A 68280-nucleotide genomic window follows, 5' to 3' on the forward strand; every position below is an offset into this window, starting at 1 on the left:
ACGTACTATGATCCGACCATGTCCTGAGCAGAAAATATAAAAGAATAGATATAGTTTTAAAAAACCTTGTCTGCCGTTATTTATTGAAGCTAATTTTCTTTAATTGCTGTCTTAGATGTCATTATAATTGAATCTTGATTGTAGATTTAGTTACATATCTTTATCACAAATTTTATATATATATATATATATATATATATATATATATATATATATATATATATATATATATAAACATTTTTACATTTTAGCCAACTTCTCGAGAAAAAACTGGTAATATCCATATTTTTCAAGATAATAAAGATGGTGAAAGATAGTGGCATCAGCATTATTATTGATTTTATTATTATTATTATTATTATTCAATGTCGTCATATTATCAGCTTCAAATTTGTTGTTGCTGCTGAGGAGGAGATTGGGGTTCTATTAGTATATTTGAAGACATTATTATGTTTTAAATTTGAAATGTTGTAGAGACTCAATGCTGGATTCAATTCTTAAAGCCAAACTTCAACTTACAATAAAGAATGTACAGAGTGCATGTTACTAAATTATATTTTCTGAAGTGTGGCAAATTTTGTTCTTTCATATGATGGAATATGCGAAGTTTGTACGTCATGTATTAGGAGTATTCATACATTTCAAACATTTTCTCTCATTCCTGCAGGCATGTGTGGCACATGTTCACGTGAGAACTCCATTTGGAATAAACATACCGGAACACGAATTGTCCTGTTGAAACTTGACTTATCTTGCCTTTGGATTCCAAATGATGTTAGGCAGAACTGCTGCAGTTTTCCCTTATAATTGTCTTAACCAAATGAAATGTTATAGGAATAGAGAATAATAAGGAGTTATGTGCGGTAAGGAGACAGTTGAAAATTCCATGCACTTCAACAATAGACTCGTACAAGTGGTCCAGTATACTTGTCCCTCCCAGCAACTAGCGTGAAAGATATGTCTTGTCCCTCCCAGCAACTAGCGTGAAAGATATATGTCTTGTCCCGCCCAGTAACTAGCGTGAAAGATAACTGTCTTGTCCCGCCCAGCAACTAGCGTGAAAGATATCTGTCTTGTCCCTCCCAACAACTAGCGTGAAAGATATATGTCTTGTCCCTCCCAGCAACTAGCGTGAAAGATATCTGTCTTGTCCCTCCCAGCAACTAGCGTGAAAGATATCTGTCTTGTCCCTCCCAGCAACTAGCGTGAAAGATATCTGTCTTGTCCCTCCCAGCAACTAGCGTGAAAGATATCTGTCTTGTCTCTCCCAGCAACTAGCGTGAAAGATACATGTCTTGATTACCTCACTACAATATTTCGAGTATATATCAGACGTTTTCCAAAAGTCAAATATCTTTGACCTGACACCATTACATAGCATATCTTTAATGTGTTATTAATGTTCGACTTATCACGTGATTATATGTCAAAATATGGTTCTAGACCTGTCCAGTTTGTGATATATTATTGCAATTTGTGTACTTTCGCTTCATTATAATATTATGCTAACGCTTTTAAAAGAAAGACATTTATGCTAAAAAATTTGTAGGCTGGTCAGTAGGCGTGACTATCTTGGTTCTCGTAATCCGTCAATACTTCTTACACAAAAGTTAAGTATATTCATTTGGATAATGTATAGCATGGAGAAATTAGTATTGTAATTGTGCTGTTTTAGTCAGACATCAGGAATGTCTTTCTGAGGAAGAGAAATAGATACATGGGTCAGGCAGTTTAGTGCGCTATCAAGACAAGACGTTGTCTTCTTCTTCAATCTGTTCATACGTGTATGGGATTTTCAAAAAGAAGTGAGTGAAGTGGGTTGTGTATATGAAAAATGTGCATCTGCTGTGGTAAATGTCATACTTTGAATGTCCTTCGTGTGGTATCAGTCTAAAGATAAGTATTAAATGAAAAAGAAACAAAATCAACAAAAGCCATGGAGAATAGAATAATCACAGAATGTAAATTTAGCATTTTACTACTACTACTACGAATTATTGTGGGGATATATATATATATATATATATATATATATATATATATATATATATATATATATATTTCAAGTATCATTTGCATGTATACAAAAAATAAAAATGAAATACCGTGTAATACGTGTTAGCGTCATGATTAACTTTTACATTATTAACAACTTTAGCATGTGTTTTACAAAGGATAAATAAAAGTTAACAATTTCAATGCAAAAATAAAAAATAACTACAATTGTATATTCTTATAGGAGCTGTGGACAAATTAGTCTTTGCAAGTATTAGATTACAACAACAATGCATATGCAGTAGGAAGTAAATCCAGAATTTTATTTGTGAATCGTTCTATTTATATCTCAGAAAAATATAAAAAATAAAATAATTTATGTAAGAAGAAAAATGTGAAAACTATGAAGAATACATTTAACAAAATCACGTTCTACAAATTAAGCACTAAGTCTAATTTCAGCTACTCCAATAATAACGTGCTGTTGAGACAGAATTATTTTATAGAGTTTAATAACCGATTCGCCTACTCTGCTTACCAGCCAACTCTAACATATTTCAAGCCGCAACGGTCAAGCGGTCAGGAGTGAATAATTATGTTATTACCACTTCACTGAAAGCTTGTGATCAGACTTACAGTTGATTGATATTATGGAGTAAACACAAATTCAAATAGCGATGACGTTACCATTTTCGATCTATTTTCATCGAGATTTCATTATATGATTACAATATATATTCATATGTCGAGTAGTTGATTGTCGAAGGGAAAACATCTTTTTGATATTTAAAAATAAGCAATGACAATAAGTAGGCGTGGTTATATGACCACGAGTAGACGTGGTTATATGGCAATTAGAAGGCATGGTTATATGACCATGAGTAGGCGTGGTTATATAGCAATTAGTAAGCGTGGTTATATGACCATGAGTAAGCGTGGTTATATGACCATGAGTAGGCGTGGTTATATAGCAATTAGTAAGCGTGGTTATATGACCATGAGTAAGCGTGGTTATATGACCATGAGTAGGCGTGGTTATATAGCAATCAATAAGCGTGGTTATATGACCATGAGTAGGCGTGGTTATATGACAATTAATAGGCATACTTATCATTGCTCTGGAGATAAGTTAAAGGAAAAGAGATGGAAATTAGCACCGGACTGATTTCCCGCATAAGGTACATATTTTCATATTAGCAAATGCAGCCTAATATATTATAAATCTTGTTTACAATGTATGAGTACTTGACACTTGTACAATGTATGGAGTACTTGACACTTTTACAATGTATGGAATACTTGACACTTTTACAATGTATGGAGTACTTGACACTTTTACAATGTATGGAGTACTTGACACTTAAGCTGACAAACTCTTTATGCTTTATCTAAATCCAGGCAACTATCTGAACTTGTCCATAAGTGACATTGTTGATAATGGATGAGTAACTGTATATAAGATTTCTGCAAGATGAATTGTTTGTAAATTTCTTCGAATTTGATGATCTAGTCTTTGTGTGTTTGATTTTCGCAAAATACCCGACCGATATGATTGAGTGAGCTTCGCCGTTCTAAAGAATTAAGGTGGCTGTGAAATTTTATGCCACAATCTCATTCGATCGCAAAATTCGGCAAAATAAAGTAGTATATGCATAATCTTATATAAACATGCTTTGTCCTGATGAGTATCCTAATCAAGCAAATTAAGATCGTATCTCCTTCTAGATGTGTCACCTTTATATTTCATTTTATATATCATTTACAGAATTGTAACATATTCATCTTTCATATTTTATCTTCATGTTTAAAATTTAGGAAGGGTTTATCTTTCAACAGATTTTTGTGTAATTCTTCATATTTTTAAAGTATAAAGATTGAACTTGACATTTGGTTAGCACCATGTAGCCACTTTTGTGTTGGTGTGCCCTGCATGCATGCTTTATGGTAATGTCGAAACGTTTGTCAAATGCCCTCCAGAGTCAACTTTTATTCCATAGACATACACTGACGCATAAAAACATAAACAGAGACAATAAAACAACCAAAGCAGGTTTAGAGCATTTTTTTAGGGTTGGTTCTACTTTTTGAAGGATGGTTAATTTTACTAAAAAATTTAACCTCTCTCCTGTGTGTTTTTTCTTCATATAAACGTGAACTATCTTAACAGGAAAACGAGGTTTCGACCGAACTTCTTCTACCTCCTGAATTGATTTACATACCGATAGAATTTCAGATTATAGGTCACAATTGCTGGTCTCATTGAATCTACAATTTTTTTTTTAATATTAAAATAGTTACATATATCGAGCGATATTAAACAAAATGAAGAGTCAGCTATTACATTAGTGTTTTGAATTTATGCAACCTGTACTTATTATTTTTAAGCTATGACAAAATTGTTAAATTAGTATTTCAATTTTTACAGTATAACAGTCGTACTGCCACTCCGATCTGGTATTCAACATAACCAACACAGACATTAACGGATCCACCTATATGCGGTCCAGAAGTACTTACAGTACTTAATGCCGTGTCAAAGTAATCAGCGCCGCCTTATAAAGTCGTGCACGAATATACCGCCCATCGTTTTTAAAAGTTAATAATTTATAATGGGGTATATTTATGGAAGATCTGCTAAAAGCAAAGCCTCGGGTGACACTGATCTGTCAGCGTATGCGATACGAAATGAACTTGCTGATTGTATGACCTTCGTTCATCCGGATGGGGTTATCCTTCGAAAAATTATGATAGAAAAAAATAATTGACATAGTTGATCATATTAGGAGCGCAAGCTGCGTAACATACAAAAAGTTATTTCTTGATCATTTTAGAACACCGAAGACCAACTTCCCATGTTCAAACTACCCCAGTTCAACAGCGATAAAATGCAGGAGGGTCTCGATCACATAATCGACGAATATTTGAGAAAAAAGGGGCAAAAACAGAGGCCCTCCAATTCTCCGACATAATAACTATCCAACGAATTGTGTTCGTCGTGTGTCGCCGAGCATAGTTAATATCACGTCGACGATTTCTGTAAATCTAGTCTGTGACGCAGTCGACGGTAGCTATGCCGCGTTTGGACAAGCATCCCACGGGCAAGCACAGCAGGGTTATGTTCTTCTTTACAGCTTTTCTCCGGAGGTCACGCCGGGTCATTTGATTGTGTCGGTGCCCGTTAGTCATGTTCGTTTACGATGTCATAATCCGTCACTGTCACGAATACGTTTTCGTCTAACCGACCAAGACTGTAATTTATCGGACACGCTTGGTGAAGAATTAACTGTTAGTTTGTATGTAAGTGTTAAACCATGAACAGCTAAAGTCACAACAAAAAAATAGCGCATTCTACCAAAAATAAAAAATAGCATACCATTTTTTTGTCGTTAATTTTTTCTTTGGTAGTGATGACATTACTATTCCGCCTTGATGGATTCAGAATCCTTAGTAGACTCCAACACAAGGTTTTTTTTTTAGCTGTCTCGCACGCGCACTTACAGCCGCTCGAGATTCATATTGTCGAGACACCTCTGATCGTAATTTCTCAATGACGCTTGCCAGTGGAATAATTTTAGCTATCTCATGTTGTTCGTATAAATCCGCCAATGACAGTTCCATTTCGCGTTGGAGTAATTTGATAAATCTGTACACAACGGCTAGTGTATATCTGCTCCCTTCGCATCGCTGTTGAATCATCTCAAAATCATAGTTGATTTTTTCAACATCAAGTTGAACCGCTAGACTATCTTGCTGTAATTGTTCGATCTCCGAAATAATCTTGCTAATATTTTCTTGGTTCATTATAGAGTAAGTGAATTTCTTTAATAAAAGACTTTATCAAGACCAATTCGATAACATGTTGCTGGATCGTGTAAACTTATTGTGATGAATCCATGTGAGGCTTCTGAGTATGTGCAAAGAAGTTTTTAAACTTATTTATGTCCATGCCACAGGAACACCAAGTCTGATGAATATTTCGCAGCGTATGTGTGTCAACACCGTTAAAAATAACCAAAAAATTGCAGTTATCTCTGATCACTTTGGGAATCTGAGCATACCTCTGTGTAACTTAAATGACATCTATGTTTTCATGCCTGCCTCGTGAAAATATTCCGGCTGGATTTGTTTGTTTGTCAAGCATGACATCATCGTAAACTACTAGATTGATCATGTCCCCGTTAAGGTCATGGTTTATCATCTACGGATGGTACCACTAAACAAAGTTTGTTCCATTTGAGCCACCTCATTGTTAGGTTGATCAACAACTGAGTTTTACCCGATCCAGTTATAACAGCTCGAATGGAATTTGGTAAGACTCGCGTGTCGCTGAAAAGTCAATCACGTTCACATTATACAAATATAGTGCTATTTATAGCCATGTTTTTTTATTGCGTTCAATGCAAGACGATCACGGATACAATTTGGTTAAGTGCAACCATGTTGAAGAAAATTAGACGCTTTGGCGCACACAGGTAAGTGTGTGAGATGCGGTATAAAAAAAAAAGTTTGTGAAAGTCTACATGATGACGTCGGATCGCACTGCGATCAATGGCGATGATATTGCTGCGACACTCTGGAAATTACCAGGAATGCCATGAGCGAAGTACCCAGGGGAAAAACATCTACCGGGATATAATTATAATCCAGGAACCATACTTGATGAAACAAAATGAACCACAACCAAGTGAATTTCTGGTAAATGCGGTTGGCCAAGAGTGCCATACTCATGACGTCGCGTACAAAAGCAAAGAGCTTCACCAATGACATATCGCGGACGTCAAGTTGATTCACACGCTTAAGTCTAAAAAGAATAAAAACATACGAGAATCATTCGCCAACTGGTTGATAAGATCGGCGATGAGTGGTAAACTAGCGGTCTGAGCGGGCAATTAATTATCCAATAATTGCATATAGAGTCGATTTATTATAGTCCAAGAGGATATTGGAGAGGTAGCAATGTCGCCGATGCAGCAGGTGTCACACGTGCTGTTGCCGCAGATTTGTTGTCACAACAAGCAATATGGCAAATTTATCTGCCACGTCCCAAAATGAACCAGCATGGATGTTTTAGTGTCAGCACTCCCAAGGAAGTTAATCAGGCAGATATCTTGTTTTTACCACATGACGTCATTGGCACATCACGTGAACGGCGTACATACAAATACGCGTTGACGGTCGTCGACGTTGCAAGCAGATACAAAGAAGCGGAGCCACTATCGACTAAAACAGCAACTGAAGTCGCCAAGTTTGAACAAGTTTACACTGGCCACAATTGTTATGGGTTGGTCCTGGCAAAGAAGTTCTCGGTGCAGTACCAACACTGATGCAACAACAAAACTTTAAAATCAGACGCGAACACACCGCGTTACATAGTGATCAGCCAATCGTTGAACGATTTAATCGAACACTTGCTGAGCGATTATTTGGACATAAATACGCGCAGGAATTACTGAACAAGAACAGATCTCGTTCGTGGGTTGCGAGACTACCTCATGTGGTGGCCGCGTTAAACAATGAAGTCACTAGTGAAATTAACATGAAACCCATAGAGGCAATTGCGAAGGAGAAAAACACATACCACGACGAAAAATACCAGGAAATCAATTACAACAACCAGTTCTGGGCAGTAACGTAACAGTCAGGTATTTGTATGAACCCGATGAACTTGAAGGTGGTGCAGCAAGAGCAACAGATCCAGTCGGGAGTGTAACCACACGTAAAATTTCCAGCGTGGTAAGATCTACTTGTCAGCCTCAAATTTACAGACTAGATTCAATAGCTCCTCAAGGCGGATTTGTCCGTGAACAGTAACAGGTAATTCCTGAAAACACCCAGTTATCACCCTTTTGGATTCGAGCTTGAAAAGGACAATAGCGCGGAGGAGCTAGCTCGAGAGAGCTTGCTCCCCTACACCTGTTACATTCAAGACATTTGACATTTTCGCGTGTGTGACCGAGACTACTATCGATTCTGACCACCGTAAATTGTCGTACGTCGTTAGGAAAATATTGTCACAACATTATTGTGTTACAGCAGGTGCAGTGATTATTTAGTCTTTGTTTCAGCGCCATGATAAATTCAACCTCGAAATCAAACTGACCCTGTTGCTTTGCCATCTCACGCATAACCAGCTAATTTTTTCTACACCGCGTTGGTTGTTGGTGTAGTTGATACAACAGGTCTTGTTGGCAACTCCATAACGTAGACAATTATACTAAGCTGATATATTTTTGTGACTCGCGACACAGCCAGATAAACTGAATTTGACCATTTGATGCGATCGTCGACAATCCAGATATTGGTATCTGAGATTGTTAGCCCCTACGAAGAATGAATTGTTATCGCATAACCTAGAGTCCAGCACGATATATTTAGTGACAGCACCTGCTGTACAGAATCTACTGGAACCTCAACGATATCATTAAGAACCAGTTTTTGTTGTGTATCCGTTCCAGGAATGTCCACGTGTGTATTTTGTCGACGGATATCTGCAGGGCGATAACATAGTCGAACTGGTAGATTTTGAAATTTTTCTTTGTAAATCTCAAATAATCTACGTTGAAATGTATCACGGACGTTTTCTCGTGATGCAACTATCAGATCATAAGATCGCCATGAGTTTCAGAATTCAGACACAGGTGTCCCTTGAAATACGGTACGCATTATTTCACACTGAATCTTGTCCGGTTGTAATCTGATTAGCGATTACAACTGTCATAATGTTTCATCGCGTGATTGATGGTCATACAATATTTCTTTGTTGTGCCTAACGTAATATTTTAGCCAATCATACGGTGATTCTCCTCTAAACGGAGACGGTTGTCCATCATCACCGCACATGGTAATTGCAGTGTTTTTCGTCGACACCCAGTCGAGAAACATTTCTAAAGTATCTCTGGACACGATGCATATTTCGTCCCAGATAATGATTTTTGGAATATATTTTTCACCCATTCGCTCGGCGGTCCACACTTCACCACGCCATCGACAAAAACTCCACGCTGTTTCATCACTATGGCAAAACGGTGAGTTGGCGTCAACACAATCATGTCAGAGTTTTTAAATAATTATATCGCACGTGTTGTTTTCTCAGAGCCACAAGGACCATTAAGATAGACCGTGCCATGTCTCGTGATTGCATCATTCACTGACAGAGACGATGGTGGTTCTGATAATTTATCGTTTCGGTAATAAGTGCCGACTGGTTTAACATCATCACTTGCGTCGATAAATGGTTTCACAAGATCCATTTTCGATCGAGTTATATAAAATAAATCCGTTGCTACTCTAACACCATCCGCTGTAAAAGAACCGTTTGATTATCGAAAACAGGTTTATTGACAAGTATGCGAGCATCGAAGATCTCAAATGAGTAAACTGTGGCGAATCAACGTCGTAGTAGTTGACTATCGTGCCAATATTTATTCAGTCTCGCGTGATTGCACTTTGCCTGTATGATGTTATTGCAGAGGATACAATCAGCGACGTTAAAATAAAACTATGTAACAAATACCGTAATAGCACTATTGGAGCCCGACCACGTTGATTATTTGCACAACAATCGTTTAGATTAATTCTGGTATCCGGTTCATTAAAATGACAACCGGATGAATACTAGCTGAGAACTCGAATGATTCAATCTCGGCAAATCCAGTCAGATCGTAGTCGACAGGCTGTGAATCGTTTATTGCTACTTTGGTCATTTCGTGTGTTGGATGACCGAATCGTTCAAACTACGTTTGACATTCGCCGTATCCAAGAAAACTAGCCGGATAAAATGCCACATTGTCAACTGAGATCATATAGACGAAATTATATTTTGTGTTCCAGAGACCACCATGTCCAAACTCGACACAAGATCGTGATATATCGTAGAGATATTCTTTTGGAGTTGGACGCCATGAATTTTTTTTGTGCTATATGAGCCACATCAGACGACTTAGTAAGACAGTTATTGAGTAATTCATCACTGTCGCCGTCATATTTTACCGCAGTCTGTTTCATCGCACGTCGGAGAGACTCCTTCTGATAAAGTATACCAGACGGTAGCACAAACTGAACAAATGTTGATTCATCTGTGGCAGATAAATCTGCGTCATCACCGTGAAATAGCCAGACGGATACAGGGTCACGCACACGCAGGCCTAATGATGTGTTGTGGTTCAATCTCGGCTAACCTCTCAATTTCCCTCTTGGTTCATAACTCGTTTATCTAATTTAGTAAATTATTTGCGTAATTTTTGACCTTGGGAAAGCTGGTTTTATCCCGGTAAGACTAAAATACTGTTCTCGCAGCTGCTTTGCGACAGTAGAATTAGTCATTATTATTTACAAGAAAAGTGATTTTTTCAATTGAGCTTTCTCCAATAATATAATATGAGAAGATGGCTCATGATCGGATCAGTCACACCTTGTGAAACAAACTGTCGTGGTGAGTAGTGTGGTTACCACACATGGCCAGTGTTCGCCGTGGCAGTACTGGACCAGAATCACGTCTGAAATGTGGTGCTGGGGAGAACATGATTATGTGTTTCTTGTGGTGACGAAAATATCGTGCGCTTAAACGATATTACGAGAAACGGTACGTTCTGATGACAGCAGAATAAAAGACGCAGAGGATTATCTCGAGAGATATTCCTCTGCTGACAAATAATGTTATATTAGAAGAAGACAAATTTATATATGGAGCAAAATGAAAAAGAGATTGATTTCGATGAATTTAGATGTCATCCAATATTTACTAACTACGAGGCCAATCGAGCCGCTGTTATTATGCATTGTCGACTAAAAGAAAACTCTCGGTAATTTCAACAAGATTAGGTACCTCATTGCTTCAATTCCAGAAAATAAAAAGAAAATAAAAAAGATCTTTTGCACAGATTTTTATGAGTGTTTTAACGGCGTTATCAACGATGGGCTAGTTATTGATCACGTGAACTCAAATAGAAGAGATAATGATTTGGAAAATTTACATGCCATCACACAAATGGAGAATACAATACGTGCTAAACTTAACAGAAGCAAAAGAACCACACTAAAACCTTTTAGATCAATAAACCTTGCCACATGAGAAACAAACATTTTTAAGTCGACTTATGCGGCTGGAAAATATTTTGACATTTATTCAGGAGCACTATACTATGCTGCAAACTGCATAATAAATTCAGCCATGTCAAAGAGATTTAACCAAACAATAAAATCTGTGTATATATATATATATATATATATATATATATATATATATATATATATATATATATATATATATATATATCATACAATAAATAATTTACTATAAAGTTCATACTAGTCAGTGGTTCAGTATAACGTAATTTTTTTATTACAGTGAATTGCATGGAATCCAATTCGACTCACAGTTTAGACATACACAGGTCACATTTCAAGCGCTGCTAATAATAAACATTGTGACGCATTTACCTGCTAATAATACTAATCAATACCTATATACATAACAGAACAGGCATGATTTAAAATACTCAGATACTTTAAAAGATTTCCTGTCTGTTGATACCGATAAAATTATCTGTGTATACCGATACAATTATTTGTGATCACCGCTAGTATCGTTGTTGTAATTTATTTCAGTTGTGTATTCGCCACCGTAACACGTTCAACAGACTACAGACTACCTGTTAAGCGGATGATGTACACAATTTCAAGTGCTCGTAAACTGATAGACCGCTTGTATAAAAATCGCTCAGTAATTTTCCATTGAGGTTAGAATGGACCAGAATGTGCGAAAATCACGCAGTATGCACGTGAGGTCAGCATGGATAGTCACCAGTGCCAGCAATTTTTTATTGAGGTGAGCATGGATAGTAACCAGTGCCAATAATTTTCCACTGAGGTCAGAATGGACCAGAGTGGGAGAAAATCACGCTGTATACACGTGAAAGTAATTTTCCATTGAGGTCAGCATGGACAGTGTCCAATGCCAGTAATTTTCCATTGAGGTCTGCATTGATAGTAACCAGTTCTCCAACCAGGCTTACATTAAAGGACTAGGATTGTCTTTTGGTAACTAGTATTTTCAAAGGTAGAAATTGCCTTTTTAGCTCTCGTTTTGCAAAATGGGGCCTTGATGAGGGGATAATGTCGATGCCCCTTTTTTGGTCGACCATCTTCTGCTGATCATGGTAGGGTTATTGTGTCTTATTCATTTCCAAGTTGGACCATGTGTGTGTTGTGCTGGAATTTGTCATGAATAGTTTAGGAAATGAATTATCTTACCTTTCTGAAATTGGGAATATCATAGCCAGAAATATGATGGTAGTCTATAAATTTGTTGACTTCAACCATCTGGTGGAGTTTTGTTACCGAAACAGCGGAGACTGATGGTAGTGATGGAATCAAGGTTCCTAGCCGAAGAATCACATTTCTATGTCGGACTTTTGTTTAACAGCAAGTTAGAACTAATGTTATTGTTCAGTGTTGTAAGTTCTTTGCTATGTAGAACTTGTTATTATACTTCAATGTGCAAAATTGTTTACATTTGGTTGGGACTATTTCAAACCGTATTACTCATTTCCGCATCAGGACGTTGCACTCTCGCTCGATTCGCATCTCACCTTTATTATTTGTAAAAATCCTTTTTAAGTCCTGAACTCTTGATTTATATATATATATATATATATATATATATATATATATATATATATATATATATATATATATATATATCACACGTGGTGTTACAGTATGTATGTATGTATGCATGTATGTATGTATGTATCTAGAGCCTTATTGCATCTCAGCACAATAGCGGTTATAAAGTGCCAACTGAGAGTATATGTTCGAAAGATCTAAATATGAATTGCAGAAGAATTTAAGGAAGATAAACTCTTCGAAACAAATATAATAATGAAGTACATCAGGATAAAACTTAAAATGTACAAGTGTTAACATTCTGTAAAATCATAAAAAATAAAAATAAAGGTAATACCTGTGAAATCCTTGCTATATATACTATTCACTATATAATTCAATTCAACCGTATTCCCTCAAGAAATCCAAGATTTTCTCGTCATCATACAGTTTCTTCCTGCAGCTGCCATCAAATGCTAATGTTTTACAGGGTGGAAGTCGAAGTACTCGAAAGAATGTGTTTCACACTCAGTGGTCACTGTCAGTGTATGTACTTGGGTTGAGGTTCATCCATCAAGAGGTATGCACGAGTCAGGTGTGTGTGTGTCCGATTATCGATGATCGTAACTTTGTTTGTGGAGATTTCATTTAACGATGTTTGCCAAGTATCAGGAACATGCTGATCTATACAATATTTTGAAGTCAGTTTATGAAATCTTCCATTCGGAATTGAGAGGTTTAAATGTATATCAAAGCTATGAATATGGCTGTAATTGCTGCAGAAAACATTGCGGCTTTATCCGGTAATTTGATTGAGATGGTGCCATGGGGTGCTGCAATGGCAGCTCCATCTTTGTCATTATATTTACCCTGAGAAAGGAGAGGATTTGTTGATGACTTTTTAATTATGGTAGTGATGGTTGGGGTTTACAACCAAGTGGGTGAATTCGGAACACAGCATTTTACAGCGTTTCAACAATTATTTTTCCTGTCTCTGTGTGAGCCAAATTTCATTGACTCTGACGAGTCTCATCATCCGAGTCACTGGTTGAATTATTCCCGATCCCTTTAAGACCAGGTCTCCCATGAATGTTTACTATTCCCATAACTTTCTTATCATTACTTCGTCATCTGTGCTGCTCACCACCTTAGTGTCCTACCAGGAGACAAAGACTTACGCTAAATTTTTGTTGTTTTTTTTTTTTTTTCTGCAAAGGCTGCACAGGGTGATATACTCGAGCAAAGAAGAAACTTTGTTCAATTGTCCCTTGCCACCGCCCTCAAAGGCAACGTTCTTTATAAGGTCTGAAGAACAGCACTTTGTTGTTTAATCACCAAGGTTACTCTTAAAACATGTACACAAATGAGTTAAACTGAAGTCTTTTTAACACAGCGTCAGAAGCTTGACGTGACAAGCCGATTGATTAGACCTGGTGCTTCTGACCACCCGTCCAACTGAAGTTGAAGACAAATTAGTGTGTTACATCGGCCCCTCCTTCCCTCAAATATCTGGGAACCTCTCCAAGAAAGATACGGAACGCAACCCACGGCAAACGTGTCCCTTCCACTCTGTCGCCTCTTAGGATATGAAGTGATTACGCATTGTGCCTATTTCCTCAACCCCGAACTCGCAAGGTGAAATATTTATAAAAATGGTAATGGTATAAATAAAGGATGAACAATAAGACACCTATGTGAGATTGGGGATTTTCTATCGGTAGATTTTCGGAAAGTATTTCAGTATCTTTAGACCGTGAAACGACCACGAGTCGTTTGATTTTTATGCCCAGTCTATCTATATTACCAACGCAACATTCGTCTCATATTGAAATTTAAGTACATTCGCCTAAATGCATCTTTTTGTTAATCAGAGTTGGATTAAGGAACACTGAGTGGTGACCGGTGTGAGCTCCGTAGTCTTTCTGTTCTTTATAGTTTCCTTTGTTTGTTCCCTCATAGGAAGAAGGAAACGTCGTGTGTGTGTGTGTGTGTGTGTGTGTGTGTGTGTAGACGTGCGTACGTAGTGGTCCTATATCATTGAAATAGTATGTGGACCTTGTTCACATTTAGAATATGTATATCATAATATGACAAGAACTGTACCTAAATGCTTGCCTTAATATCGGCTTGAATTATTTTGAAGTTCGAAAAATCGCATATACCCTAACAGCAATCACTGAAATAGGTTGTCTCATGAATACATCCAATTGTTGAACTCATTCGTTTTCAAACAATAATTTATTGCAGGGTCATCATAATTATCATCGCTAGTGTTGTCATTTATGCTTATTATTATTAATATTATTATTATTATTATTATTATTATTAAATGAAAGAATCCCTACAGGAGCCAAGCCCTGACTATGGTCTTGCCACTAATGTCATGCATGAGGTGAAGTCTTCATCTCAAGACGATGTATTCAGATTTCTAAAACAGTTTTCCTTTTCTTGTCCGTAACCCGATTTACATGTCTGTGTAAATCTATCTATCTATCTATCTATGAACAGTGGAACCTGTCTAAAAAACTACATAACGGGACCAGTCTCTTTGACTTTTAATATAATGATTATTTCAATTGACACAAGCTTTTAAACGAGTTTCTACTGTGAACGTATTGGTCTAGATGAAAAGTTTGGTTTGTAAATTTTCTTAAAATTTAAAATCGAATATAATCTGAGTGTTGTAAAACTGGGAACTTTGGTGTCTGAATTTCAACACAAATTTCTTTATCTTAAGACCCAAACTTCTTTACACAAACGTTGATATTTAAATCTAGTAAATCGGTTATATCTTGGACATGTTCAATACATTTCTGCTCAGAAAGTTAGAGAAATGGTTCCCCATTGTTGCCATTAAATCGAAAAAAATCGCCCTTCATTATTTTTGCCAGCGTCCTCAAAGTCATCGCTAACGCCATCTTCACTCATTATATACATAATCATTTGCGATCTGATCTGTTTTAATTTCGCAGACGATCGAGTATATGTGTATGTGTAAACCCCACACATAAATACATGCATACACACACACACACACACTATATGTAATTCAATTTGGGGAGTGGGGGGGGGGAGAAAGCAGCAACTATATCATAATTTTAGAGCTCGAGGAGTTGAATATAGGGTAGATCGTCAAGCGGAACGATCTTTAACATTTAATTAGACAATAATTTCACGATGTAGTTTTTACAAATCTAGGATATGTTCAGTAAGGACTTGTAAAAGGTCACATTATTTCATTTTCTGAAACTGTCAGATAAAAAACTGGAAAATATAAATTTGGTCAAGCAAGAGAGATCGTTCACACTTGTTGCCGGGATGGACAAGTTTATCCGGATTCCGCAAATGTGATGGAATTGATGTCAGTCCGATAAACCAATATTTATTAGATGGCAACTGAAATCAAAATAACATCTTTCTTGTAAGAAGTGAAACCAAACAAACATATTTTTTTCATCAAAAATTCCTCTCGATATATTTGAATTTGCCCTTCAATTCCTCTCGATATATTTGAATTTGCCCTTAAATTAAATCCCTAGCAAATTTTGCACATATTGTAATAGAAAATTTGTCATTTACAGAAAAGTTAACATAATTATGCTTTTACACTGTGGTAAATATTCGCGAATTGCTGAGCAGTTATAGATGTATTGTAAATACCGTATGTGTACTTGAAAACGAATGATATTTGCGCGATTTCCTTATTCATTCAACAATTTTGAAAAAAAAATTTGCCTCCGAAATCCACACAATTGAAAATGATTCTCCCTTCAAGAACCACAATTAGAATTAACCACGAAACCTGCCCGAGATAACATAAAATCACTTTATTTTAGGTCGATATGTTTTAAAACAATTTTCGAAATCTTTTCTTCAAATCAAATTACTCTCTGCCACAGACTCACATCTAAGACAAAGGCAATAAACCCATATTCAAACACAGAAAGGGAACATACTTTCTTTTAGAGAAGGGAAAGTTGTTGCTTTGTCGAAACATCTAGGAGATCATTTTAATACTGTCCAGGGGTTTGTAATGTTGTGTTGCAAAAATTAAACCTGTTTTATGGTGCGCAAAATAAAGTTAGGATGAAGCTATTTAATCTTCGCAAAATGGCAGCTAAAGTAAAGAATGGTATTCTTACCAATATAATTTTATGTTTGATCCCATTAAGATAAGGGAACTAGATGTCGGCGGGGGGGGGGGTTTAAAGCAAATTTTGATTAAGCGAAAGTTTGATTAGGAATGGTTTTCAAAAATCACTTATATGTTCCATTGCAGTCCTGATATATTTCCCGTCTGTTAACGGATTAACCAAGGACTTCAGCTTGTTTAATCCCTCCGTAATTACATAAGTACATGCTTAGGAATTGAATAAACAAATAGTGACATAATTACAGAAGTACATGCTTAGGAATTGAATAAACAAATAGTGACATAATTACAGAAGTACATGCTTAGGAATTGAATAAACAAATAGTGACATAATTACAGAAGTACATGCTTAGGAATTGAATAAACAAAAAGTGATGTAATTTAATTATTCTTAAGACTAAATTTTCTTCCTTGAAAATAAGTTTCATCTGAAAATTTACAATCAAAGCTGATAATCCAATTCTGGTAATGTTATTTTAGGTATGCACATGTATGCACGGAATTCGAGTGCTTGGTGTCTCATAATATACTGTTTCCATTGATTCCTTGCCTAAAGAATTGTTCATTTATTTTACTTTTCTAAGACATTTGTTTTTTCTGGAAAACATTTCTGAGCTGAATGCTTACTAAATTTGAGAAGTTGTATGCAAGTGGGTTCAGATTGACAATCTATGCAGACTTTTTGCAGATTGCATAATTGTGGTATCTTTGATAAATTCGCTACAACAAATTGACTACATTTGACCTGAAATTTACTCCAAATTCACTAAAATGTATATCTTCGTATTGTTATGAGCGCACTTATCATATATGTGTTGGCATACACATTTGATTTACTATTTTTGGCATGTATAAATTTTAAATATAACATTTATTATACATTTTTTGGAGTACCTACAATTTACAGTTTTGGTAGGGAAAATTAAGAGGACCAAAAAGTGGTTTTATACATTGCTCGTGCGTGAAGAATTATAGTATATGGAACACTACTAACAGGTCCGGATCAGGTCAGGTGCTAGTGGGGTGGTTTCCAAAATTTCAAAAGAGACGTGGCTTTCCTCGAAAGGACACCAAAGCAAATATATGTGTATGTTGACTCAAAATGTGCACAATACCCAATTAGTGTTTGCAAGAATAAAACAATGGTCAAATCTCAAGTGAAAAATGACTGCACGCTTGTGTATGTACGTTTGTTGGGGGGGGGGGTTATTTTGTTCTATTTTTCTTTTGTTTTTGTTTGTTCTTTTTGTACCCTGGGGGAGGGTGTCTGGAAATTCCGCCGGTTCTCCATACTCCACCCAGTAACAATAGACTATTAAATTATGCGTATACTGTTTACTCCCATGTCACTATCACTCCCAACCCAGCATAGCGTCCTGTTTGTGTTCTTTCCGCAGATAACAACTTCTACTGTACGTTACTGTGTTATCATCCATGCCCACACCTTCATTGTTCTTATTTACCCTTGTCCCTACATTGCGACACATAACACAAGGACACACAAGGGCTACTACTTTTGTCTATGAAATTTACCAGGGAAGACTATTTTAGTTATATATATGTGCAGACAAGATTAAAAGCGTTCCTTTTCAATAGTACCAAATACGATATTAAAATAGAAAATTTTACAATGAAACAGCAAATTAAAAGGCCAACGTACAAAAATTGAATGTAAAGTTTGAAAAATTTACGCAAAGAATAATTTCATTTAGTTCCATATTGACTTTAAGTTTTTTCATGCATTAATTGCATTTAAACAAAACCGTTGATAATTATGCTTATCACTACATCACGTTTCTCTCTCAAACTGAAACTCTGTATGTGGTGCAATAAAAAGCCAATATTAGGCATTAAGACAATATTATTAAAACTTCGAATCAAACTACTTAAGAGTCTTATAAAAATATACATAACTTTATAAATGATGATGATGATGGATTAACTGGGTTTTTTGAAGGATTTGGTCACGTGGACACGTTTTCAGATATATTTTTAACAAGGACAACCACACGACCAGTATAATATCTATTAGGACAGACTTTTTTAGTAAAAGTAATAAGACTGAAATTTTCTCTAAATTGTATTAGAAGTAATTTTTGATTAAATTATATTGAAAGAAATTTTATATTAAAATATATTGAGATTAAATCCATTTATTTCGGTATTACAATTATATACTATTTAAAAAAGATTGCGCCCTTATGAGCAAAAGGCAAAACTCTCTACACATTTCCCTTGTATCACAAGTCAGCATAAAACTACACTAGGTAAGTTTTGTAGATAGATGGACTAGACAAATTCCAAAGATTCATCAAAAATGGGTAATTGAGCTGACGTGGCAGAATTGTCTGTCTAATAAAGTACATAGATCCAGACTATATATAGCCTATAAGAAAATATGAAGCCTCACTTTGAGATTATGGCGAAACTCAGGAACCATACGCATGTCCATATTTGGATACTTCCTCAGAAAATGTATAAAAGCAGGAGATCTGTTTGGCAACCAGTTCATTCGTAGGAATCTCAAAGAGACTTGTATCGTTACAGGTAAGATTATCGTCTATATACAATTTTTTATATAGTATAAGGATTTTCTGTATTAATATGTTAACTTACCATCAGTACGTTGCAACACTGAATATTTCTTTACTATTCTTCAATATAATATATTGGAAAGTTTAATTGTTTGAAGAACTTATATTTACTTGTAACTATATTATTGATTATGGTAAAAACCAACGTTCGCTACCAACTTCATGCTCAGTAATAGTTAATTTAGAAGTAAAATACTCTTTAAATAATAGAGTTTAATATGTTGACATTTTAGAATAAATTCAGTAAAATATATTTCAATTACGGTATTAGTCTGAAATATTGAATTTTAGATTCTTTAGCTATCGTGAATTTATTCGATTTTTAATTATCAGTATTATATTCTGAAAGGCAGAAATGATACAAATGTATGATGTTGGTAAGTGAACGAATATCATAGTTTTATATGTATTTCTTATATCTGTAATGCAGGTTTATATAGATTGATATTGGAATGAAATTTTATATGTTGAGTATTTCAATAAAGTGAGTTCATTCGTCCGAATCTCAGAGGCGTGTGTCTATACAGAACCCGTACTCGCGCATCGCAATATTCCCCAGATGTAGCCGTATCTACACCGTTAAGTGTGACACCTTCTTTCAAGAGCGCCCAAAACTCTCTCTCTCTCTCTCTCTCTCTCTCTCACCATGGGCAAAGACATTTCTTAACTGATGATTAATCCCTTTCATAAAACATCTATGCAAGACAAACTTAACCTTCCAGCAATCGAAGACAGATGCAACATGTGTTCTTTTTGTATCTTCTATAAAATAAGATTTTTTTATTATTATCAAAACCGATTTTCCTTCCCACATCCATATCGCCGAAACACATTGGTATAGTTATTCCTAGCACATGCCCCCCCCCCCCAACCCACACTAGAACACGCGTTTGTTAAACATATGCATGGTCAGCTAAAAAAATTTTTTTTGCAAATAAGCCACAACACACATTTGTCTTAACGGAACTATGCATACAAGGGGATTCCTTTATTTACAAGCGATATATAGCTTATTTAGGAAAAGTTAAATAAAAAATGCAGACAAAAGTAAACCTAATTTCATGATTATTAGATTTTCGGTCTTTTTTCTTCAAAAACCTTTCTGAAACTTTAAAACCGCTGTTTAAAGACTGGGTTAAGTTCCTCTTATATACAAATAAGGTACGATTTAAAAAGAAATCTCAATAGATAAATGATACAAATTGCATTCAACAATGAAAATCTGAATGCAAGGATATTGTCTGACACGTATAATATATGTATATTATCTGATGCTATTGTCTGACACGTATAATATATGTATATAATCTGATGCTATTGTCTGGTACGTATAATATATGTATATAATCGTATTCATATATCTTGCTGTTACTACCAGAATGTCCTCATTTTATAAATATGTATATTGATGAAATCGCGCTGTTTTAATTTGATGAAAAATTATAACTTTAAATAGTTTTACCAAAACGTCATCATTGCCAAAGGAATTATTAGACGGGACATGAATGAAGGCACTGGTCATATTACATGACTATTTAAGTCAACAAGAACTTTTAAGAGAATAAACAATTTTGCTAAAATCACTTATATGTTATGGGCTATAAATGGGTGTATAGTCTATGGATTGATCAGGTAATACATGTACAATATCATTAAATCAGGTCGTGCAAATACAGGCTAATCAATCCCATATACCGTATACACACATACAAGCAGATTCCCTCTGACGAAAAAGCTCTCAATAAAATTACCTAAGACGTAGATCTCAATGAGTACATGCAATTGTTTTCTTGGATACCGAACAAGAGAGAAAAAAAACAATCTGACCACATGACGGTAAGTGACTAAAGTCTTGTTTCTGCGAATGAATTTTTTGTTATGTACATATCTCCTGTTGGGGTATATCCGGTGTGACCTGATGTGTCCTCGGTTATAAATATAGCGATGCGATTCTGCTTTCTCCGCATTTAATTCGCTTTTTTGGGTACCTCACTTGTTAAGACAATCTTACGTATTAATGATTGTATTATGTTCCTTGGAACTAAAAACTGGATTTGCATTTTCATCTATACGTTCCAGGTAATTCTCTCAAAGATATTTCTAAAATTTGTAGTCATCGCCGTTTATTAATTGATCAAGTTATCTTCTCGAAAAATTTCCGATTTTGTAAATGCATTTGTTTATAGCACAGCAGTAAACGTGAAACGTACCTTCTTGATACACTGTTCCTTTACAAAATTCGTCCTGAGAAGACAAACTCTTTCATTTACAATACTTTATTGATAGTTATAAATAATTATCGAAAACTGAGATTGTCAAACATACTTGTAAAGTAACATGTATTGTACGTATCTATTGCATTAAATGCCACTTTCAAGTCCATTCTTTTCAACATCAGCTCTGTGCGTATGCGTAATTAAACGATTGTAAAAGCCTATACCAGTTTTGCGATTGGAATTTTAGTATTCTGCGTGAAGATTGATGATAAATCTCTGGCAACATTTTAAGCTCACTTTTGTCACACTCAACTATGCAGATCAACACAGGCACCATTTTTTGATATTCCATTTTACCATGATGCGATCACGATGAAAACGGTGACTTCCCCATTATTCGTGAGTGGAATCTGGAATGTAGACATGTAATGGTCCATACAAAATGAACGACTGTATTAGTTCATCACTTTTCTTTTGTTTTCTCCGAAAAATAATTGCTAAATATGAAAGATTATGTGCCGTTATTTCTTGCGAAGTAAGTGATATCTGATATATAAAAATGCTTGAGCATCAACTGACATGTACATATAACACATCGAAAGTCATGCATATTCTCTCAAATGTTGCTTTATAATAAAATTCTTAGATTTACGAGCATGGTATGATTAGGCAGCCTATTGGTCACTGCGAAATCGCTGACAATTTCAGATCTATGGGGGATCTCCAGGGTAATTTCCTGGTGGACCCGTGGACCAGTCCCACAGTGTTTTCGAGGTGTGATATGTATAAAGATAGATGTCCGTTTTTTAGTTATTTTATGTTATTGTTGGGGGAGAATGAGAGGCACTAAATGTATTGTCTAACTTATACATCCCTCTCCATTATAGATGAAACGTCCCATTCAGTATATTCCTGCAATAAGAGAGATTGGAAGTGCTGTATCAATATCTGAACATAGTCAATAGTCAAACGTAGTCAACGTAGTCAATAGTCAAACGTAGTCAACGTAGTCAATAGTCAAACGTAGTCAATAACCAAACGTAGCCAATAGTCAAACGTAGTCTATAGTCATACGTAATCAATAGTCAAACGTAGTCAATAGTCAAACGTAGCAAAGAATTTCTCACGCAGTGGCTTCTTTGGCCAGAAAGTTATAAAACGCAGCGTGTGGTGTACAGTTTAAGTCCAATACGAGTTTATCTTATTATATACAAGAAAGGTACGGCAAACCATAGTTAGAAATCAAATTAAGGAATAAATCCAGTCGAATGAAGATTCTAACTTTTCAATCTGATTCAGATTAGGTCCATTTAGGCCACTTAAGGTCATGTTCTGGCGACCTATATAATTACCATAATCGCTAGTTTTATCAGCAGATCATATGCAGTCTAATATCTTCGAGTTTGGGTGACTGAGCAGTGTGGCTGAAAAGCATCAATGTGTGCAGAACAATTGGACTCACTTCAGATTTTTTAAAGCTAAATTTCCATTGGCTAATTCTAAGGTCACCAGAACACGACCTGTAAGCGGTCGTTGTCAGATCTGAAGGACAGTGGAGATCTGAATTTAATCAGATTGCCAACTGTTGTGCCATATCTGATTTTGAATTTACAGTCTTGGTCTTGTTAACTTCTCCTTGCTCGAAAACGCCCGCGGTTGTGCGACTTTAATCTAGCTAATATTAATGATTTAGGACAATATTATCTATGTATAAATGCATGCATTTGAAACAGTTAGTACGAATGAGGAAGGTGAAGATTGGTTCAGTTCTCTTCCCCATTTTCATGGATATTAAAGCGAAGCGTTAATGCGATCATGAAAATAAGTGTACCATTCAGCCTTATGCTACGAATACTGTTAGACTACTTATCCGACTTCCGGATCTTTAGGTAAGGTCTGATTCCAATACAAAACGTCAGGACGGCTCATTTTGATCAACATAAGCCCCATTTATTCCACATACAAAACAAAACAGGCAACGTTCCCACCATTTTATGTATATTGGTATAGACCATGACTTCTACTAGTGATAAAGAGGATTTCATGGTAATCGTTGAAAATCTACTTAAAATTGTAACAATATTTGTACGCCTAAGATAAACTTGTTGAAGAATTAAGATTTCGATAAATCTACATTTGTGTGTAGAGTTTGTAAAGTTCAAAATGTGTGATGTTTCCAAGTCTCTTTCACTCAGAGGAATAAAGCCTGAAAAATATCAACAATGGAGGAGGAGAGCAAATACGTATTGAAGAATGCTGGTGGCGCCTTGCATTGTCTTTAATGAGCATTTGGGAATAAATAGAGAGAAGGTTATTCGAGTTTAGCATATATAATCTAGTGAAGAACTTCGAGGATGGTTTCAACTTTTGATGGAATCCTTTCCCGTTGCATCCAATATCACCTCCAATAAATAAAAAGGATGGAATTAATATAGCTGTCAGTCAGTGTGTGTTCACCTGACAATAATGATATCATAAAATGTTGTGTTTACCGAGAATAAGTTGCAAAATGAGAAAAAGAAATATGATTGTTAATGGTACATGATTTCAGTATATTCAATGGGAAAGGTTGACCTTTACTGTATGCGAACAATAAAAAATTCTATGCAACATTTTGAAATTCTATGCAACGTTTTGAAATTCTATGCAACGTTTTAAAAATATAATCCATAATAATATGTTCATGTTTAGATTAAGTTCTTAGGACTGAATGAAAAATTGTCAATCTAAATTTGGTCACAAACTATACAATTTTATAAACTCAATACTTTAGTATTTCAAGAAATGACACTTTACAATCTGTAATATTTGAAATATTTTAAAATACTGTAAATGTATACATGTATACACTTTACAGATATCCTGGCACAGTGTCACCACTACAGTCATGGTAAAGTTAGAATTGCTACACTACCTGGCAACTCCAAACAAGTGTTGTGATGGTGTGTGGTTCACATGTAGTGAGTGTGATCCTTTCCTTCGAGTCTGTATCAGGTCAGTATTCTCTAGTTTCTCAGGTGAAATATTAAGATTATATTTTTGTGTGTACAGTGGCACGTTTTAGGTATTAAATATATATGTCTCTGTTATTTTGAGAGGTGCACCGTCTGAAGTCAATAACTACAGCTTCGTTTCAATACTTCAATGAAACCGAAGTAAAGAAAGAAAGCAGAAATATTTCAGTTTGCGTGCCTTATTTATAATTCCCTTAACACTCGTGAACATCGTTTTAAAAAAGCTTGGTTTTAAACTTCACACAAAGTTTGTAAAAGAAACAGCTGCATTATTAAGCACCTTGGCTCTGTCACTTACCTTCTCTGAGGTATACCACCAAAAGTAGAGTGGTTACTGTGCGTCAAATGAAAAATTCGGCTAATGGAAGATATAAATGGCTTACACATATTAAACAAACTCCTGTCATCTGATTTACGGGGCGAGTCAATTAGACTTTCACCAAAAGAACTTGACATGTTATTTTTAAAATGCACTTCTGTGTGGTTTAGTGAATTTTAGTTGGTTTAATATAAATTATATCTTCATGTATTTCGGCAGATTATCTGTTTCCTATTAAAATGTCACTGTTTAAAGTTTTGTGTTTTATTTTGTTTATTATAACCGTTAAAACCAAGAATGCAAATCATAATGGATACGCCGCCTCAGAACATTGAAACCAAGCGGTTTAAACCAAGACGACTAGAAATAGATAGCCATGCACTAAAATTATCTTTTGCAGCCGACTCATTTTCTTTTACATAATTCTCTAAATTTGTTTAATAACCTATAATTACTACCATAACAATGAAATATCCGGGATATAATTTGCGCTGACATAAAATATCAGATGTTATGGCTCATCGATTTCTACGTGAACAAAAATATTTTCCAGTATCCGCAACAATTTGAAATAAACTAGTTAAAGCATAATAAATGTAATGCTTTAATTCCTGTAGAAACAGCCATGTAAAGTTTTGCAAACATAACCGTTTTTCTGTTTTATTTATGTGTCTTGTCTATGTTTTGTATTTGCCTTTGAAAAAGACTCATTAAGAGTCGAAAGCGCTCAGGCTAATTAGATACTAGTTGTGCACTGTTCGTTGTCAGTGTATTCTATTGCATATATATATATATATATATATATATATATATATATATATATATATATATATATATATATATATATATATATATAATCCTTCTTTTCAATTATAATTATAAATGTATTATTTACTTTTGCAAATATATATGTATCACTCATATATTTTTCATCTTTTATGTAATCGTATGTCTTATATTAATCAGCTTTTTAATGAAATAAATAATGATACGATCATTTCAATCTGAAAATACTCAGTAGCCTTGCTGAATGTTTATTATGAGTAATAAAAGAGCTTGAGAAAAGTTAGGGTTTTATAAAGTTTTCATCCCATTCTTTATTTTTAGAGACTAGCAAAATATATGATTTTAATAATAATAGAATGTATAGAATTAATATCTTCGATATATTTTGTAATGAACATAAAGCAGCCCATTATTTTTCTTGGCCGGTATATTTTATAATGAACAGCCCATAGATTTTCTTGGCCGGTATATTTTATAATGAACAGCCCACAGAGTTTCTTGGACGGTATATTTTATAATGAACAGCCCATAGATTTTCTTGGCCGGTATATTTTGTAATGAACAGCCCATGTTTTTTCTTGGACGGTATATTTTGTAATGAACAGCCCATGTTTTTTCTTGGACGGTATATTTTGTAATGAACAGCCCATGTTTTTTCTTGGACGGTATATTTTATAATGAACAGCCCATAGAGTTTCTTGGACGGTATATTTTATAATGAACAGCCCATAGAGTTTCTTGGACGGTATATTTTATAATGAACAGCCCATGTTTTTTCTTGGACGGTATATTTTGTAATGAACAGCCCATGTTTTTTCTTGGACGGTATATTTTGTAATGAACAGCCCATGTTTTTTCTTGGCCGGTTTTTTTTGTAATGAACATCCCATGTTTTTTCTTGGACGGTATATTTTATAATGAACAGCCCATAGAGTTTCTTGGACGGTATATTTTATAATGAACAGCCCATAGAGTTTCTTGGCCGGTATATTTTGTAATGAACATCCCATGTTTTTTCTTGGACGGTATATTTTGTAATGAACAGCCCATGAATTTTCTTGGCCGGTGCATTTCGTAATGAATATAAAGCAGCCTATTAGTTTTTTTTTTCTTTCTTGGCCGGTATATTTTTCTATGTGCAAGCATGCTGGATTGTTTTTCTACATACACATTGACAATCAAGCATTTAAGAACTGTTGATAATATTTTAATGCAATTAATAGCAGAACTAATGTAAATTATCTTATTTCTCCACACATAAATTAAAGGTATGTTCTCCTTAATCAATGGCATGAACAACATCAGTATCTTCCACTTCTTTCTCCCTTTTCCTCGTTTTCATCATCACTGTTTCTTCTGCCATTTAACCTTACTTTGTATTCTACAGATCTTCATTAGTAAAACATAAGTTTAATTAAAAGATGTTTTAGACGGCATCGTTTTTTGTGTGTGGCTTGGTTAATTTGTTAGTGCAAATTTACATGTCGATGCAATATTACCTACAGTTTATTATCCTAATTATCATTCTTTAAAACTATGTTTGTATATTATTGCCAATACGAATATACCAGCAATAGATGCCATGAAACCTCGCGAGAGAATGACAAGTATTCAATTGATCTGACACACAGTTCGATCACACCGCATGTCTTCACTGAAGTCTTCAATGTATCGAACGTAAGTTATATTTTTCTACGATGCTATACAGCCATTGTTTGTATTGTTTCTTTCATTGGAAAACGTATCAGCAATGTAACACATTACTTTACTTATAATGCTGCAATTACTGTTGTTGCTTTTGTTTGGTTATTTGGTCTACGATGATTTCCATTACATAAAGCATTGACACGAGTTCCGTTGTAAACGTTTGGGGTTTTAGCGCTGCAAAGGGTAAAGAAACAACGAGTGTTTATCTAAAAACGGCAAAAGTTCGTACATTGTACTGCAGTCGTGAAAGGTAATCATCATTTACAGGGAGTCAGTAATAAACTAGTAGAACAACCACAGGTAATATCTGTAATTGATACGGTAATTGATCCCTTTGGTCCCTGTATTTTGACTAATCATAATATTTGAAGAGAAAAGTAAGAAATAGGTGCAAATATTGAAAAGAAATAGATTTGTCAATTTAAATTTCAATCTTTGAAAAACATTTGCATTAGTGGCTATCCGTTCCCGTTTGCTCCACTCTGATAAAAATATGTATGATGCAGAAAATCCATACATATGGTCAACTGCGAGAGAGAGACAGACGGACACACAGAGTGTTAGTCATTTTTAGTTACATAAGATGTCAAATCTGATATTAGTCGGGACTTTGTTATTAATAGAAATAATAACATTATTACGTTAATGGACAAAATAAAACAAATGTTCAGTCAATAGAAGTGAACACATTTTATTTCTCTATAATCACTCTAGTAATCATTTTCAGGACGAAAAATACTTTATTGGCTGATTTAAGATTTGGTTTCCTATTACAATTCTTGACTTTCATAATCTCACAAACAATGAGCTTAATCAGTCAGAAGACATAAATAGTAACAAATGAATTTTAGTGCCAAGACTTAGAGTAGATCGTTTAGTTTGGTCAGGATATAAACAACTCATAAGGAGATTTTAGAATACATTCTTTGTTTCAGGAAGTTACTGAAATCAGAATCAAAGCCATAGACAAGGATACGCTAGATGATAATGACGATATTGATGAGGTATATTTGAATTACAGAGAACCACACTCTCCAAAAAGCAATAATATTACATTAAGGAGTAATAAGTTGACGTAAGTGGACCATTTATGTTTCCTACTTGTCTTTAAATCTTGATCACGAAATGTCTTGATTTTTGCCTCATAATTATATTAATTAATGCCCATGGCAGAAATGTCCTTAAAGAAATAAATGAACTTGGCCAAGGTGCCATCTTCGAATGCAACGTATATTTCTTTGGGGGGAAAGAAATCCTCAACGAGAACACAACAACAATATTTACTTCAAGATAAGTGTTAGCATAAACATAGTGTCGTTGCCTTTGTTGTTAATGTTGTTGTTGTTGCTTTTATTAGTATTAGTATTGCCAATTTAGAAGCATCTTTTGAAGTAATCAGTTTATCCACGTTCACATATTGTCTTTATACAACAGCATCACGGCCAGAATCACAGTAGACTGCATTACAAACTTCTACGGGCCACAGTGTACACACTATTGCCAAAATACAGACCATGGGAAATGCGATTCTTCTGGTAATCTGACGTGTCAAGCAGGTAAAAGGACCATTATTTGTATAATTTTTCACGTAAGCAATCGTACTGTAAGGAGTTCATATGTAGATATACGTAAGTATGTTTTAAAGTCTAATGAAATGTCAGAAAAATATTGAATATGTGTTGCCGATTAAACACAAACTTCTAAAATGTCAAGATAAAAAATAACACATCATTTTTAGGCAGACTAATTCTTCCAAATACATGTAAAGATAAAATACTGTAACTTGCCATCTAAGGGGTTTCTGACCGAGCGATGTCAAACCCTGGCTCGATTCCGCTAGAAGTCATAAGTTTCCCTTAATTTCAAAGACCTCGATACAACTTATGTTATATATTGGAAAGTCCAAGGTGTCCATTATATAATAATTTTAATTTAATTAATATAAGACCACAGATCTCACAACTTCCCAGTTGTATATCAACCGCACATCTGCATGGTTTCTCTTCATTAACACTCCGTAACATACCGTCAGTATTTTAGGCCGTAAAGCTTACAACTCAGCTAACTAATACAAGGAACTGTTTCTACTACGCCACCTTAGGCCAGTCAAAACATGGTTTTAAGTCAAATTTCCCCGTGACTTTGCATCACATTTGCCACCACGGCAACATAAACGGTACTTGCCGACGACGGAACGGTCCCTCTCGTTTATTCCATTGTGTAATTTACGTCTCCAATCATAAATAATGCACCTGGTATCACACAACCAATGTACACAACTATATTTTAATATAACTAATGAACGACAGGGACACTCATGCGACTCAGACCCAAATTCACCAAAATTAAACCATGGCATCTTGGAAACTCACTAACACTTCACTCCATGACGTTTGCCCCTAGTAACTGGCTAATATGTTCTTGCTGAGGAATATATTCCCAGCACCGACTTCCCATAATTAAACAAGTAATCACAAAAATCTAAGAATTCCTTAAAACCGAGCTCTGTAAACAAAAGCGCATACTCCAGATTTATCACAATACTACAAGATAAAAGATTGAATAAAATAACTGTAACATAGATTTTAAACAATAAAATATAGAGTTTATTTTCCTTGATATTATCCGCATTTCCTGAAAAATTCAAAGAAGTTCATTGCTGGTACATTATCATAAACATATCAAAATGAAAGAACTGTGAGGTATAATACACATATGTACTTATTAGCTTTTATAGGCAGTCAGCACAATAATGGCTATATGATGCCAAATAAAATCAATAAATTGGAAATATGTAGATACAGCTATTCACGCATGCGTACACAGACGTGAAAAGGCATTTGATGAAGAGTGCAAACATTTTACGATGACTTTAGGATTGGAATAGCACAACCTGTTTCCACTACTATATACATTGCAAAATGAAAAAGGGGTAATTCCATTACTCTTGATGTTTCCTAATCAATGGATCCGTAACATATTGATCATCTGCTAGGTCTTACACGTTCTTAAAGGTAACAAACATTTTTCTTCATTCGTTTACGGTGATATGAGGATAAATTCTAATGATAGACCCCACGTAACATTTTTTGAATGGTTCGATCAAAGTTTCATGAATTGTACTCGATTTCTAGAGTCTGTTAATTACTAATTATGAGGATTTTAGGTTTCAAAATGTATCACAATATTAAAGACTTTAAACTGTAGGTCCGACTGCATGCTTCTTACAGTGTGACGTGTCTGGAAAATATCCAGGAGGTGACCTTAAAGGACTGGAAGGATTTTACAAATATTATCAGCTTATTGTATGAAATTGATTTAAGGGAACTCAAACTTTTCTATACACTAATAATGAAGGAAACGCAAACATCTTTTAATTCCCATGTATTCCTATTAATTGTGTTCAAACAATGTCTTTGAAAGAGGCTGACGACCTTCTTTGTGCCTCTAACAAATTACAAATGTAGCGATATTGTGTATAAAACTGTTGTTGATTCCCGTGCTTGTAAATTCAATCTGAATTATAACATTGGGTTCTTTATTTCTTACGCCATCTGGGTCAAAATTACCATCAGGGATTAAAAATTGTATCAACATACTTATTAAAACCGCGCATACATACCAAAGCCACCATACAGTATATATTCTAGCCTGATGCACAGAAAGTTTAAGTGACAATTTGCTAACTTGTAATCATATATATTATCACTCGCTATAATGTATAAAAATGACATACATTACAGGTTATTTTGGAAACAATTGCTCACTAACAAGCTCTACTCCTGCCCCTACGTCAGCCTCAAAACCATTATTCGCTAAATCAATGCCAACAACGGAATCTTTTGGAAAAACATCAAAATCTGAGCAAACAACGGTGCCGTCTACACCAACAACGCAACCAAAGACAATGGTATCTACATCTATTTCAATAAGAAAACTAACGAACGTTACTTATCAAAACATTGCGACCAATGAACAAACAATGCCATCATCAACAAACGTGCAAACACAGAAAGCGTCTACGGCAATATGGAATACTAAACCGACTATAATCGCATATACCTTAAGGCAAAAAACAGAGTCAACGACAGTGCTACCATCAATAGCTTCGTTAACTGAACCAATAATTAGTATATTTGCACAATCATCAACAACGTTAGCTACGTCAACGAAAACTACAATAACTGAATCATCGAAAAAAAAGTCAGAAAATACTGGAGAAACGACAGCTAAATCAACAAAGATTTCGACACCACAACCAACAACAATGAGATCTTTGACAGCTGAGTCAAGGACAGGTACGTCCACCAAAGCCTCAACAAGAAGAAATTCTTTGTCAGCTTCAAGAACGGAACCAACAACTGTGACAGTGACTGAAGCTTCAACAAGCAAAGCACACACTTCATCTACGGAAGCTTCAACAAGCAAAGCACACGCTTCATCTACGGAAGCTCCAACAAGCAAAGCACACACTTCATCTGCGGAAGCTTCAACAAGCAAAGCACACACTTCATCTAAAGAAGATTCAACAAGCAAAGCACACGCATCATCTACGGAAAGTTCAACAAGCAAAGCACGCGCTTCATCTACGGAAGCTTCAGCAATCAAAGCACACGCTTCATCTACAGAAGCTTCAACAAGCAAAACACACACTTCATCTACGAAAGCTTCAACAAGCAAAGTACACATTTCATCTACGGAAGCTTCAACAAGCAAAGCACACACCTCATCTACGGAAGCTTCAACAAGCAAAGCACACACTTCATCTACGAAAGCTTCAACAAGCAAAGCACACACTTTGGCATCCACAACTATGCCAAATTCAACTTCCGTAATATCTTTAACTGCTCTTTCAAAGTCAGCGACGATAGCAAAGGCATCTACAACTGAATATATGACGGTACCGTCGACAACAATGTCCAAAACTACAACGAAATCATCACCAAAGACTGAGAAAATGGCAGTGAAATTCCCAACAACTTTAACTATTCCAAATATAGTGATACCCACTAACACACCTACATTCAAGAAGACAAGTTCCCTGGCAGTTTCATCGGTAGAACCGGCAACAGTAACATCCACAATCACTTCAACATCCACATTTACGCCCATTCAAACGATGGCAACCGAAACGAACAAAGTAAAATCCACAATATCATCAAGAGCTCATTCAACAACAAAGGTAAACAATACAACTCTGCAAACTTCAACAAATGCAGCAACTCAAATAACGCATACGGCATCCAAAGTAACTTCCACGCTTAAACCAACAATAGTAACATCAATAACAATTTTAAAAACTGAACCAAAAACGGTGACATCTACAAAATCTTTTACAACTAAACCAACTCCAATGTCAAATACATCCACTTTGACAACCGATACCACGAGAGTGACATCCACGACGTCTTCAACCACTATTTCATTAATGAAGATGTATGACACAACGTCCACAGCTCATCCAACGACTATGTTACCTACGACAACTGGACAAACGACAACAATACAGCAACGGACTTCCAAAAACGAACCGAAATCAATAATATCTACATCCGCTGTGACAACTAGGGCATTGACTGAGAGTCCCACGACAGTGTCCAAACCAGAACAAAACACAGAGACACCCAAGAGAGCCCCAACAATAGAACCTTCGTCATTAACATCTACAAAATATTCGATAACTGAGACAACCAACAGATCATCCACTGTTTCAACAGATGAACCAATAGCAGCCTATACCGTATATTCCACAATCCAACCAAAGTCTGTGTTAATTTCAACTGAACCTTCCAATGAACCAACCAAGTTAACATCTATAAAACTGTTAACAAGTGAATCAAATAAATCACACCAAACAACATCAAAGAATGAAACAGCAACAGTGAAATACACAACAACTTCTAAAACTGGATCAACAAAAGTAACATCCACAACTTCCATAAAAGAACCAACGACACTGACATCTGAAGCAAACACCCTTCACAAGAAAAATTTATCATCAACGAACACACTGGAATTAAACCCAACGACAAAGATAATTACGTCGATGTCAAGCACTGAGTCAACAACAATGACATCAGGAGCAACCTTACAAAGTGAACCAAAAACAGTGGTTCCAACAGGAGATTTTACACCCGAACCAAAGGAAGTGGGGTCCATAACAATTTATCTAGATGAACCAACGACGGTGAGATCCACAGCAAGTTCTACCGCAGAACCAACTACAGTGACGTTAATAACAGCTCCACCAAATGAACTAACGACACCCATATTTAATACTATATCAAGCACTATAAGAATGGTATTAACATCAACACAATCTTTGAATACCAAAGAGGCTTCCGTGACATCCACGAGGTCAGTAACTTGGTCAAAAGAGCCTTTATCAATAGTTTCAACAACTCAACCGAGGTCAGTAACTTTCAAACCTGACTCACCTATCATCAGATCTACGACTTCAAAAGAATCATCCGAAAAATCTTCAACAATTGAACCTACAACATTTACATCAACACTAACTTCTTTTGGCGAACAAACAATAGTTTTAACAAAAATGGATACTGGATCTTCTACGCCTAAATACAAAACATTATCCAGTACACCAACCGCAAAATCAAGTCAGACTATTGCAAGTTTGCTAATAAAAGGTGATGTCAGAGTTCATTTGGACCAGGTTAAGAAAATCATTGCACAGTTGATACGTTCTAATCTAAACTACGAGGAATTGGACGCTCTATCCATCTCAGCCAGTGCAAAGATTGTCCTTGGAAGTAATGGGTAAGTTAAGGTTAGCTTTTTCCTTTTTGCATTATTGAACACACAGCATAAAAGCGCGGTGTCTTATTTTAAATGACATTGAAATTACAACTAAATGGTGGCAGTACAATCGTTTAATTTTCACGTACGGTCATTTCTGACTACAAATGAATGTATAAAATTCATGGATGATATCTAATTTTCTGTACTAACATTACTATTTTTCAGCGAAAAAGTGACACAGATTATATATACTGTATCATATGATGGTAACAATCTGACAGCGGAAGAAATTTCACGTATGGTCAACGATCCCCCATCTAATAGTCAAACATTATCATCCGCATTGGCAATCTTAGACATGCAGCAATACCAAGGAGAAATTACGGAAGCTACGACGCAGAGTGACAAGGTAAATTTTTAAAGTTTTATTATGTCTTGAATTTTATTAAAATAATTTATCGTTATTACCATAGTCATCAATTCCATGTGTGTGAGTTTATTAAGCCATGAAGCATGAACATGTTGGCTCTATTCCAAATAGATTTTTACGCAGGATTATTGAATGAGATGACTCTGTTCCAAATACATTCTTACGGCAGGATTATTGAATGAGATGACTCTGTTCCAAATACATTCTTACGGCAGGATTATTGAATGAGTTTACTGTTCAAAATAGATTCTTACAGCAGGTTATTGAATGATCATTAGGGTTACATGTTTGCATATATTATTGGTTAATAGATGGAAAGATAGCCCCCATTGCACACACACATACACACACACACACACACACACACAACCACAACCACAACTACACACAACCACGCACAAGCGCGAGCGCGCGTTCTTTCCGCATAATTTCGAGAACTACACATTTTGAAAGTAAGTGTATTTTAGAGGCGAAAATGTCGAAAGACGACGCTGAAACAAAAATTATTGTGTATAAAAAAAATTATTTATCTTTCACAAGAATGCAAATAAAATTCTTAATTTATGCATTTACTTTCAGCTTGAAAATGTATTGTAGTATTTCTATTTTAATCGATAAGCGATTTAAAGATGGATTTTTGCATAAATATCGAAAAATATTAGTATCTCTCTCTATGTTTAAAAAAAATAAGCATTAAATGGTCGTTAATAGAAGGATACATGACGTCATAGAGTACACATCCAAGCACCCCTCTCAGGAACAAAATAATGGCAGTCGTCTGAAAACTAATGTCAACTAGGCATTGCTGCATGAAAAGATGGCGAAATAGATGTTTGCTATTTCAATAATGAAAGGAATATGACTAAGAATGTATACAGTGATATTTGCAGCCATTGACATCCACTAAGAGACTGGAAATCTTAATTTTTGATAATCAAGCTTTTGTTTCACGAAGGAAATTTCATAATTTATTTTAATGATATGTATGTATGTATGTATATATATATATATATATATATATATATATATATATATATATATATATATATATATATATATATATATATATCTTAGAAGGATATACAACTGGTTTCGTATTAATAAGATTATCTGTCCCATACTAAAAATTAAAGATTCTTAATTCTACTTAGCACTCTACCCTTCCCTTGTTGCCTTATACAACCGTCCACATCTTTTTTCGTTCTTTCATTTCCTTCTAATTTGAGGGTGGGTGGTTAGGTGTGGATTGTTTAAGTTGGAAGTTGGCATGGTTTCGAATTTATGGATACAGCTCACAAAATGATGAAGGTTTCTTAAGGAAACTTCTCTCTCTCTCTCTCTCTCTCTTTGATAATAAAAAGATACTAATTTAACAACTGATTATATAAATAAAATTGTGGAAAAGTCTGAACCAATAAATTTAAATTGTTTTCAAATATGGCACCCAAGGAACATGCTTTTCCTTTACAGAAGCTGTCTCTGGAAACTTTCCAATACACACTGATTTACACTTACCCATGTATTTTACTCCCTTTTAAAGCCACATGAACTGAAACATCCCAAACAATGTTTTCTAAATAAATCTAATTAAGCAGATTAAATCCCAAAAACAAACAACAACAACAAACAGGTGAAAAGGTAAAAATAGAAAAAAATAATCTATTTGACAATTCACGCTCTTATTTAATAACAATAATTTCTTTCATAGACTAAGGTGAAAATCAATACCTTTTGGCAACAATATTGTCTTTGGGGTTTCCTGAAGGTATTCGTTATGGGCAGGCGTCTGTTTTATAGAATTATCATTTTAGAGAGGTTTCGTTGTAGTTACTTAATTGTGTTCATTTAACAGAATTGGATTGAGGAGCACGTAGGGATTGTGGCAGGAGTCGGTTCAGTCGTTCTCCTGTTTCTGGCATTTTCTGTCGTCTGCATCGTGAGAAGGAAGCGGTAAGTTGCTTCTTCAAAAATTTAACAATCTAGCATTTTTAATAAATTTGAATAAATTATCCTCTCAATTTTGTTTAATAATCTGTTTCTAAAACCCAAACAATGAAACCTTTAGGATCTTCATGAACTGTATGAGATTTTACAGAACTTTACTTAAGTGTTTAAATAAATGTTATGCTTTGACTGAAGAATCAGTTAAAGCTATTGTTGGTATTATTGTTGTTGTTGTTGTTGTTAAAATAATCATTTAATTTGCTCCTAGGATTATCAATGTCATTTACAGGTCCGTCCACAAAAAGCAGGCACATGACCACCCTCTGGACGATGATGATTCATTCGCTTCTGGAAATCAAGAATTACAATACATCAGGTCCGATTTTAATGGACACATTGCGACTGGAGCTTTAAAGCCTAAGTACATCACCAACTTTTGACTATTATGTTTTGTGTTTCATTATGTCTTCTGTATCTCATATTGTAGATGATATTTATCGAACTAGTTCATTTTATTCGACACCATGACATCATCCACATGACAACGGAATGGAACTTTACAGAAGTTAGTCAAGGTCAAGATTTTTCTGAATTATTACGTTTATGCTTTGGGGAAAATTCTCTGAAAGGTTCCATGTGAATATTTTATGTGACTCCTGGCACTATTGTCAGACTCTAGTATACATTCGTAGATTTAGAGAATGTGTTTAATAGAATAAATAGAGACTCTTTGTGGCATAAATCTATTACTGTCCGTTTTTATGTACGTATTGTTTTTTGTCACCACTAGATTTTAATATGAACTATCTTACGACAGGAACATTCATTCGGTTTGGCCTAAATTCACTACTAGTGAACCATGGCATCATGGAAACTCACTAACACTTCACTCCGTGACGTTGTGTGTGTGTGTGTGTGTGTGTGTGTGTGTGTGTGTACGTGGTGTTTAGCAAAATGTAAAAATGCCATGTCTGAATAAGCATATACGGTATTATTCTCAGTCAAAGGAAGGTTACTGAGGTCTGGAACATAATCAGTAGACACAATGCTTAGAACTATTTATGCTAAGATGCTGCCTGTTCTGTCATGTGGAGCTAAATCCGGGGTTTTTGTAATGGGTTTGATGCTGATAAAGTATGAAAAGCACTGTAAATATGTATTCCAACTTACAGAATCTACTGTAAATATTGTTGCTATGGATGAATTGGGGAAAAACGTTCTTAATTTACTGATCGTTATCAAGCCAAAAACACTGACTGAAATAACTCAAATGTCCAACAGTAGGCGTCCAATAGTTTGCGTTGATATGCAACCACAATGGTCGCAATGGTGAATTTTTGAGGTACAGGTTTCTGAAGTCAAATATATACTAATTACTTATGGTTTTGAAGATGTAGGGAGATGAATTAATATCTATGAAATTGTTCAAGCAGATGTGCATTGATATTGATATACCAACGTGAAATGCATACCATTATGAATTGAATAGATTAAAAATTCCAATTAAGTTAGACTTTAGACAAGAATCATAATTATATGCTATAGAAAATCCATTGTATCTTAATTTATTTTGCAAACTTAGAGGCAGGTATCTGAATGCAGGCGTTAATATGATAGATACGCTCACACTCCATACCACGAGAAAATACTTCTGTAAAACTGAAACGGTATGCCATTTTCTTTGCATATGTAGATCGTTGGAACAGCTTCGTAAATTATTTATCTAAATATCTTTTAAAAAATAAGATATTATGTGCACTATGAACTCAGTGTGTAAATATTTAATATATGCACTTAAGCCTACAAAGGTACTCCATGGTTCGTGGAATTTAAGCAAATGATTGAACAATATTGTCAGCTTGTTATTTGCTTATGTATAAATCGTTATCATATCTTCTTCCCATACTTGTTACTATTTCTTTAATTGTCTTACAAAGTAGAAATAAATGTAAATTTTAATCTACGATCTCGAGCATAGAAAGGAAACATCAAGAAATTTGTAATGTAAACCCTTATGAATAATAATGATATGATTCATTATATGTGATGTGTTATCATTTTTATTTCAGTCACATCCATATTATCTGCTAATGTCACATGTATTGTGTCATTTTGGCCAGTGACAGGTGGCCAAAATTATCTCATTAAAGATTTACACTATTATCATCTTCATTTTTGATTGTTAAAGTCATGTGTCAAATTCTTTATTAATACGTTCCAGAGTCTTCACCTTCGACAGTTCTTGTAAAACGGAATGCTGAGCATACATGAACCATCTGCTGTTGATACCTCTGTAACTGTCAATGGCTTGCTGCTTCATATGCTGCTTCATAATGTTGTCATTTGCATCAGATATTTTTCATTCTCCATCCTAACGAAAGTACTGAATCTTCCTACTTTATCCCCATGATGTACCCTGCCGATGCGAAGCTACCAACCAATCAATAAATTCAGGGGGAAGTTTCCAAAAGTACCGTTTTTTACCTGTCTATTATATGAGTTTGCCAGTCCAGACCGTGTGCCTGCGAAAATCTTTCTATAAGACTTACAACGATTTTCAGGAACTTTTTGTCACCATTTTTATTAATGTGAACATTAAATACAGGTATTGTTCTATTCTTAAAAGCGAATCGTAATTCATCATTTTTTGTTTACACTACTTTTACGATTTGTATCACAGTTATAAGGCAGTTTCTAAGAGAACAATAAAACGACGATAAAGGAGCTTAGATAGTTTCGTATTTTATGAAGTAACTCGCATTATTCCTTATTCCTTATGTTTCACTCTTTTTTGTTTTCCATCTTGATTGTTTCCTTTATCTAGTTTTCCTTTCCTTTTTGTGTGTGTGGGTGTGGGTGGTGGTTGGTATCGCAACATTTTCTTGTGATTGCATATATTACTTTTATAATTTTAACATCATTACGATAAACTAACTATACATACCTTGCTCTCTGCAAGTGTCATTGAAGTTTTCATAACGTTAAATCTATGTGGAACGTTGTGCAGGAGTTTAGCATTTAATCGTTGTTGCCGGTTTTTGTTTTCATATGTTAGAAGGCTGGGCTATTTTGACGAGATGCCTAACGTAGTTATGTATAGAACTTTGTTGTTTTTACTTTTAGCAAGATCAACAAGACTTGTGGATTTTTATTCGTACGGGTTCTTCTTAATTTAATGATATATAGTGATGTGTTCATTTATGTATATCTTTTGATAAAGATAAAAAAAATAAATGTGTACATGCATGTATATCTTTTATTTAGTTGGAAAAAATGACAAATATGTAGATGTTTTGAATATCTTATGATACAATTAAAAAAGAAACTTTTCAATTGTTCTCTTTTCCATTTTTCTTAAACGTCTTTATTTAAAAATTGCTTTATACTTTATAGAGTAATGAAAGTAATCCTTGGCGACCTGATCTTGTTTATGTACCTGATGACCGGGTGTGATGTTGCCTGACATATATTAACATCTATTACATAGATAAAGGTTGTCAAGCGAGGTAAACTTAAGGTTATCAAATTCAAGTTCGTGTGGACAAGTTTGACCATCCCAACTCATTTATTCAAAACTCGTAACCAGTCTGAGTAATAGAAAAGCAGAAAATCCGTAACTCTGAGTTGTTGTTTTACTGGGGAAAGGGCTAAAACGATAAATTAAGGCTAATTATTGTTTAGCAATATTTATTAGAAGACTAGTGTTCCTTTTATTATATCAGCCAGAAAACCTTTGCTGCGAAATATAGCATATTTATACCACGATTATGTTTGTGCATTTCTAATCATTTGTTTGAACTACATTGTAAATCGTCTGGTATGATGCTTGATATCTAAGACCAATCATGTTTGAACTTGCAAATCGACAAAACTTGACAGGGCGCCTACTCCCTCTAACTTGATAAACCCAAGACCACGAATACAAAAATGCAATAATTTCCAGAAATTTTGCCTAAAAATAATAGTACTGACTAAGGGAAAAAATTATCAGTCGGCAAATAATCGGCCTGTATCTTTCAAACTTCTATCACTGATTCCCTTGCAATTTCAAGCAAAATTATTGAACCATTCTATCCACTAGTACATATACTCAACCAAAGAATTACGGAAGTTGATGTGCATAGACATCTTAGAGTTTTTCTCTCAAATTCTCTCAAATTATTTCTCATTACACACACACACACACACACACACACACATATAAGTAGTGAATGGGGTCACTCTAGGGACAATGGGACTTACCATTAAAAACACCCCTGGGTCACTCTGGGGACTATGTAAATTTAACATGGGGCAAATTGCTGGGTCACTCTAGGGACAAGGGAATTTGACATGGGAATAGAGTTTGGGTCTGTCTAGGGACAAGGGGAATTTAACATGGGAGAAAAAAACTACTTTAGGGACAAGGGGAATTGAACATGGGAGAAAAAATATCTATTCTAGGGACAAGGGGAAATTAACATGGGATTTGTTTTTGTTTTGTTTTTTTTGTTTTTTTTTAAAAAAATAATAAAAAAAGGGTAGGCAATGGAAAGTCAATCTCTTTTCGAGACCTATGAGTGGCTCTGAAAAGGGCCTCTGGGTTTATGTTAATATGCCCTTAACATAAAGGGCATCTGCTTCATCTTCTTGTCCTCAAGCTGCGTCTTACTCGAGGGCCATAAATCAGTGTCCTCTTGAGGTAACCTTGTCTTTCCACGTACACTCTTCGTATCCACAGACTGGTGTCTGACTTGTGGACAACGGTCCACTTGGATCGGACATACATTAGCATGTCCGTCCTAAACATCATTGAAGAAACAAGGGTGGATGATTCGACTGTGGTCCACATCTTGAGGCGCCGAGAACAGGTGAATCAATGCAGTGAACTGCGCTTATTTATAGGCAGAGGAAGGATTGAAACGGATTGAGTTCATTGACCAATCCAAACACGCGTTACAAAATTCAGTCAGTCCGCATCCAATCCGAAGAGAACATTCTGTGACGTCACGTGGTCTATCTAGATTCGCTAGCGCCTGTGTGCAGTCAATCGATGCGAGACAGTGATACAACATGACGGAAACTCAGAAAACGGTCCATTGGGGTGCACCAGCAGTGGAGACCGCCCAAGGGAACCCGGACTTACTTTCAGAAGAGGTAAATTGTGATTTTGTGGATTTTCTTACCTCGCAAGAATTTGTTCCGGAACCTTCGTCACCTTCATTACCGCAACTGGAGAATTTTAGACAGAGACAGAAAGAAGAATTGGAGAAATTTATACAACGACAAAAGGAAGCGGAACAAGCTTTTCTCATACAGCAACAGCAGCAAGAAGAAGAGGTAAGAAAAAAACAAGAAGAAGAAGTAGCAGCAAAGAAACAAGAGGGTGGAAATCAAACGGTCACGGTACTGTTGGACATTTTAGCGGAGTTAAGAAGTCTGAAACAAATGTATCAGACTTCTTTATTACGACCGAAGAGAATACGACCTTCCCGAGCTAAACACGTCAACCCTGTCACTAAACCTACCGTACCACCCTTAGTGATTTCAACCAAATCATCATCGACAGTACGCAGTCCAGAAGTAGGCCTTGGCCGTGGCAAAGGCTTAAGACAGTTAAAGTTGATTGCTTAAACTCACCCCTACACCAAAAACCAAAGGCCCTTTTCAGGGCCACCCAAGTGTCTCGAAAAGAGATACACTTTCAATTGCCAATAACACAAAAAAAACCAAAACATTTTACCCCTATAGTACGTGTCTGTGTATGAGTGTGTGAGTGTACGTTCTTATTTTAAAATCATAACCCAAAGACACTTACCTTTTAATACTTAATTTATTCTTTCATAAATATTAACAATCCAATTCAGAATTCACAACAGAGCACTTTAAAAAGTTCATACACTTCTTCTGTCTCATTGTTTAGTCTCTCTGTTTTTTCAATTTCTTCACCGTCACAGGCTTTTCCTCTTCTTCCTCCTCACTTTCTTCCCTTCTTCTTTTCTTCTCCTGTTTCTTTTTCTTTGCCTCTTGTAAATAGAATTGTCTTCTTTCTTCCTCTTCTTCCTCTGAAGAATCCCTCTCTTCTTCCTCTGAAGAATCCCTCTCTTCTTCTGACTCCTTTTGTTTCTTTTTGGGCAATCTGGAGACCAATGTCCTTTTTCTTGACAATAATAACAGGTATCTTGACTTTTGTCTTTTCTAGCCCCTTTTTTTTCTTTTTTGATGGTCTGGACACTCTGAAGACCAATGCCCTTTCTTCTGACAGATATAGCAAGTATCTTGACTTTTATCACGAAAGGAAGGAGAGTAGTCCGTCTGCTGGTCTGAAGAGAATTTTCTAATGACCCCTCGCAAACCTCTGATGAAACGTTCGATTTGGTTAGTCTCTTCCATCGTTGTGCTCGGTTAGAGAGTGAAATGAATAGTGAAAGGACAAGACACACACCCTTTTATATACGCTGGTCTCCCATGAATATAAATTACCCCATGGTGTTTAAACTTTAGTCATTTGACGTTTTACACTCAAGATGAAACGATCCTATTCATTCGAGAAGAAAGAAGAAAGTAAGAGGCAGAAACGAGATCTATGGCCTCGTACCAGGGCTGAAGTCTTGGCACAAATTCATGCCAGTGATTTTGAAGAGGACATGAGTGAACCAGAATCCGAACCCTCTAAACAAAGTTCACCACCCTTAGTCAACCCTGAAAAGTTCTATTCCATTCGAGAGACGGAAAAGCGCTCCTCTAGAAAATTTAGAACCACGGCTTACAAATACACAGTAAAGTTTAAAGATTTCAAGTCCGAAGTACCGTTAGAGAAAGCAGAAGGGGTCATCACCGGGGTGTGGGATTCTTTGCTCACCACACTCAAGCGACAATGTCAACCCAAAGAAGACGATCGCTTGAGACTTTCCATACAACACGACGGTTTGAAATCCCCTGTTTGCATCGAGTTTAGCACCCCTGCAGAACTAACTGCTTCCAAAGTCATGGACAAGATTCAACACGTGCAACAATCCAATGATCAGTTTGACATCACCGATGGAAAAGCCACACTGGACATGACCCATGTCTCTCCTCCTCAAGGGACTGGCCGCAAAAAGGTGTTATTGGCGAACGACCTTCGCATCACCAAAACGAGCCTCGTCTGAATTCACAACCCTCAAGACCAGATGTGTTTAGCCCGTGCCATCGTGGTGGGACGAACCTATGCCAACAAGAACGACACGGTAGAATGGAAAAGAGCCTGGGAGAACATTCGAAAATCGAACCGAGCCAAACAACGAAATGAAGCAGAACTCCTGTTACAACAAGCCGGCCTGTCCAAAGACACACCCTGTGGCATTCCTAAGATGCAAAAATTGCAAGATGCCCTAGCTCCACGATACGCCTTGAAAGTGTATCCTCAAGAAATGCGCGGGCCTCTGTTGTTTCGAGGGAAAGACTTTAAGGATGGAAAATACATTCATGTCTATAATCACGATGACCATTTCGATACCATTACCAGTATCACCGGATTCCTGGGATATGTTTATTATTGTGAGACATGTGACTATGGTTATAATAATCGAGAGCAACACAAACATTGTGAATGGAAATGCTCAGGATGTTTGGCCTCTCCACCCTGTCTGAGCGAAGGACCAGTGCATTGTTCAACTTGTCTGCGCACGTTTAAAAGATTGTGCCCTACGTGTGGACAAGGCATACGTACCAATAGTACCAAGGCACACGTATGTTCAGGAAAGAAAAAATGTCACATTTGTCACAACATCGTGGACTTGGAACACCAATGCTACGTGCAAAAATACCAACCCCTACCAGAGAAAGAGGATGGACACAAGAAGAAAGGCAATTTCATCTTTTTCGATTTCGAATGAATGCAAGAGACTGGCATTCACATTCCTAATTTCTGCGTGGCTCATCGAGCGTGCGAAAAGTGCATTCAAGAACCTATCTTCGGTCATTGCCCTCACTGCAGCAAGATTCCCGGAGGACGTGAAAAAATCTTTCGGGGACCGAACACGTTAGCCGATTTCGCCCGATGGGTCTTAGACCCCATCGACAAGACGTGGAGCCAAGAGGACATCGAACGTTACGGAGATTGTCATCGTCATGCCACGGTGATGGCTCACAATTTCTCCGGATACGATGGACAGTTTCTTCTCAGATACTATACGGAACATGGCACCGAACGTCCTAAAGTGACTTTGAACGGAGCCAAAATCATTTTCATGCAAGTGGGACAAGTACAGTTTAAGATTCGATGAGCTATTTGGCCATGACTTTGAGCCGAATGCATAAAACGTTTGGAATGACAGAAATGGCTAAAGGGTACATTCCTCACTTTTTCAATACGGAAGCCAATCAACATGCCGTTCTACCTCATTTGCCTGAGGCTCATTATTACGACCCCGACAACATGCGTACCGAACAACGAGAAGCTTTCTACGCTTGGTACCAGGCTCACGCCTCGGACCCTTTCGACCTTCAGGAAGAAATGCTAAAGTATTGTCGTTCCGACGTGGACATTTTACGGCGTTGCTGTGGACAATTTCGAGAACTGTTCATGGAACACGGAGGGGTCGATCCTTTGAAGGAACCTTGCACTATTGCCAAAGCGTGTTCCTTAATGTACCGACAACGATTCATGCCTGAAAACACCGTGGCTGTCATCAGTACTCAAACGACCAACTATGTCAAACGTCAATACTCGGTCAAAGCCCTACGTTGGTTACATTACTTGTGCGACAGGGAAGACAAATGGATTCAGCATGCCCGCAACGGAGGGGGCGAAAAGACCATCGGAACGCATTCGGTCGATGACTGGGACTTAAAAAACCCCAAGATCGTGTACGAGTTTAACGGCTGCTTATTTCACCGATGTCCCGTTTGTTACCCTGACCGTGGCACTAAAAATCAGTTTTTACAACGAACCATGGAAGACCTGTACCAGGCCACTTGTCAGCGACGCCTAAAGTTAGAACAGGAAGGATACCAAGTGGTGGAAATGTGGGAGCACGAATACGATCACCGTTTGAAAACCGATCCCGAGTTTAAACGCCTCGTGGAAAGTTACCAGTTCATGGACCCGCTGAACCCGAGGGATAGTTTGTACGGAGGAAGGACCAGTGCCACCTGTTTCCTGTACCAAGCCGACGAAGAGAAAGGAGAAGAAATCAAATACTTGGACGTGTGTTCGCTGTATCCCTACGTGTGCAAATATTGTTGCTTTCCTGTAGGGCACCCGCAATTGTTCACGGAACACATCGATCTGAAAAACATTTGACAATACGAAGGCTTGATCAAGTGTAAAGTTTTGCCTCCCACGAACCTATACCATCCCATCTTACCTCACCATTGTCAAGGCAAACTGATGTTTCCTTTGTGCCGTACTTGTGCCGAAACTTGCAACCAAGATCAGCCTTGTCAACACACCCAGGAAGAACGTGCCTTGACGGGGACGTGGGTCAGCGTGGAATTGTTCAAAGCTCCGGACATGGGATACCAACTGTTAGAAGTGTACGAAATTTGCCACTTTCCCAAGACACAACAATACCACAAGGGTGACCCCACGCAGAAAGGCATTTTCGCCGACTACGTGGATGCCTTTTTGAAACTGAAGCAAGAAGCCAGTGGCTATCCTTCCAGGTGTCACACTCCCGAAGACGAAAAGACATTCAAAAAGAAATACTATAAACAAGAAAGCATCTCTTTAGACCACATCGAGAAAAACGAAGGCAGGCGATCGTTTGCCAAAGTGATGTTAAATTGCTTGTGGGGTAAAATGGCACAACGACCGTGTTTACCCAAGACGGAGTACTTGACCGAACCTTCCCGCTACTTCCAGATGATTCACGACAAAACCAAATACATGAAACACGTGGACGTCGTTCGCGAGGATTTGATCTTGGTCAATTACGAAGAAGATTTGGACTTTGTACAAGACGACCCTTTTGGAAATGTCATCATTGCGGCTTACGTGACAGCTCATGCTCGCTTAAAATTGTACGAAGCTTTAGAACTGTTATGGGATCGTGTCCTGTACTTTGACACGGACAGTTGCATTTACATCCATCACCCGAGTCAACAGCACCCTGACATCGAAGGAGACCGTTTAGGAGCCTGGACAGACGAGCATCCCGACGACAAGATTTTAAGTTTCGTCAGTGGCGGTCCAAAAAATTACGGCTACGAATACCGGGACACACAAGGAGAAGTGCACACGACGTGCAAAGTGAAAGGATTGACTCTGAATTATCGTACCAGTCGTGTGGTCAACTTTGGGGTATTGAAAGAAGCCTTGCAATCGGGAGAGGATGAACATATTAAAGTGACCACCTATCAACCGAACAAGGTTGTACGTTTACCCACTCACCACATCGTCAGTCGACCCTTGGAAAAAGTCTATCAAATCGTGTACCAGAAGCGAGTGCCACTTCCCAATCATTTCACCTTACCGTATGGACACCTTGGTATTGCTCTGTATATAAAAAGGAACCCTAGCCAAGATCGATAGTTCATTGTGACTACCAAGACCGAGGGAACAAGATGAATACTTTCATAGAAACACAGAACAAGTTTAGACAGGCACAATTCAAGTGTGGGGCTTCGGAAGTGGAATGCGATTGTGAGCCTTGCGAAGGGTACGATGCTGTACGTTGTGACCTTAGCGATGCCGTAAAGCATCATGGGAACTTTGTTCTCACTACCCCTATCATGGAAAGTGATGCTGTGCGTGTCAAACCTGAGGGATGCGAAAGCGATGCCGCTCGTCCTCTTGGACATTTTACTGGGTTTCGTTTTAAAAGGGAATGTTCACCTTCACGTCTACCCCCCTACGGATGTCATCCAGCTCTGAGCAAACTCCTGCCCATGTCACCCAACCCTCATCGAAACGAACCTGTGAAAGACGAATATTCGTTTCCTGTCCGTTTGTCGGAATACTGCGACTTTGAAAATCGTCTTGAATCGTTCAAAGGAAAATGGCCTAAGTATCTGGGAGGACCGACCCCCGAAGAATTAGCCAGAGCCGGATTGTTATACTTGGGCGAAGGAGATAAAGTCAAGTGCTTCAGTTGCGGTGTGTCACTTCACCACTGGGAACCACAAGATTCGGCCTACGTAGAACATGCTCGATGGTCACCGAATTGTCATTACTTACCCTTAGTTGGACCATGACATTGAAGGAACTTCCCATGTCGTTGACGAAGAAGAAACCAGTTTGGCTAGGAGTCAAATGTTGGACATCACCGAGACCAGTATTTAAACTTCATTTCAAAAACGATATTGAATCATTACCTAAAGAACTACAAGAGAAGATTTACAGGAAGTTTGGCATGGTTGCCAGAGTGAAATCTCAATGGGTCTCTGTAGAACTTTTGTGCCGAGAAATTCACAAGAGGAAAGTGAAAAAAGTCAACTAGTGTGTTAGATTTCTTTGGGTCAAGTGTGCATTCGTCCTATTGTATTACTCTAGACCGTTTACATCAAAAGAGTTCAGTGACATTCTTGGACGTTACCCTGAACGGCAGTGGCATATAAATTACTCACTATGTGGATTACGTTTGCTCTAGGAGAAGATTGTGAATTGTACGGACTGACCTATTCATGAATACTTTACAAGAGAACATTCGTGCTTTGCCTGTGGAATTGAGAGAACGCATTTACTGAGAGCTGGTCAAAATACAAGTGAAACGTAAAGAACAATTGCATCCGTTACGTCACCAGATGTTTAACCACTGGTACCTGAATGGTATAAGAGAACTGATTCGTCAGAAATTGTTTCAGTGGTCAGACCTTGTTCAATACTTCCAGGCCCCCGATGATCCACGTGTTGATCATTTTGGTTACTTCGAGATTCACCTAGTGCAACGCATTGAGGAAGACAAGGTAAAGGATTACCGACATATTTAAAGTGGAATCTACTTAGCGGAAGAGGAAACATCTAAACAAACTCTGACGTTTAGGTTACAGTATGCAACATTTAGATTCCCCACTGGAGAACGAAGATGTCTGGCTAGAAAGTACGTGTATTGTTTCCGAAACAATGAGACTATAAAAACAGGCTGCCATGCCACGACTTTTATCGCATGTAATCCAACAGATTCCGTGGGTGGAAGTCAATGACCATATTCAAACCGTGGATCATTACCATCGATTATTACAAGAACTGTATTCATTCAATTTGGGTCGACAAGTGGTGTGTGTCTTAGTGACTTGTTTTCTGGGATTTCGTTTACCAGCCGATTCCTTGTGGACTCTTTACGAACAGTATTTACCACCCATTCAACATGAAAGTGGTACCTTTCAATGTTCACGAGAGACTCCTTTTGCTCAAAGCCTTACGTTTTCATCTGGATACTTCTCGACCTCTACGGGAAAAAAAGATTCGTCAACTTTTAGCTACCCAAGACGTGTATGACGATGTGTGTGTAGCTTGTGACTTACATCCCCATTGGACAGATGTCCGTGCCTGGAAAGAATGGGATTTTGAGGCTTGGACCCAAGAAGTGGCCCAGTATGCACGAGAGTTGTTCAAGGAAAAAAGTTACTTTTCAACCTGTGTTAGTGACGGTGCCAGAAGAACCCGTCACCCAGGACAGGACTGTCGTGGACAGGCCTGAAAGACCCTTTCGGGAGGACACTTGTGTGACCTTACCCCCTACTATAGAACTGGTCAGAACTTTACCCAAAACATGTTGTACAGACACTTGTTTTTATTTCACGTTAATGATTTTCATGTGCCTTTTATCCTTGTACTTAAGCCTTTGGCTTTTATGTCTTTTTGTCTTTCGTATTCATGTTTAAAAACATTCAATAAACGTGTTCTGAAAAAAAGTATATAAACTCTCGTCTTGTTTGTTTTCGTGTCACAAGTGACATTCCTGACACTATGGCTACCTCTGCTGTCTCTGCTCCCTCTTCCTCCACTGTCAAAGTCATCGACGAACACTTAGATCGTGCCAGGAGGGAGGCTTTATATGTTCGCCATCCCTTTAACATGCTCATTGCTGGACCTAGCGGTTCAGGCAAAACCGAATTCGTCAAACGTTTGATCGAACATAAACATCATTTGAGCGATCGACCAACTCAGCGGATCGTGTGGTGTTACAAAGAGTGGCATTCGGCGTACAGCGTCTTGCGAGAAAGTCAAGGCGATTCCATCGTGTTTGTGGAAGGCATTCCTAAAGAAGACGACGGCATCGTCTCTGACTCCCGTCAAACCCATTTGGTCATTTTCGACGACATGTTAGGAGAAGACGAAGAAGAAATTAAACTGTGGTTCACGAGCAAAGGGCATCACCGTAATGCCAGTGTCGTTTACATCACCCAAAATTTGTTTCATCAAAGCAAAGCCCATCGCACCATCAGTCTCAATGCGCATTACGTGGTCTTGTTTAAAAGCCCTCGAGATAAATCGCAAGTGCAAGTCTAGCCAAACAGTTAGGAACGCCTTGGCTGACTCGGGCGTACGACGATGCCACTCAAACGCCACACGCCTATTTACTCGTCGATTTGAAACCTACGACCCGCGATGATTTCGATTTCGTACCCACTTGTTTCACCACTGGTGCCAAGACGGAGGGCCTGTCCTGTACACGTCTCCGTCCTCGACTTAACTTCACTCCACAAAAAAATGTATAAAAACCTCAGACCCTTTCCGTCTGTCTCACACACATTTTGAACATGACGTTCCTTCAGTCGCGTCTTCCCGTGAAATTGATTCGTGCCTTGTATGGCACCAGTCGAGAAAAAAATCCACAAATACGAGCTCGTGTCTTAGAAGCTAGTCTCAAAGAAGTCTTACGATGGTTCACGGTGACGGCACGTCAATTACTCCAAGGAATCATTCAGATTCCTCATCAAACCAAACGCTTTTTTGATCGAAACAAAGTCGCTTTGACCCAACTGGCCGATCCCCGCATCGACACTCAAATAAAAAACAAATCATTTTGAAACCTGGAGGGAGCGGTACTCTAGGAGGGGTCATCATTCGCTCTCTCTTAAGATGGGATCCTAATGCCCCCAAACTTCTCCCCAAGAAAAAAGTCAAACGAAGCTCCAAGAGGAAGAAAAAGACCAGGTCCCCAAGGAGAACTTCTCCAGTGGCGGGACCCTCCTCTTACCAGACACCACCCCGGAAAAAGAAAAGAAGCCCCCAGAAAAAGAAACAGAGAAAAAGTCCCCAGAAAAAGAAAAGTCCACAGAAGAAAACTAGTCGCAAGAGAGGCACTTCTTCGGCCAGGACGCAACCTTACACTCGCAAACCACGACCTGCCACGGCGGTGACTGCGTCTCTGGCAGCCTCACGTTCATCCACTTCTCCGTTGATGACACCAAGAACTGAAGAGCACTTGGAGACGTTGATCACACCAAGAACTTCTCCGTTGATGACCCCAAGAAGAACTTCCCCAGTGACAGGACCCTCCAATTTAGTGGCAGTGGCTGCTGCTCACAAAGTACCTTCTCCCAAAATCAAAGTCCAAGAAAGATCGGGTATGTTACAAAGTTTACTGGATTTGTCCAAGCAAGAACTGGCTCGATTTAGTCCGTTGCGTACCCTTGCACGACGTGTCATGCCTGTCCTCAAACTGATGCGACGTAAAGACAATCAGTGGCGACGCGTTCCAGTATAAAAAAGGCCTGTGACCAAGTCGGGGTATCAGTGTTTTTGGTGGTCCTGAAGACTCAAAGATGTCACCCTCCAGAAAACATCCCTCTTCTAAACAGCCCCAAGGAAAGAAAAGAAAAGGACTGCCTCCTCGTTTAGTCAAACATGGGGACATGTTATCTGTCCTGTCCAAAGCTTCTCCACCCCTACGAAAAAAACTCATTCAATCAGCCTACAAAGAGGTCATCGATACCGTGTGCGAATGTTGTTTGAACGTCTTGAAAGGTACGATCCCTTTGTCCAAACACCAGAAACAATGCTTAGGCAAACATCGTCACGTTCTTCGCCAAATGGTTCAAAAGAAAATTCCCATTCGTCAAAAGAAGAAGATGTTGGTCCAATGTGGAGGCATTTTACCCCTCTTGTTAGGTCCCTTACTGAAAGGAGTCTTGGGAACCATGTTGGGAGGACTGGTGGGAGCAAGATAAAAAGGCCCTCGGAAGTCCCAAGATCTCAGAATCGACCCCTGACAACCCCATGGAAGGACGAAGACTGGCTTTAGTGCCTTACAAACGATGGATGGAATACCATCGTTGGCAAGAACAACGCACCCCGCATTTACCTCCCAATCCCCATTTGAGCGAGATGTCCCAGTTACAACACGAATTGCAGTCCTTGATGGATCGCCAAGATTTGTCCGTAACAGAAAAATCGCAAAAGTACGGTCAACTCTTGCAACGACTGCAACTCTTTCACCAGAAAGCTTTAGACGAAACAGCTCTACCCACTCTGAAATATTTTAAGACCTTAATGAAAAGTCCAGCACCATCATCACTACCACCACCACCACCACCACTACTACCATCCCCAGGGGTTACCAGAGATGCTAACCCACGAAGACCTGAGGAAGAAGAGATGCGAGAAGTGTTTCAAACACCGTCAGCAGCTCCCATTTGAAGTAAGATTGCAGCATCCTTGTTGACCCCGTCGCCCACACCCCAACGAGAATAAATGAAAGCTTGGGTTAAAAAGATGATGTCCACTCCTCCTTCAACAGAAGTGAAAAAGAAAGAAGGGAAACCAGAAGTGAAAAAAGAAAAGAAGACCAAAGCCATTCCATTGCCACCTCCACCACCACTACCTTCGACTTCTACTCCCGTAGCCCATCGGACACGTAAATCCGTTTCTAAACCACCCTTTCGTCCCACCCAAAGTAGCATCACCGAAGAGTGGGTGACTTATTAACACACAAACAAACACAAAAATGGAAAAAGTCTTAGCCAGCATTTACTACGATCCCTCGCATCCTGCAGGTCACGCAGGAGTTCAAAAATTGTATCGTGCTGCCAAAATGCGACTGAAAAGTCTCCGCTTACATCAAGTGCAACGATGGTTACAAGAACAAGCTACCTACACTTTACACAAACCCATTCGACGCAAGTTTGCCAGAAGTCGCACCCGAGTGGAAGGCATCGATCATCAATGGCAAGCCGATTTAGCCGATGTCTCTCATTTGGCCAGCTACAATCGCGGCTACAAATATTTGTTTTGTGTCATCGACGTCTTTTCCAAATGTGCCTGGGTTGTGCCCTTGACTTCCAAATCCAGCAGCGAGTTAGTGCGAGCCCTACAAAGGGTGTGAAACAAAGCGGTCGTCGCCCTCTTCGATGGCAAAGAGACAAAGGCACCGAATTTCTGAACCAAGCTTTCCAAAAAGAATTAAAGAAACGTGACATTCATTTTTTTACCACCGAGAATCCCGAAACCAAAGCCAGCATCGTGGAACGTTTTCAACGCACTTTGAAAGAACGCACGTGGAAATATTTTACGCATCACCACACTCTGAAGTACATCGACATCTTACCGCACCTGGTGCAAGCGTACAACCAATCTTACCATCGAAACATCAGACGTGCCCCGCAAGAAGTGACTCCCGACAACGAAGTGCTGGTGTTTGAGCGCCTGTCTGGTACGTCCCCGACGAGGGCTGTCCCCAAGAAAAGTGAAGTGTTGGCCGTAGAAGATTGGGTGCGCATTGGCAAAACCAAACGCACTTTAGACAAAGGTTACTTACCTAACTGGACGACCGAAATGTTTCGTGTCACTGGACGAGTGCATGGTCGTCATCCTGCCGTCTATAAATTGGAAGACATGAACGGAGAAGTGCTCAAAGGAACGTTTTATTTGCCCGAGTTACAACGTGTGACCCAAAAAGAAGACGACGTGTACGACATCGAAAGCATTCTCGAACGCAGAACCCGTAAAGTGGGCAAACGACGTGTCAAAGAAGTCAAAGTACGTTGGAAAGGATATCCACCCAGTTTTGATTCTTGGATCGACGCTTCGCAATTCATCGACTATAAAAAGAAGTGACCATCATCCCCTTTCACATAGACGCAGCTACGTCGACCACTCCTTCACCTAGTTCTTCTGTGCAAGATTTACAAAAACAACCTTTGTGGGTGTGGTGCGGAGAACGTGTGCCAAAAACGCAAATCGTCTTTTTCTGCCAAATCTTCGTGGTGTGTTGTGTCATCGGGGCAGCCATTGCCAATTTGAGTTTGCAGCAAGGAGACAAACAATTGTGGACTATGTTATTGAGCAGTTGCATCGGTTACCTGCTTCCCAATCCCTCCCTGAAATTCTCCTCGAACGGGAACCACGGAAACCTTGTTTCCAGTGCCAGTGCCAGTCACCACTCCAACAACAACCAGAACCCCATTTTGGGCGGAGACACGCCTCTGACGTCCAGTAACCCCTCGGACAGCCACAGAACTCTGGAATTATGAGTCACCAAAACCAATTTTACTTAACCTTACACAGTGACAGTTCCATGGTGGTGTTTCCCCACAACACGTTGTGCTGTTACACGGCCAAATTACCTCAGGCCATCCCATTAGATCACGAAGCCCATTGGGAACTGGCTTTAGTAGAAATGATTCACCCTACACAAATCCAAAACATCACTGAAAAGCAAAACACTTTTGAGGTCGAAATCCTGAACCAACAATTGCAAGAAACCATAAATGAAATCGGGTTTTCAGGGGACATAAGAGCATCCAACAATTCACCCTTCAATATCTACACCTTGAAAATTCCGGCAGTGTTTGATTTTAGTGACCAACATTTGGTGGACACCATTGCTTCCAGGTTCGAGTTAGCCTTTGGCAAAGCCCTGAACAGAATCAAAAAAAGTGTCACCCTGGAGTACAATAAAGTTACTCGTCGCTTACTGATGAAATTTCAGGACACCCAAACGTTGTCCATCAGTTTTAATCGTGACTTGTTTGATATTTTAGGTGGAGACACAAAAATGGCTCCAAATTTTAAACCGAAGATCAACAGCAATACGGAATTTTACAAGTTTTTTCGATTCCCTGTAGAACTGAACCAAGGACTGAATTTGATTTTTGTGTATTCCGATGTGGTGGAGTACAACGTGGTGGGACACACCTCTGTGCCGTTACTGCGTGTCATTCCTTTCAAAGTGGATAGTGCCACGACCAGTGACCAGGAAGGTGGGAACACTTATCATGTCCACCGCGAATTTCTAAATCCACACTATTTGCCCGTCGGTAAGTCTTATTTGGACACGGTCAACATTGCTACAAAAGGAGATCTGGGACAAAATTCTCCATTCACCAAAGGAAAAGTCACGGTGAAACTCCATTTTCGAAAACGGTTCTCTCACGACTCGTAAGTCATGTATCCAGTGTACCGAGGGGTTGCTCGACAGCGAGGACACGGTTTAGGAGATATGTTAAAATCGGCCTTTCGTTCGGTGGCCCCGGTGTTGAAACCGATGGTGACACGCGGAATGCACGCTTTGAAAGATGAGGCACTGACACAAGGCAAAGAATTTCTCCAAAATGTCATCATCGACAAACAAAACCCTAAAGAAGCCTTCATAAGGGCAGGCAAAAATGTCTTGCTGCAAACAGGTAAAGACCTTTTAGGCCGACGAGACACATCTATAAACGCCCTGCACGCTACCGAGTCAGGCATTCAGCAAGGACAAGGCAGAAAGAGACGACGAAGAAAACACCCTTTCACCAGACTTCACACGTCTAAAGCTAGAAAGACAAAGAAAAGAAGAACCATTCAAGACTTAGACGTTTTCGATTATTGAGAAAGAAAAAAAAAATGATGCACCGAGAGTCTTGCGCTTGTTCCAAGTAGGAACTGGATCTGTTTGCCATGCCACCCACCATGATGACCATGCAAGAATCCCAGTGGGTGGAATTTCATCCCGTCTCCTCATTGACTGATTCCGCTCCCATCGAGTTTGAAATCAAAGGACACCCCGAAGATTACATCGATCTGAATAGCAGTTACTTGTACCTGAAAGTCAAAGTTCTAGATAAGACAGGAGGTGATATAGACACTGAAGCAGTAGCTCCCGTCAAGAATTTCATGCATTCCTTGTTCAGTGGAGTGGACTTGTACTTGAATAACAAACTAGTCAGTAGCATCATGGATACTTACCCTTACCGTGCCTACCTGGAAAATCTCTTGACGTACGGAATAGACGCCAAGAACACTCATCTCAATGCCTGTGTGGTATGGGAAGCTGACGATGCAGGCCAGTTTGAATTATTGTAAACTGATACAACTAATAAAAAGAAAGAATACAATGAGGGATTTGTAAAACGAAGAAACAAAATCAAAGATGGACAGAGTTTAGAACTGATGGATCGTTTGCATTTGGACATGTGGTTGCAAGAAAAGTATTTGCTGAACGGGGTGGATGTCCGCCTGAGACTGAATCGTAGCAGTAGCGCTTTCCATTTAATGGCTGGTGCTGACGATTACAAAACCAAAATCCAAGAAGCCAGACTCTACGTACGCCGTGTGGAAGTGTTACCTAAAGTGGGAAACGACATCAGTCAGACGTTAAGCAGAACGACCGCCAAGTATCCCATACGACGCGTGGAAGTGAAAACCTTCACCATTCCCAAGGGACAGCGATCCATGATCGAAGATCATCTGTTCCAAGGACAGTTACCCAAACGTTTGATCGTTGGTATCGTCGAGAATACAGCCTTCAACGGAGCTGCCGAAAAAAATCCTTTCTACTTTCAACACTTTGGCGTGTACAAGATCGAAGTCAGTTGCGATGGCAAGACCTTATGTACCCGACCTTTCGAACCTGACTTTACCAAGAAGAATTACTTGAGATCGTACTTGTCCCTGTACGAAGCCACCGGACAGTTAGGAACCAACACCAGTCACGGGATTACGTACGAGGATTATGCAGGAGGCTATGCTTTGTGGGCTTTTGATTTCACTCCAGACCAAGGCAGCGACGAGGGACATTTCCACCCTATAAAATCCGGCCAGATTCGTGTGGAAATTCACTTTGCAAACCGAGTCCCTGATGAAACGGTGAACGTCATCCTGTATGCAGAATTCGATAATACGATAGAAATCAACAGTTTGAGAGAAGTCATTCTAGATTACTAGAAGCCATGGAAGACTGTTATCCCTCTTTACCTAGTGGAGAAACTTTAGACATGAAATGTGAGGAGACTGTGAAAGAAGAAGTTATCATGATGAAGTCAAGATGGCCAGAACAAGAAGTCCGTTTAGTCTCTTGTTTTGCCAAACACTTGGTCGAAAAAATGACGGAATTGATCAAGAAAAATTGCTATGGATGTCAAAACGATCATCCCAGTCAAATTCAACACGATAAATGCCTGATGCTGAGTCAAGAAGAAAAATTGAACGAGTATCTGGACGAAGCTTGGAGTCTCATCTCGGACGAAGTCGTGTTGCATCAGTGGTATAAAGACTTGCGTGAACATTCTTGTCCACCATTAACCACTCAAGAGATCCATCGTATCGAAGCTCTTCTGAATCAGAGTGAGGAAACGAAGCGAAGAAACGGTTATTTGTCAGACATTTTCAAGCAAAAAGTCAGGGTCGAATTGATGACTTATTATTACCTGTGAAGAAGAAAAAAAACAAAACATGGATACCTGTATACTTTATTACCTTTTGAACCACAGTTCCTGTTGTCTGTGTTAAAGATGAACTCCCTCATCGCAAACCTCAAGACCATCTAGCTGATGTGATCAACACGGACGACAGTCATCTCCCAAGAACCCACTGGGTAGCCGTCTACTTTCCTCAAGAAGGATGTGTGGAATATTTTGATTCGTACGGATTGCCCCCTTTGGAAGACGATATCGTTGACTTTATGAGAAGAAATGCTCAGACCACCCGATTCAATAATGTGAAATTACAAGGCACAGATTCCTTGGTGTGCGGACAGTACTGTGTGTATTTTCTGCATCATCGCAGCCTGGGCTATTCCTTAGAACATTTAGTGACTCATTTTGATCCTTGTTCTTCTTCTAGAAACGATGTGAAAGTAGATCGATGGTTTTGTGACCATTATGCTTATCTTTTGTCTCAAGCTAAGAAACGTAGTGTCCATCAATGGCCTAATGACTTCCAACAATGGAAATCACAATTTCATTCACAATGTTGTCAGCCCTGTTTAAAGTAGAGTGTGAATTGAAAAAAATGTTTGAGATTTGAAAAAATGTTTGATGTTATATTGTTGGATTATTGTTAAAAATGTTAGAGTTGTTGGTTAGTGTTAAGTGATTTTGAATAAAAAATGTTGTGTTTTAAAAAAAAATGCCTTTGTCTTTTGTTTGGCTATAAGAATGTTGAGTCATGCTCTTTTACTTCTTACTATCCCTCTCATGACACTCATTGAACGTTGCGGCTCGAAAACCGTAGAGGGATGTTTTCCTTCACGTCCGCGCTTTGACTTTAAGAACCGGGGTAGTTTCCAGTCAAACCATCCATTGTCGACTCATCCTCCTACGAAGATGTGCTCCAAACTAGCTAAGCTAAACGAAGCCTACGTGAATTTGCATAGGGTCAGACACAGTCTGATACCAAAAGCTGAAGAGATAGAGAATGTGAGAATGCTAAAAGTCACTGAAGACCTGATAGAAGAGCTCTTCAGAGAAGAAGTGAACAGGGAGAAAGAAGAATGGACAGAGAAGTACAGACTTCAGAGACAGCAGCAACAGCAACAACAACAGCAGCAACAGCAGCAGCAGCAGCAGGAACCTGAACCTGACAGAGGCTTTGTCGATTGTCGTATCGACACCAAAAAGTTCTTCTTCTCTTTCCGAAGAAGCAGACCTATCGTCAGAAAGTCTATCCTCAGAGGACGTCGCATTCTTAGAAATTAAAAGATTGCCATAGCAAACAAAAAGACAGCCCTTTTCAGGGCTACCCCAAACTCTAGAAAAGAAATAACAATCCATTTGCCAATGTGTGTAGGTAGAGTAGTGTGAATATAAACACTAACTCTTTTTATAGTGTGAGGGTATGTGTTTGTGTATTGGATTGTGTGTTTGTAAGTGCTCACGTACGTTGGTGTGGATAGTAGATTAAGATCATGTTTTTTTGCTGTTTGAAGTGTGGGGAGAGTAGATTTGGGGTTTGATTGCTTTGCGTATGTGGATAGTATATTGAAGTGATTAATGAAAATTTTTAAATTAGTAATGGGTAGTATAAAAAAGTGAGTGAGTGTTTCTTTTAGGTCCGCGCGTTGTTTGGTCATGATCTAGGTAATATCAATTTTATGTTTTAGGGGGATGTTTTCCATCACGTCCGCGCTTTCAGTAGCTACCCTTGTTGATTGATCAAGAGAATGAACACCAGACTAGCAAAACTGCTTGAACTTTATGTACACCTGGAATATGCCAGGCGTATAGTGAATGAGCTGGCTGCAGAGGCCCTAGTAGAAGAGGGAAGGATGAAAGAGGAGGAGAGCAGAAACAAAGAAGAGGAGGAGAGAAGAAACAAAGAGGAGGAGGAGAGAAGAAACAAAGAAGAGGAGAGAGGAAATTTCAGAATCCCAGAGACAGAAAATTGGGATTCTGAAGCCACTTATCCCGCCTCTGCTCTTCCCCCAAAACGAGTGAAAAGAGACTGGGGAAGAAGATGTGTGTGTGGTGCCAGGCCTGGAAGGTGCCATCATTAACCAGGTGTCATGGAGTTTTAAAAAAAAACAGCCCTTTTCAGGGCTACCCAATACTCTAGAAAAGAAACAATCGATTTGCCAATGTGTGTATGTAGAGTAGTGTGAATATAAACACTGACTCTTTTTTTCTAGTGTGAGGATATGTGTTTGTGTTTGTGTTTGTAAGCGCTCACGTACGTTTGTGTGAATAGTAGATTATGGATTTCGTTTTAATGATTTGCGTGTGTAAATAGTAGATTTGGGTTTGTTTATTGCTGGTTCACGTATGTGGATAGTAGATCATATGAAATGAGAAAAGTAGGGGATGTTTTCCTTCACGTCCGCGTGTTGTTTGGTCATGATCTAGGTAATATCAATTTTATGTCTTAGGGGATGTTTTCCATCACGTCCGCGCTTTCACTATAAGAACCCACAGTATTCGTCGTTCAAACCATTCTACAAAGAATAAAAAAGAAGATGGCTTCGAACCAGCTTGATAAAATGAAAACATTGCAAGACGTCCTGGACAATTTGGGTATGATGGAGCAAATGTCACTACTTATATATATATATATATATATATATATATATATATATATATATATATATATATATATATATATATATATATATATATATATATATATAAGTTAAGGCATGGTAAAGAATTAATCTAATGTGTAAACCCAAATTCCAACTTGACAAGAAATCTTTAAAATTATATTTACGTTTTTTATACCGCTCGTTCTGGAAAATGATGATGTGGCTTGGGACAACTGCAAATTACTCGAGAAAGGAAAAATCGGAAACGTACTAAATGAGGCAGCCCGAATTGTGACTGGCATAACAAAATTAATATCTGCTGAAGCTCTACTCTGAGAATCGGGATGGGAAAGTCTTGAATCCAGACGACAAAGACACAAACTTACACCCTTCTATTAAATGACAACTGACTCAAGCCCTCTCATTTCTTTCTTTATCTTTCACCTTCTCCCTCTTTGTTCATCTTCCTGCATTGTATACCTTGGCTAAATGTTAATGTTTAATCATGAACCTCTTCATTGCGACTATCAAACAATTTAGGTTAGTTTTCATTGAATCTTAATATCGTTTGCCATATATTCATTTATATTTATGACCGCTCCGGTGGCCTAGTGGTTAGAGCGTCCGCCCCAGAAGCGGGAGGTCGTGGGTTCGAACCCCGGCCCAGTCATACCAAAGACTTACAAATATGGTACTAACAGCTACCTCGCTTGGCGCTCAGCCTTAAGAGGTTAGTGTTAGGACTGGTCGGCCTGGTGTCAGGATAATGTGACTGGGTGGGACATCATGCTACGTGTCTGCGGGATGATGTCCCAGTGCTAGACGTCACTATAAAGTGTCACACAGCAGACATCGTAGCGATGTGACTGAAAATTTTTTAAAAGCTACGTTAATAATCCTAATCACACATATTCATACATTTATATTAATAATTCATGAATAGTAAAAGGAGAAGAACAGTATAAACCATTGGCTTTCATTCTAATGCTTTAATTTCATTTTAATATTTTCCTTTCATTCTTTTATTATCTCAAAATTACAAATTTATGAAATAAAGTAAGCTTAAACCAATTATTCGACACTATCAAGACGCAGAAAGAACGGACAGACAGATAACACGTTCTACCCTCATGCCTCATTGAATTATACTCTAACACCTTAACTTCCCAAAAGGGTAATTTTCCCTAAATATTTATTTATATTCATTTGGTCTATATTACTTATGAAGAATGAATTCTTCTCGGAATAAAAAGTTTGTAAAACTCGTAAACTTACCTTATAACCAAAACTGCATATGATTAATTAACAAAGTATTCTTTAACCACACTATAAACACACACATATACGTGTGTGTGTGTGTGTGTGGAAGTCAGCACGCTCACATACAGTCATATATGCGCACACGTACGTGAATGTATGCACTCATGCACACACAATTTTGCACATACATAAGTGCATATATATAAACATACTTATCTTATGTCACGTGTTTAGGCTCGAATAAACAGTAACACAAGAAAGATCGAAAACAACAAGCTTTGAAAAAATACAATTATTTCCCTGGAAAAATTCTGTACAAAAAAAGTATGAACTTACGGCTTATAGAATCAAATAAAAAATAATCCGAGAATTATCCAAGAATAAAATTTTTGAAGTCCTAATAACAAAATGTTCTACTGATATCAAGTTGGAATCCCGACGAAGAATCCAAGATGGAAGACGATGACGTATGCTATAGTATGGAAGTCTACACCTCCTTGTAGAAACAAAATTATCAGTCCCGATTCTGTAAACTGGATAAAAAAATTAAACTGTACTTGTTGAACAATTTTTCATGAGCACACGTATTCACCAGAAAATAACAGAATTAATCCTTTTGTATCCAAGCAGTTTAAGATAACTGCAAACAGCACAACATACAACTTCTATTGTAAGAAAAAGCCCAGCTGCAAATGAGATTAATTCTCCAAAACATTGGTTACTTCGTATTCTAAACGTAAACAAGGGGTCACGTGATCATCTTCTCGACGGTTTTTAGAAGTTAAATACTTGTTAAAAGTCACGTCTACCCAGTGTGAACCTGGCAAAAACCAATCATTTAATTCTAAGAAATAAATATTTTAAAAAAATCGTTTACATCTTAAAGACGAAGTCCTATCATGACCTCGAAAACAACCGATCATTTTAAAAATAAAATAGAACTTGTTTACAAAATTGGAAACACGGTCAGGATTTAGTTCAACACCTGGTGTTTATAAAACAAACAGTCAAGGTCAAACTATTTTATGAAAAAAGTATCATCTCTAGTGAATAAATTTACATTACAATAGCATGTAATGAAAAATATTTAAAAAAATTCAAACTGTGAATTAAATTGAAATAAATATATATATATATATATATATATATATATATATATATATATATATATATATATATATATATATATAAATCAGAGATAATTAAATCAAGTATACATAACCTTTAACATATATCTGTGCGAATAAGGTTAGTCTGCTGATAAGAGCACACAGATACCCATGATAACACTTCCTCTGTACCAGGTCAGCGTCTTACCCCAAATGTATGATCTCAATTGTAGTGATCATATTGGTATTATGGTATGATTAAAACAATCAGTCTATACAGAAACCCGTGTTAACCCTTTGAACGTATATACAGTATCAGACATAATAATCAAGTGCTGATGTTTGCAGAGTTGATTAGATACTAGTATCGTTCTAAATTATTACCATAGACAGGGCCAAAACCTCTTGTCCTCCTTTCACACCAACATCAATAACAACGGTAATGACCACGGGCAATTGAAGATGTATCTTTACTATTTTACTGTATCCGTAGATTGGTTATTCGGAAATTCACTTTACTGACTTTGATTTGAAGAAAAAAACTTTCAGACATGCATATTTTTGATATGCAAATATGCCAGCTTCACGGTGTTTCTACTTCTTCGACATTTTATTGATATGTCCGAGACCTGAATAAATTTCACTTTTTAAGAAAACTTAAAACCGTAAGCTTGAACATTGCTCTTCTGATAATGTGCAATACTACCAAAGTGTGGGATATATATATATATATATATATATATATATATATATATATATATATATATATATATATATATATATAGATAACCTCAGACATAATGGTGGTAGATCATGACTTGAGTTTTGTGAAGTTTTCCAGTTACACTGTATGTATAGTTGTAAACATACAGTACGTAACATACATAAGGACAAGTCTTTCGACTCTTTGTTCTTTGCCTTTCAGATTGTTTCTAGGGTTCCATAAGTTTACACAGTACTGAGGTTTTGTAAAATGCTTGTTTCAAAACAATATTTTTTGTTTGCATATTTCTTGTTATAAACTTTTAAAGTGTTATTTTTTCCCCCAAGTTATATTGTTTATATGTGCTGTCCTGTTAAGATAGTTGCTTGGAATTACTCATAATTATTTAGCATGGGCAACAGCTCTATGTAATATATATTGAAATATAAAGGGCTTCATTTTGATTTCTAGCTATTCTAATAATTTCACCTTTTCATGAGTGAATTCCATGGACCACTATTGATTCAATTTTTCCAGAAGAGGGGATATCACTTTATAACGTTTGCATGTGTGTAACATAATCGATAGTTAGATAAACAATGGTATCATCATAATCATAAAGTAGTGTTCGGGTCTGAGATGGCTACGAAAGTTTTTAATGTAATTTTTTTTTTTTTTTATCAAACTCTGATAACGTACGGATAACCTGATCTAATTAGTAGTGGGTCCGATAGATTCCTTTAACGACAACGATTTGTGTTTTGTTTATTTTTCTAAGCAAAACTGAGAGTATCCATGTAAATGTTTTTCGGTCTATATCGAATTTGTGCGATTTGAAAATAATACGATTGTGGTCAACTTTGTATCTATAACGTTTCCTTTTATCCTTTATCAATAATATTTTAAGCAAAGCCTGTTATTTGAGATTCACAGCTATGTTAACGCGAAACTTAAGTTGAAGAAACCCCAGTTCCACAAATTGGACACAATACAAGTTAAAGAAATGGGGTGGTAAGTACATGGTTTTCATTTGGGACCCTTGTTAAAGATTCGAGAGACAATCGCCTTCTTCAAATCTGCTGGAAGAATACTGGTATCTGAAGATGATGGCTATATTGCGTTAAAGAACGGAGTGGTGTCCTTTGTGAATAAATGCAAATATCTACTCAGGTCCTGGAGCTTTGTTTGGGTTAAAACCTTCATCTCCAGTTTGGTTTAATTCGATCTTTTACACAGCTGGCGTCATGTTTCTGCAATTATTGTATAACACCTTCTATTCACACAAATGTTACAACTGTAAAGATCAAATTTTTTTGCATTATAATGGGGCAATATGCTCCATATGAGGAATCCCATATTTTAAAGCTCTTTGGATTGTAGTGTCAAAATGCGAGATCCTATGTTAAAAATGTCCATATGTTTCGCATAATGGGTCTGTATGATGGGAGATATAATATTGTAACATTAAGGGCCTATCTGGTCTCTAATAAGAAATCCTAGGTTAAAACTGTTTGTAAGTTTAACATTCTGAGTATCTTTGGCATGTAACTGGAAATGTTATATTAGAAAGGTCCATAGATTTAATACGTCTCTATAGCCTGATAAATTGACCCCCGAATTTGTGTTGATGCTGATGGACGAACATCACGGGTTAAGTGATGATTTATCGGCCTAGGGTCTCTATGGAGTATAACGGAAATTTAACACGGTGTGCAGTTCTCTGGACTATAATGGAAATTTAACATTATGAAGATTGTCTAGATTCTAACGGGAATTTAAAATCGTGGGTCTCTATGGTCTATAATGGGAAAGAAAATGTTAACTAAGTTCATAGGTATGATATTAAAGGTCTATCTGGCTACAATGGAATGTTACAGAACGACCATACGTTTAACAGTAATGGCCTGTGTGGCGACAAGAAATAGTCGCATAAAGTCAATACTTTTTCAACGTTATAACATTTTGTCTTCTGTTTGCGTGTTTTTTTTAAACAAGCAAAAATTCTTTTCAAGATTGTGAAATTTTTTCTTGTTCAAGTTTACAAAAAGGAAGACACCAATGTCAGTTGATTAAGTTAGACGTGAAACTTTGGATATAATTTAGTGACCAACTCCGATCTAATGATAATGGCCATTTGAGCTATAATGAGAAATGTAATGTTTAAAAAACGACCATTGGTTTAATATTATGAAACTGTATGTGATCTAACGAGAATTTAACACGGGAATATCTGCCTCGGTCTAATCTTATATACGGAACTATCATCCAAACCACCTGTATCGTATACTCACAAAATTATATTTGTGAAAAAGGAAGAAGTATACAAACTATGCATGAAAACATCACATTATATCAAACTTGGAGTGAATGATAGAACGAAAAGAAGAGGAAAAAACAAATATTTATGGAAGGTCAGTAGACTTCCTTTTCCAATTATGCTCAACTCGTGTGAAAATTCGAGAAAATAGATAGCCATGATATTCACAAAACCGTACGTATCTTTGTTAGTCGTTTCTAAATCACTTTCAAAACAAATGCACAAGTTCGTAAATTTTCATCACAATTTGACTTGAAACAAGACATATTCCAGTGACGAACTGTGCTCTTAACACATTTATTCGAGTTAGGTCTACTGTATTTTTTTATATCTCCCAACATTACTCTGCCCTGACTGAGGTTCCCATGCCTTTGATTTCTGTCTAACACGGCATCCATTTATTATCTAATGGTCTAATTGACCTATCTCTAACATGCTGTACTTAATCGACATTCATTGATGCAATTTTTTTGCAAATCAGTCTTAAAGTTCCTAAGTCACCCATTTGACTCCAGCAAGACCTTCTGCATTATCTTAAACTGTCTCATTTCAGACTGGTCCGTTTCTCGGTATGGAATCTATTTCTATGTGCAAGTTTCTTGCGTGTTGCAACACCCTTTCCGTTCTCCTGACCTTTCTCTTTCAGGATTAAAATTCGAAATTTGCTACTCTGTACCTATACTTATTCCCTAATTAATGAGCCCTCATTTAAATATGGTATATTTCTACAATGTTTATATTATCGGTATCATCTCCTGAAAACACTGAGCTCTCTTCACCATCAACAAGTCTAGGTTTAAGACGCCTACTTCTATCCAAGGTCTCCAGTAATTTGTCAAACTTGTTATTTCTCTTTTCAGCTTAGCGAATTCATTGGCATATAGCGAACATAAGCTCAATCACTGCATCTCAACAGTGATCTCAAATATTGCCCAAGGTCAATAAAGCTGGATCCCACTTCTGACACCATAAAAGATGTAATAGTTTTAACCTCATGGAACTGAGTTTCTCCGATAGCCTTTAATACAACAGGATCATATGCTAATAACAACTTATATGTACAAACTTTATTTAACAATCCGGATAAACTTTATGACTTTACTAAGTCAGACTTTTAAATGCATTATATATACCTACATTTATTGAAGAAGGAAAATGAAAACAAATTATATAGCAATAAATCTTCACCGCATTGGAAATGCGAACTTTGACATTGGATTTGATAAGATCAGGTAGCTTTCTTGTACGGTCGATTTTTGTACTTGCATGCAGTACTTCGTTTTTTTGTATTTCGGAATTTAGTGATTTATTTTATTGTAAATTTTTATCTAAGATCCATTTTTATGAGTCTGTCCTCTCAAAAGCTTCCTTTGCAGCTCTTTGTTATACAAACGTAAATGAGTTCGCCTTGATGTTGAGAAACTTTGCAGTTATAGAGCTTTGTTTGGGTTATCATCTGTGATGTTTTCTCACTTCATATCGCCGCTTTCTTATTAATTCGTGTTTAGTCATTGAATGAATCAATTTGTCTTCTCATTCCACACCTTTACTTAGAGAAAAATTTCTCTCACTATATCACACTTACTCCATTCAATGTATGCGTGAACATTAAATGAGAAATTTTCTCTTCAGATGTCACAATTTCCAAGACTATTACTCTAAAGTTCATGAATTTATATGATGAGTTCATCAGAGGAACATAATATTCGTTCATATACCAAGCAGCACTTCAAGTAATAGTAGCACAGGATTCGGCTAAAGGGATACAACTCTTTCTCTTATTGAAAAGTCACATGACAAGTTGTCTTCTGTTATCTACTACAATCCTTGGAATTCCAGTTGTCATGCAATAAAATCGCCTTCTGTTCTGTACCATAAAGTGAAAACCAATATATAATTGTGTAGTAGAAAAAGTGTAAAAGCTTGAAAACAGGGTTTATAAAAAAGGTACAATATGATTTGTTGATAGCTTTTATTATGTTGATAATGTTTAAGAGCAACATGCAGACAACTACAAGTGATGACAAATTCACAGAAACAAAATCTTATCTTAATGGTATTAAGTAAAAATAAAAGTCATCTATTTAGTTGAACCTTTAATGAGACCAAACTATTTAAACATTAAAACTGAAAACTGTATTCAAATCAAACTGGATTTAAATTAAAAAAGATAACTACAAATACATCAGAGAGGTTATGAAACATTTCTGTTGTACAACTCTCATAGATCTTCACCACTATTATGTCAAAAAAGACAAAACAAAGCTATATTTATTTCTACTTGTTTCAACAAATCCAAATTAGAGCTGGCACAATATCTTAGTGCACAAGTGCTAGCACATGATGCTAGTTTAAACATATTTGGTGTCTAATTGAGTTATTAACTAATTATCACATTTTTGTAATTGTTGAGTCAGCAGCAAGAAGATGAATAAGTATGATTTCACAAAGATTTGCAAAAGTTAACAATGAATTTACTCCAGTGATGAAAAAATAATGTATGATATAAAGTATGATAACCAAAATCTTATATTGCTTATTTTGAGCCAGATGATTCCAAACCTATCCCTGTAAATAACTTAGATGGGCAGATAAAGCATATTCAAAAACATATAATGCACTAAGATATGAAATAAATTATGCAGAATTTTAAACGTTGATATATAAGTTTATGATTGTTATAGCTACCCACAAGCAGCTGAACATTTGGTACTTACTTCCTTGTATTATATCCATTATTTACATATGTTACATATGAAAGCATCAAAACCTTCAGTGGATAAATTATGTTCACTGTAAAATAAAGAACATTGTTATTCACCATTCTAATTAAAATTGCATCTAATGATATAAATAAAACTAAACAAGATGCACCTAATTATTAAGATAAAAGAGAAATAATAAATGTTGAAATAGCAAAATAATCCAATACATGGAAAATGGACAGAATATTCTGACAGAGTGCTAAAGTAAAAAATATGTACAGATAAAACTAAATAACAAAATGATATTTTTTTGTGAGAGGAACTCAGATCAATGAAGATGTGGGCATTAGCACGTATGAACAATAAATCAATTTAAGTAACAAAACCAATGTATGATGGTAACATAGAATTGTAAGGAAGCAAATGGCAGATGTGTGAATTCTATTAGAACAAACTCAAAAACCGATATAATGATAAAATGAAAACATTGAACTATTAATGACATACACTGGTTATCTATGTATTCATACAGAAACTGGGC

The 68280-nt window shown here is 37.2% G+C and overlaps 2 protein-coding genes across 2 annotated transcripts; both read left to right on the forward strand.

Annotated features, from left to right (window-relative positions):
• Positions 1-31656: 31656 nt before the first annotated feature.
• On the forward strand, positions 31657-34170 carry LOC149806180 (uncharacterized). The gene has a single exon (XM_089935270.1). The coding sequence runs from the start codon at positions 31657-31659 to the stop codon at positions 34168-34170; it is 2514 nt and encodes an 837-aa protein (XP_089791396.1).
• Positions 34171-34380: 210 nt separating this feature from the next.
• Positions 34381-38962, forward strand: LOC149806181 (uncharacterized). Its single transcript, XM_089937478.1, has 4 exons — positions 34381-34557; positions 36431-36528; positions 36812-36943; positions 38744-38962. The coding sequence occupies exons 1-4, from the start codon at positions 34447-34449 to the stop codon at positions 38781-38783; spliced, it is 381 nt and encodes a 126-aa protein (XP_089793604.1). The 5' UTR covers positions 34381-34446; the 3' UTR covers positions 38784-38962.
• Positions 38963-68280: the final 29318 nt, after the last annotated feature.

The sequence above is a fragment of the Sinohyriopsis cumingii genome, chromosome 2 (assembly GCF_028554795.1).
Source record: "Sinohyriopsis cumingii isolate HCF-2022 chromosome 2, ASM2855479v2, whole genome shotgun sequence".
Lineage (NCBI taxonomy): Eukaryota > Metazoa > Mollusca > Bivalvia > Unionida > Unionidae > Sinohyriopsis > Sinohyriopsis cumingii.

Bases quoted from the DNA above. Each gene is read 5' to 3' on its own strand.
- LOC149806181 (XM_089937478.1), top strand. From the start codon at position 34,447: ATGGTCAACGATCCCCCATCTAATAGTCAAACATTATCATCCGCATTG. The intron at 34,558-36,430 runs GTAAATTTTTAA...TTCATTTAACAG, and splicing joins CTACGACGCAGAGTGACAAG to AATTGGATTGAGGAGCACGT. The intron at 36,529-36,811 runs GTAAGTTGCTTC...TGTCATTTACAG, and splicing joins TGCATCGTGAGAAGGAAGCG to GTCCGTCCACAAAAAGCAGG.
- LOC149806180 (XM_089935270.1), top strand. From the start codon at position 31,657: ATGAGATCTTTGACAGCTGAGTCAAGGACAGGTACGTCCACCAAAGCC.